Source organism: Chlamydotis macqueenii, chromosome 3, assembly GCF_036417535.1.
Source record: "Chlamydotis macqueenii isolate bChlMac1 chromosome 3, bChlMac1.mat, whole genome shotgun sequence".
In the NCBI taxonomy this organism is placed as follows: Eukaryota; Metazoa; Chordata; class Aves; order Otidiformes; family Otididae; genus Chlamydotis; species Chlamydotis macqueenii.
The window spans coordinates 63,391,861-63,452,808 of NC_141558.1; the positions used below are offsets into that span (position 1 = coordinate 63,391,861).

General features: G+C 42.8%; 2 protein-coding genes across 2 annotated transcripts; both read right to left on the reverse strand.

Moving 5' to 3' along the window:
* Positions 1 to 26,375: 26,375 nt before the first annotated feature.
* On the reverse strand, positions 26,376 to 40,883 carry LOC104483032 (p53 apoptosis effector related to PMP-22). The gene is made up of 3 exons (XM_010124694.2): positions 40,673 to 40,883; positions 26,934 to 27,077; positions 26,376 to 26,688 (listed from the first exon to the last, which is right to left on the reverse strand). Exons 1-3 carry the CDS (start codon positions 40,881 to 40,883, stop codon positions 26,474 to 26,476), a joined length of 570 nt encoding a protein of 189 aa, XP_010122996.1. The 3' UTR covers positions 26,376 to 26,473.
* A 5,863-nt stretch (positions 40,884 to 46,746) lies between these two features.
* Positions 46,747 to 60,199, reverse strand: LOC104483033 (p53 apoptosis effector related to PMP-22). Its single transcript, XM_010124695.2, has 3 exons — positions 59,794 to 60,199; positions 52,163 to 52,306; positions 46,747 to 51,521 (listed from the first exon to the last, which is right to left on the reverse strand). Exons 1-3 carry the CDS (start codon positions 60,002 to 60,004, stop codon positions 51,286 to 51,288), a joined length of 591 nt encoding a protein of 196 aa, XP_010122997.2. The 5' UTR covers positions 60,005 to 60,199; the 3' UTR covers positions 46,747 to 51,285.
* Positions 60,200 to 60,948: the final 749 nt, after the last annotated feature.

Below are 60,948 nucleotides of genomic sequence, written 5' to 3' on the forward strand. Positions count from 1 at the left end.
CCTGAGCCAAGTTCTTAAACGACTGATTGCCCAAAGCGAAAAGGCGACTGTCCGCGTCTGTTCTGTATTTGCTTTGCTTCTGAGGCGGGCCCGGCCGGCGAGGCCCTGCCCTGCCCCGCCCCGCCCCGGGGAGCGCCGGGCCCGGCGCCGGTGCCGGCTCCGCGGCGCCGCCCCTTCCCCCTACAACCGGCAGCGCCGCCGGACGCCGCCAGGGGGCGGGCGCGGGGGCGCGGCGCTGACGGGCGGCGCGGCGGGGGCAGCCCCGGTGGGCAGTCACCATGGCGGGGGGCAGTTCGGGAGGAGAGGGGGGCCAAGTCCCATGGGGCAGGGGGTGGCCGGAGCAAGCAGTCAAATCCTAGGTCTTGAGACAGGCAAAAAAACCCACGATCTCTGTGCTATGGCACCGTTCGGTATCGAAGACGTGGTCAGCTCAGGCATTTTCTGGTTTTTGTGTGCAGTCACTCCTGATTTTGTTAGTCCCTGAGAAATCCAGTATTTCAGCAAAGGCTGAAAGTGGCATTTTCTGCAGTCTGTGACACCTGCAAAGAGTAGCTCACCACCTCAGTGCCTCCCTGCCGTGGCCTGGGGTCACCATGCGCATACCAGCGTGCACATAAGTTCGCACCTTTTCGATAAATTTGTGCTTGCAGTTCACTCATAAATAGCGAGAACTGCGTGAGAACTGACGTCAAGGACTCTGAGCTGGAAGCTCACAGTAATTATTTCTCTAGCAAATGTAATCACCAGAATTAAGGTTGGCAAAGACACTCTCCTAAAGCAGGTAAGGCCTTGCACGGGGAAAAGAAATTCAAATTGCTGTGGTGAATGGCTGATTTCACCGTATTAGGGAATTAGCCAGAGTTTTATGGGTTTAGAGGAAGCCATGGTTTTTCATGAAGTATAAGCCCACAGGCTTTGTATCATATGCTTCTTAAGGTAAAGGAAATAATCCAGATATTTTTTTTGCCAAATTCCAATTTGAGTGTCCTCATCCAGCTTGCTGGAAGTTCCCCTGCAGGTTCAACCACTGTTGCTGCTAATGCAACGTACCGGTACTTTCCAAGGAGTTCTCCACTGCTGTGGTATGCTGTAAATCAGGTCCTATATTAGGACCTGGGCAGTGTGGAGAGGTGTGAAATTAATTATTGTACGAAGTGTTGATATTGAATTATTTAGAAAAAAAAAAAAGGCTGCTACAGCAGACCCATTTCTGTAAGCCTTTTTCCAAGGCATGTGCACTTACAGAAATAATCTCCTCAGTGCCAAATGCAGGCTAAGCCTGTTCTTTCCCTAAATCTGGTCTAACTCCAGAGTTAGGGCATTGGAGTGTGGCTGATAGAAAAGTGAGATAAGAAAACAGTATTTCAGTGCAGAGTTGCAGCTTTTTGTAATAATCCTCTTTTTGTAATAATCCCATTCTCCCTCCTGCACAGGGGCTGCAGCCATGCACTGTCAACACAGCTCCAACAACAGGAGGCAGAAACTAATCTCAAATTGTTCAGCCACTTTATCTTTTCTTCAGCACGTGAACGTCCTGAAACAATTTAAGGAGTCGACAGCTTCCATCAAGGATATAATCATAAGTAATTCGCTGGGCGCAAAGGAGCTTAGGCATTTCAGTTTAGGAGTTGGAGAGTTGTACATAATTTCTGCATTTCTGTGCACACAGGGAGGCAGGACAGGCAGATTATCAAGCGCTTTCTGGTTGAAACCACCTCGATTTGGGTGGAGCAGGCTTCACACAGCTCCAGCTGATGGTTTCACCCTGTCACTTGGCCAAGGGAAGCATATTAAACTGCCTGGAGTTGCTACAATTAGACATTAATCTCTGCCTCGCTGCTGATTAACTCCTTAATGCCACACTGCCTACCAAAAAATTTGTTACTCATCTGTAAACATGGATCTCCTATAGCTTATTGCCCCTCCTGCAAGCATGCGAGCAGTGACCCTTCTTCTCAAATCAACAGCTTTTGTTGTGGACTTAGCAGAAATGGTCTCATCTCCTCACCTCAGGACTAGCACAGAGCTGGCTGGGGCAGAGACAGCAGCTAGAGAAGATGCCTGCTCCAGGAGAAAAAATGCATCCAAGAGAGATGGAGATCTCTGCCATGGTTCTTAAAGTGCTTTTAGAAGAAAGATGGTGCTTGTCATGATACTAACGGCGTTCGTTCACGTTTCCTTATGCCTTTGGGAGGCCTGAACCTGATTCTCTAAGCAACAGATGATCAAAATGTGGTTATGCTTTTCAGTAGCTGGACAGGAGCCAGAATGTATCTGTACAAGCTAAAATTATATGATTAGACAAGATTAATGTTGGTCTTGCATTGGTTGCAAAGGAATCACTTAGGTAACTACTTTATCCCTGACTCAGAGGGCATGACATGTCAAGTACTTTTGCTCGTTATTCTAACGTCTGTAATTTCGCAACCTCTCAGTGTATTTATGCCTGCAGTTTGCTCATAAATATTCTCTTCTCACTCTTCAATACTGGGCAGAAAGATGGAGATCTTGAAAAGACATAGGTAATGAAATGGTGCACTGTCAGAATGAAGTGCACAGATTCAGATTAGCAAACTCCTGTTCAGCTACTGTCTGTTCCTGAAGGTTTGTAGATACCACAGGTGACTGGCTTTTTGACAGACACCCGCAGGTAGAGTAGTCACAAGGCCATGGGAGCCCTAGGTTTAGCTGCTTCCCATAAAAACACGACTATAGTCCCTTCTCTCCTGTTGATTCTCACAGTTTCACATCCCACCAGGCTACAGAGGTAGCACAGTTCTGCAGCACAGTGATGAAGATGCTCATGTGGCCGAGAAGGAAGAAGTCACAGGGAACTGGATTATAGCCACCTCGGTCCATGAGTGTAAACATACACAGAATAGAATCATAGAATCATAGAATCATAGAATAGTTGGGGTTGGAAGGGACCTTTAAAGGTCATCTAGTCCAGCCCCCCTTACAAGGAGCAGGGACATCCCCAACTAGATCAGGTTGCTCAGAGCCCTGTCCAACCTGGCCTTGAATGGTTCCATACATATTCATGACTATATAACAGTTCTTAAATGTGTAACTGGTGCTTTGAGAAAAGGCAGAACCTTAGGTCTAATCTCTGAGTTCAGGACAGTGATCCCTTCCATTTCTTGCTTTGCTGTTTTATTTATTTTTACCTCTGCAGTGTCCCCACGTCAGGAAGGAGCATGAGTGCCACCTGGCAGAGGGGAGCAGTAGGTTTGGGCTGCCCCAGGCAGCAGGGGCAATTGCACATGACTTCCTACCTTGGCAGCCAGCACTTCCTTCTCCCTCCTGAATCAATAAATGTAAGGGGGCTACCAGCTCTATCAGCGTCAGAAGGACCACTACTTAGTTAAGGAAGCTCTTGGTCTCTTTGTCAATGGAGATGCTAAATTATAGGTCCCACATGGAGAAAAACACATTGCTCAGCCCTGAAGAGTATCTAATGCTCCAACTAAGGTCATTTTTAAGAACGGCTCTTGCCTTCAAATGTTTCTTATCTTGCATCCTTAAAAGCCTATCTGTCCTTTACTGATTTACGCAAAGGGACTTCCCAAGGTGACATAAGGTATGAATGACAGGCAAAACAGTGAACTTTTCTTTGTTTAGGTCTCCTGAGGCCTAGGTTGCCTAGCTGACTACATCTCTCTTCTCATAGTTCTCTGAGGACAGAACAATATAGAATAGAATAGAATAGAATAGAATAGAATAGAATAGAATAGAATAGAATAGAATAGAATAGAATAGAATAGAATAGTTCAATTGCAAGGGACCTTGCAATTGGACCTTGCAAGGTGGTCCAACTCTCTGATCGCTTCAGGGCTTCTTAGACAATGCTCTGAGACAATAAGTATTTCAAGAGAGGGAGACTTCTTGCTCAGCGCACTGCTGCAGGTTAGGGATGGTGCTGCGCTGCAGTCAGGAAGCATCAGGCACAAAGGAGCAAGCACAGGGAGCACCTTGTCATCCATGTGCCTGGTAAGGACCTCAGCTGTGCTGAGGAGCTTATTCTCTTTGGATTGTGCTCTCTTCTAGAGTAAGTATTCAGATTTTTACTTTTGTTATTTCACCTTAGTGACACTGAATTACATAAGCCACTTCTCTTCCTCTGTTAATTAGTGCAGCCTAGCACTGCCATTGAGCACGACACCCTGCCAGCACCTAATGCCACCCTCCTCATTAGCAGCACCAGTCAGCACCCACATCGCTCTTTGTGTGTTTGTTCCCATGTGTGTGGGGTCACTCTACCCCACACACTCACATGCAGCATGTTCTGCATCAGCAAGTTTGGAAAATCGAACCTTCCCTTCTCTAATCTGCTATATAAAAGTGGGTTGCTGAATGGCTCTGTAGCTTTCCCTACCCTCAAGAGCTTAATAGCTCTAAATGTGTAGACAAGGTCATTGTAACATGACACAAAAGAGGGAAACTATGACCTCACTTGTTGCAGACACATGTGAACCTTGTAAGCAATGCAGACACATGCCCACCAAGTGTATATGATGACAGGACTTGACCAGTCCATTAAATGATTCACTGTCACTAACTTGAAATCAGAAACGAGAAATTGAGCTTTGGTTTCAGTCTGAGGGTCTAGCACTTTTGAGCAGGATCCCATGATAGAAAATATGTCAGAGAATATGTGGAAGAGGGGATTTCTATGTTTCTCTGCCTAAACAGTCAGTTGATGTACCACAGCTCTCTATGTGCAGTCTGCTTCCGGGTTGAATTAGCTGAGGTTTTGCAGCAAGCTTGAGTGTGGACAGCATGAGACTCAATTTAGACATTATTTCTCATAATAGCTCTCTTTGCAGTTTTTAGCCCTCTGGGAACTTTCAGCCTTCTCACTCACCATGTTCACATTAAAAAACCCCTCGGGTCATGGGACCTGCAACCTGGGCACAGCAAGCAAAAACCACCTGCCACCGTGGGAGGTAAAGAAGTCAATACTTTCACTACAACGTTTTCTCCCTCTCTTCCTACTCAGGGGAAGAAGTGATTTTGTTTACATATAAGGAATCGATCTTGTCTAATAGAGCTATGAAATCTGAACTATTTACCAACCTTACTCCTTAAGTTCAAACTCATCCTACCATTGATTCTTCTAGGTCCCTTATTAAAATCTCAGTGTAAGCCGTTTTGAGCATATGTGCATGTGGAAAGGGTAAAACTTTCTTTTAGAATAGATGAATGTAATATTTAGTGCTTTCAAGATAGTTAAAGTACAGGTGGCCCTTATTTTATATATACATGATCTACATAAATTTTATCAATGGAGCTGGGTTTCTCAAAGGATCTGAAGGGAACTGAGTGGTCAGTTGTCATAAAAATGAATAAGAATGGGGATCTTCACAAATCTCTGCTTAAAAATCCACCTTTTCTCTCTTATTTTCAAATAAATATTTTTTTATGTTATGTCAAGTGGTAAATTAGATCCATTTCAAAATAAACAAATGAACGAGAGACATACAAACATCTGTGAGACTGAATTTCAGCCTTAAAGTGTATGAAATACTGCACCTTCACTTCAGATTTTTGAGCCAACTTTGCCTTGATTTAAAGCCAAAAGAGACATGAGACAGTTCAATACTGACTGTCTACTGGAAACTTCTAGAAAATTTTCCAGATTTTCAACTAAATTTAGTAATCACTGGGGCAGAGGGGTGTTAAAAGGCTCTCTAAGACCATCGAACCATCTGTACTGATGTTCACAGCTCTTCCTTCCAAAAAACAGCACACATTTATAGCCACTAGCTTCAACTGGCTCTGTCCACTGGGGAAACTAACTGAGAGCGTGTGCTTATTGTTCACCAGGTAATCCCTAGCAGGGTTTACAACCTTCTGTCGTAATTCAGCCCTGCTCGGGACCAGACTACGCAGTCTCTCTCTCACTCCCCCCACCCTCGGACAGAAGAGGGAGAGATAATTTAAGAAAAAGGATCAAGGTTTGAGATAAGAACAGGGAGAGATCCTTAAAGTTACCATTACGGGCAAAACAGACTCGACTTGGGAAAAACTATTTGTTTATTATTAAAAAAAAAGCAGGATAATGTGTAAGAGAACAAGACAACTTTCCCCCACCCCTCCCTCTTCCCAGGCTTAAACTTAATGTCGATTATCTCTACCTCCTTCCCTGCTCCAAGTGGCACAGGGGGGAAGAGGGAATGGGGGTTATGGTCAGTTTATCACATGTCACTTTACGCCGCTCCTTCCTCCTCAGGGGAAGAACTCCTCACATTTCTCCCCTGCTCCAGCATGGAGTCCCTCTCACGGGCCACAGTCCTTCATGAACTGCTCCAGCATGGGTTGTTTTTCCATGGGGTTCAGTCCCTCCAGAACAGCTGCCCCAGCGGGCCCTCCATGGGCCACAGCATCCTTCAGGCATCCACCTGCCCCAGTGTGGGGTTCTCCACGGGCTGCAGGTGAATCTCTGCTCCTCCATGAACCTCCATGGGCTGCGGGGGGACAACCTGCTCCACCATGGTTGTCACCACGGGCTGCAGGGGAATCTTGGCCAGAAGTGGCATTACTCCTCCCCCTCCTTCTTCACTGACCTTGGCATCTGCAGCTGTTCCGCTCACAAGAAAAAATCTTCACAACAGGCAGGCAGATGCCTCTCAGGTTCTCTTCACATCTCTTCATCTCCTCTCTTAGCTTCTCTCAGCCGGGCTGGGCCAAATCGGGCCCAGATGATTGCCCAGTGGGAGGCCAGAGGGTGAGGCACACAAGGCCCACACCTCCCCCTCTCTGCCCCCAGCTTCAGCTTCTTCACATCTTCTCTTCTCTTCTTTTTTTTTTTTAATTATTTTTCCACTTCTTAGATACGTTATTGCAGAGATGTTATCACTGAACATTCTGTCACCAATCGGCTTGGCCCTGGCCAGCAGCAGATCCACCCTAGGCCCAGCCGAGTCCACTGAACAAAGGGGAACAGCTTCTAGCAGTTTCCTACAGAAGCTGCCACGGTAGCCTCCCCTCACTAAACAAAACCAACACAAAATCAAAAATCTATGCAAAGTGGAATAGGCATGCAGATACTCTATTAGAGCTGCAGAAGGTTCTCTTGTAAGCCTGTTTAATAATAAATTTGCACATGGAAGTTGTTTGTACAGATATCAAGCGGTAACAGTGCCAATAAGTACTGGTAGCCTTTCTGAATGCTGCAATTAATTATTCTTCTTGTGTGCACTGTCCCCTACTTATTGCAATATTCATGGCAGATTGGACTGACTGGTTTTTTCTTTTTTTGGGGGGTGGGTGGAAACCTCCAGCCTTATGACTAGATAGAATCATTTCTCTAAGAGATCTGCACGGTACTGGGCAAGCTCAGTGGGGTGTAAAACAAAAGCTCCTATGCTAGATCCTTAATCTAGTTGGGGATGTCCCTGCTCCTTGCAGGGGGGTTGGACTAGATGACCTTTGAAGGTCCCTTCCAACTCTAAACATTCTATGATTCTATGATTCTATGCTCCAGCCTGAGCTGAGACTGTGGCTGTAGGCTTAACTTCAGTTAAATTATGGGGCTTTGACTGCAGAAGGCAGGATCATGTCATCTCTGGAGGGGGAGATGTTAATGAACCTCTTTATGGGTTCATTAGGCTAGAAAAGCAGATACAAACCCAGCACTTTAACTACCTTCCATACAATGTAGTCAGAGGGGATTTTGCCATTCACTTTCACAGGGAGCAAGCTTACAAGAAGCTGCAGGAGCCACAAATACAGAAAAATTTGCATGCTAACGCACAGTAGTTAGCACTACTCTGCTTCCTGGCAGCCTGATTGAAGTAGGTTTTCTCAGTCTGGCTCATGGAGAGCACCGTAGAGATGGCTCTGCTGGCTTCCAGCAATGTCACCAGCTCTGAGGAATTCAAGATTAGGGATTCAAGCAAGGAGACAAATGGGCACGGTGCAAAATGCAAGGAGCATTTAACTACAACCAGTGTGTAGTTAAAGTTAGTAGCTTCTCGATATAATTTTGTTTTTATACAACCTCTTCTTTTTTTTTTTTCAATTAAGCCAGTTATGAGATTTTATATACTTTATTGAGTTTCTACTCAATAATTCCAGAAAACATGATCTGGGAAGACTGGGAAAGGAAGAGAACAAAAGGGATTGTCAAAGTCTAAAGCCTGATTCACTCCTGCTTTATGCCTGATGTCCTCAGTTAACCAAGAGCAAAATGAGTATTAAATGTGTACTCATATTACAATAGAAAATGTCAATACTGCCAGTGTCAGTATCAGTAGAGCCTCACATTTTGACTCATAAAGCACTCATGACTGGGTAATCCAGGACAGGTCCATGACTTGTTAAAATTTTCCCAACCAGGCCACTAAAACCAAATATTTTCAGTTCTTGCTTTATTTTACAGACCTTTTCTACCTGAGATGTGCCAGAGGCTAATGACAGAGGCCTCTGGCCCCTTCCCACGGCATTGGGTCATACAGGCCCAGATCGGTGTGAGAGCTTAGTGTCATGCCAATCACAACTCTGCAGGATGGAAAATATGCACGAAACCTGTAAATTCTGAGCAGTGTTTTCTTCCGACCTTAAGATGATCCAGGGATTAGAAGAGGCAAAGGGAGTTCGCTTGGATTTTTTTTTTTCTATTAATCCTTCAAAAGAGTAAGCATTTAAAAAGTTGGAAAAGCAATCTCACTCTTCTGACAGATAAACTATAAAGGCTGGGATTGGCAGTATTAACATTTTATCCATTGAAAAATAGCAATTGTGATTGTGTCACGTAAGAGGTAAGACTGTAATGATAAGTCCTTTACCACCTTAAAATCTGAGATTGCTGAAACTGATACACAAATGAAGAGAATGTGAGATAGACATACAGATAGGTCTGTCTCTTAGATATCTACACCAAAGTTGCTCAGGCTGGGCTCACCTCCTCAGTGTCTACATGAGCCCTTTTACATGTCCACTTGAAAATATCTTGACCTTTTATGTGCTCTTGTATCTTTATTTTTCCCCAAGGTGCAATGGATTTTTCCTTTGAAGTCAGAGAAAGCCCGTGCCAACCTCATGAAGTTCAACCAGGCCAAGTGCAAGGTCCTGCACCTGGGTCATGGCAATCCCAGGCACAAATACAGGCTGGGCAGAGAATGGATTGAGAGCAGCCCTGAGGAGAAGGACTTGGGAGTGCTGGTGGATGAGAAGCTTAACATGAGCTGGCAATGCGCCCTTGTGGCCCAGAAGGCCAACCGCATCCTGGGCTGCATCAAGAGGAGCGTGGCCAGCAGGTCGAGGGAGGTGATTCTCCCCCTCTACTCTGCCCTGGTGAGACCCCACCTGGAGTACTGTGTCCAGTTCTGGAGCCCCAACACAAGAAGGACATGGACCAGTTGGAGAAGGTCCAGAGGAGGGTCACGAAGATGATAAAAGGGCTGGAGCACCTCTCTTATGAGGACAGGCTGAGAGAGTTGGGGCTGTTCAGCCTGGAGAAGAGGAAGCTCCAGGGAGAGCTGATAGCGGTCTTCCAGTACCTCAAGGGGGCCTACAAGAAAGATGGGGAGAGGCTGTTTAGTAGGGCCTGTTGCAATAGGACGAGGGGTAATGGTTTTAAAATAGAGGGGGGTAGATTTAGATTAGAAATTAGGAAAAAATTTTTGACGATGAGAGTTATAGAACACTGGAACAGGTTGCCCAGAAAGGTGGTGGAGGCCCCATCCCTGGAAACGTTCAAGGCCAGGCTGGATGAGGCTCTGAGCAACCTGATCTAGTCAAAGATGTCCCTGCTCCTTGCAGGGGGGTTGGACTAGATGACCGTTGAAGGTCCCTTCCAACCCTAACCATTCTATGATTCTATGATTCTATGAAATTTCTGTACAATCGGGCCACATAGAAGTGCTTTATGTTGTCACTTTATATGGGTGTTTCTAAAGGAGGTCTGTGGGATTTTGAAGGAAGCAGGCAGAGAATTAAGTGTAGTTTGAAAAAATAAATCACATCCATGTTCTGCTAAAGAAGGGCTTGCCAGAGACTTTGATGAAAACACAGTTGGGCCCAGCTAGAGAAGCTCTCAGAGATGACCTTCATATTGCAAGGACAGGGGCCCTCTTCTGGGATCAGTGACAGCACAAAAAGTGATTCCCAGCTACTTTTTTCTTCTACAGCTCTTCTGTTGACATCACAATTACAGAAGCATTTTCTATGTTATGTCACTGTTAATCAACAAGTCTAAGTAATGTAAATCAGAGGTAAGTAGAGACTTGATGGCAAGAAGGTTTGAAATAATCAAACTGATTGTGCCTGAAACAAGTTAGGGAGCATTAACACAAGTCACTCTGCAGGCAGATCAATGAAGTATAACCGACGACAGTAGGCCATACAACTAACAAAGGGAATAGTAAGAAGTTAAAACAGAAGAGGATCCTTCTCTGCAGCTTTGAAAGACTGTCACAGCCATTGTCAGGTTAGGGGAAGCAAGAGCTCTATTTACATCTCATTTTTGTGAGACAAAATTGATCTTTCCAATATTGACAAATGAGAAGACTTAAGAATCAGACAGTTTCTGGTGTGGACAAAAGTCCTTATGGCTCAAGCAAGCTCAGTTTGAACAGTGATTTCTAAAGGTCTGGGCTGAAACTCGATCCAGGTTGATTTATGTTTAAAAATAAACAAGAGAAGTAGTAGTTGTTGTGGTTTAATCCCAGCTGGCAACTAAGCCCCACTCAGACACTCACTCCCTCCCCCTGGAGGGGTGGAGAAAAGAATCAAAAGAGTAAAAGTGGGAAAACTTGTGGGTTGAGATAAAGATAATTTAATAGGTAAAGCAAAAGCTGCACACGAAAGCAAAGCAAGATAAGGAATTCATTCACTGCTTCCCATTGGCAGGCAAGTGTTCAGCCATCTCTAGGAAAGCAGGGCTTCAGCATGTGTAGTGGTTACTTGGGAAGACAAATCATAGAATTATATAATCTTAAGGTTGGAAGAGACCTCCAAGATCATCAAGTCCAACCATCAACCCAACACCACCATGCCTATTAACCATGTCCTGAAGTGCCACATCTACACGTTTTTTGAACACCTCCAGGGATGGTGACTCCACCACTTCCTTGGGCAGCCTATTCCAGTACTCTTTCAGTAAATAAGTGTTTCCTAATATCCAATCTAAACCTCCCCTGCCACAACTTGAGGCCATTTCCTCTTGTACTATCACAAGTTATTTGGGAGAAGAGACCAACACCCACCTCCCTACAACCTCCTTTCAGGTAGTTGTAGAGAGCGTGATGAGGTGTCCCCTCAGCCTCCTCTTCTCCAGATTAAATCCCAGTTCCCTCAGCTGCTCCTCATAAGACTTGTTCTCCAGACCCTTCACCAGCTTCGTTGCCCTTCTCTGGGTGCGCTCCAGCAACTCATTGTCCTTCTTGTACTGAGAGGCCCAAAACTGCACACAGTATTTGAGATGCAAAGAGCCATAACTCCGAAGGTCTCCCCCTTCCTTCTTCTTCCTCCAGCTTTAGATACTGAGCTTGATGCCATATGGTAGGGAATATCCCTTTGGTCAGTTGGGGTCACCTGCCCCAGCTGTGTCCCCTCCCAATATCTTGTGCACCTTCAGCTTACTTGCTGGTGGGGTGGTGTGAGAAACAGAAAAGGCCTTGACTCTGTGTAAGGACTGCTCAGCAATAACAAAAACATCCCTGTGTTATCAACAGTTTTCAGCACAAATCCAAAACATAGCCCCATACTAGCTACTATGAAGAAAATTAACTATATCCCAGCCAAAACAACACAGTTATTCAAGATATAGCCCCATGATACCTGGGGTAAAGGACAAGCTTTCATCTGGTTTCCTTTATATTCCCACTTGGAGACTCCCTGATAAGGAGAATTGCCTTCCGAGGTAAAGACTAATCCGTGCCACAGCTCACATACAACCTAAACCAAATGTATCACTGTTTGCAGAGGCTCTCATTAGTGAAATTATAGATTTACACACATACTCACTCAAGAACTGTGTCTCATGGGTTGGTTTGCTTGTTTATTTACCAGTCTTATCAAATCATGTAATTCATACAGCCCCACCATTCATTATTTCCTGTTTTATTACCAGGGAATAGAAAAAATTGCATAATGCTCACTATGGGATATAAAACTCTAATAAATCTGTTCAAAGTTAAAAGAAAAACTGATTAAGAGAATCCATTCCTTAAGTCTGCATATGTTTCTAAAATTGGTACCAAGTTTCAAAGCTTCTAATTCTGCCAGAAATCCTAAAATCCATTAAAGCCACTGTTCTTCCAAAAGCTGCTGCCTGGATGCTGTTAGTCTGTGTGTTCACCCTCACACACACACAAACATTAGAGCCTTGCTTTTGTTAAATACCGAGTAGTCCCTGAGGGAAAAAAAAAAATCAGAGTAAATATAATTTGTTCTCTGGTCACTTGTTGAGGTTGCCTCAGCTTCCTGGCACCTCTGCAAAGCCAGGGGTTTTTCCAGTGCATCCCCTGCTATCTGTTGCATGGGCCAGTCCCTGTCCTGGATAATGACAACGTCAGTGTTTTCCTGACTTTGTACAAGATTTGTTAAGTTCCTTCGTTTAGTGCTTTCTCCAAGCCAAACCCTGCCAAGCCTGAACCAACACCCTTGTGATTCATCATTCCCCTGTGCAACAGCAATGTGTTGCTCAGTTACAAGAACAAACTGACTTCTGCTGCGGGCGGCTTCCCAGACACCCGAGGTAATCACTGCCATGCTGTAAAGAGGGAGGAGAATGACAACACCAGCACTGCTAACGCCAATATGATTGTTATCCTGATGTCCTTGGCACACTGCAGCAAAACCAGTACGAGCGCCACTGAGATTACAGTGGGGTAGGCTTCAACCTCTCTAACGTACAAAGCTTGAACTTTCAATCAGACCTGCAAAAAAAAAAAAAAAAAGTGATGCTGATCTCTACTAGAATGTATACAACTCCCAAACAGTTTGCAGGCTGCTCTGAACCAGCAATAAAGGTTTCTGAAAATATTAAAATATTCTGAGTATTTTGAATGTGCTTCTAGTGAAGTTATTTTGTGTTCTCACAGTTGCCCTCTCTCTAAAATGTGGGAAAGGACACAAAGTAGAGTATTGCTTCACCTGCTTCGATCACTGCAGTGTCTGATGTGAGCAAATTGGGAAGAGTAAGAGGAAGGAAAGCAGCTTCTTAATTTCTTCTCAGATCAGGGTGGTGGTGGTGGTGTTGCCCTGGGCGTTGCCTTTGAGGAGTGGCTGCGTTGGCATCCTGAGCAGCAACAGGCTCAGACTGTTTGCCAGCTTTAGCAATCAGTTACAGCCAAATGCAAAAACATCCACAGTTTCAGTGTACCTTTCAAATATGCATCCTCCCAACACCTCTGCAAGGTGCTGTTATGCCTATTTTATGTCAAAACAGATGCTCAGAGGAGGTAAGTGGCACTGGAGGATCACAGTGCTCTGTTCCTGCACTCACTGGATTATTGGCCATGCTTTTCTGTTCATCTCTTATATCCGTACATGTAGGGAAAACTGAGGTTTCAACTCACTAAATCACAGCTAAGCTCAACCCCCTGTAGGTTCCCTTTCCTCCCTAAACCCTCACACACAAGAAACTGCTGAAAGATGATGACTTTCCTGAGGAAAATTATAACTTTGAAAGCCCAGTTTGTACATGCAGCTTGCTAAAAATCTTTCCCCACAGTACTCCCACATGGATCACTAGCTGCAGCGGTAACAACCTGTAATTGAAAAATAACATTGAGAGTAATCCACTGTGGTACTTGAAATAGTGGCACTTCACATCAGGATTAGCAACCATTTCAAGCTCTCCTTGAGCTGCTTCCTCACTGTCCCATCTTCCTTCAGAAAGGCTCTCAGTATGGCCCCCTCCTCCTCAACACCACTCACTCCTTCTGTAGTTCACTTACTGACCCAATCAGTTATGGTCGCCCTGCATTTCCCGGGGTGGGGGCTGGGGGGTGGGGAAGTAACCTCTGATCTTTTTTATAATTTCTGTGTGGATTCAGTGTTTTATTTCCCTAGGATACTTAGGGAAAGCTTTCTTTGGGCTATGGAAAGATGAGCTGTCCTAAATTTCTGCTATCAGAAGACTTTAAGTGTAATCAGACAAGAGTGGATAAAAATGTGGGTTAATATTAACTTGTTGAGCTGGAATGCAGACTCTTGTCTTGGATGTGTTCATTTGTCCTTTGCACTCACCTCCTCCTTGACTGATGGCTGAAAGATTTCCAATTAGTGCAGCTGCTGATCACTCAGTCAACCTTTTAGTCCAGGCTAGCTTGAAAGGGCTTTAACACTAGTAACTCTTGAAGAGCTATGAGCAAAAAGCTTTGTGTCTTCTACGTGAGACATGGCTGCTTGTTTGTGCTGCAATAAAAGCTCTTACTAAATCAGTAACATTTCATCTTAAATCATTTGCTAATTATACAATTAATATTCTTCCCTTTGCTTGTAATCCATCTTGTACTACACAGGGAGCAAAGGAAATGTCACGGATGCCACCTTGGATTGAAGCAGAAGCCAATACTTTACAACACATTATCCTCAGCAATAGCAACTGTGTTGGTCATAAACTGGTCATGTTGCAACTTCTCCCATCATGAAGAAAGAGACAAGCTCTTATTCAACTTTGTCTCTGGGTCCAGTTGTGCTTCCCGTGCAGACTTGTCCCAAGATTTTTCCTCAGGTAGGTCTAAGGAGACCAGTGTGCCAGGTGCTCAAGGCAAGCCATGCAGCCAGTGCTGGGGTGTCAGTTTGAACACAGCTTTGATTTAAGGCAGCATCTGACCTAGCCAGATAGCCTGAAGCCCCAGTTACAGAGCTTGACGTTTAATTCTCACTCTTCAAATGGACAAGACTTTCACCATTCCCACCAGAATGGACATTTCTTCTAACTTTACATTTTATTATATCTAACTGCAGAAATATTTCTTTTCCACATTTATTCACATTTATTTTTTCCTTTCAAGAAGTTCCTTAATGAAAAATAACTCCTTGTTGATACCACCAGTCCCAATCATTTCACCAGAATCAAAGCTTTCATAAAACTCATCCCCCAAAATTCCATTTATTGACAATGGTCAATGAAGAAATTTCTTTTCTGCAATTTATCTTTTAATATTTTGATATTTCCACCCATTGTGAGATAGATTTTAAAAATCTAAAGCAAAAGTTATTAAAAACATGAACTGAGGATTTACTAAGGTTATTTTCATAAGACCAAAGTACTTTTGTTTCAATAAGACTAAAAAATGCATCTAATTAAACACTGTTTCTGTTGTTTCATATCAAAATAAAGTGCCTAAGTCTGCTAATTATAGAATGGTTTGGGTTGGAAGGGCCTTTGAAAGGTCATCTTAGTCCAACCCCCCTGCAGGGACCTGATTTTGGATGTTTCCAGGGATGGGGCATCTACCACTTCTCTGGGCAACCTGTTCCAGTGTTCCACCACTCTTATCGTAAAAAAAATTCTTCCTTTTATCTAGTCTAAATCTACCCTCTTTTAATTTAAAATCATTACCCTTTGTCCTATCACTACAGACCTTGCTAAAAAAGTTTGTCCCCATCCTTCTTATAAGTTTCCTTTAGGCACTGGAAGGCCGCTATACGATCTCCCCATAGCCTTCTCTTCTGCAGGCTGAACAGCCCCAACTCTCTCAGCCTGTCCTCATAGGAGAGGTGCTCCAGCCCTCTGATCATCTTCATGGCCCTCCTCTGGACCCTCTCCAACTGGTCCATGTCCTTCTTATGTTGGGGGCTCCAGAACTGAACACAGTACTCCAGGTGGGGTCTCACCAGAGCAGAGCAGAGAGGGAGAATCACCTCCCTTGACCTGCTGGCCATGCTTCTTTTGATTAGGTGTTACAGTCTGCTATAATAATTTTTGGGTGAGAGTCTATTAAACCAAACTGGTTCATAAAATTTGCTTTGATTTTTTTAATTCAAATCTGCTTTTTCCAGCAGGAAAGGTTTCTATATGAAAATGTTTTGCAATTTCCAATTTAATGGCTACCCGGGCTCTTACCAGCTGCAAAAACAAACAAGAAAACTGTAGTGTATAGGAACAGAAACAGGTTGGTAAAGGGTTCAATATAAGTCCATAAATCTGTAATTATATAAATTATATTTGTTGCTAATAATGCATTCTACTAGTTACAGATGATAGAACAGGGACTATTAAAGTTAAAAGGAAACTCTTTATTACACAGATGAAGGGAGAAACATCCTTTTAACATCCTATTGGAGATATTCAATTGTTGTCATTATGATGGGCAAAGTTATTGCTTTAAATTACTCTCATGAGGTCTTTTCTTCATTTATACCCACATGAAAAGAGTGGATGGCTGAAGTGTTGTGAAACCCTCCTCTTTCTGCCAGCAAATGAGGAGAAGGAAAGAGCATCACAGGAGGATCTCTGTGATGGGCAAGGAATGTTTCCCCCACAGTTGCAACCTACTGACCAAGTAACATAACCCAGCAAGGAAGGACTACCCATTCAGATGTGGTAAACCAGAGCATTTTCAGCAGTTACCTACACCTTTCTTCCTCGTTAAAGTAGGTGCAGCTGACCTCCATCACAAATCAAATATCCTGGTTTTGTCTGTGCCATTTGATATTCAGAGTGGTTTACAGGTCATTTAAAGCCACTAGGAAATTTCAGTTAAACTTTTGGAGAAGAAAATGTGGGCCTCACATATGTTGAATTTGAATCAGGAGTTGAAAACAAAAATCTCTATATAAACCTGCAGTGGCTTATGAAACCTATGAAACAGTACACAAAACTTAAGCAAGAAAATATTTTAAAATACTATTAGTCATACAGTTTTGATGTTCCACCTTTCAAAAGATCATGATATTACTGAACAGCATTGGTTTCTCAGTGCAATTTCTGTGTCATCTAGGATGAGGCAGGGGTAAATAGAGGAGCCTTTCTGGAGAAGACACAGTCTAGCATCCCGATATGGTCAGGAAAACAAACTAGGAAAAAGGACATTCCTTGCTGACACCTTTAGCCTAGCATTTCGCTCTAGACAAGTCACAGTTGGCTGACAATAAATAACGTCCAGGCTGAAGCATTGCAGAGTTTGTGTCCTTCTGCCTTGCTGCCCCGTCTCAGTTTCCCCTCTCCTCCCATTCCCAACACATCTCCATGCCACTCGCTGGCCATTTTTTTCCTGTGGCTTTAAATACACTGTCAGTGCTTCTACAAGAGAAAATTAATTAGGTGACAGGGCTGAGAAGTTGATAGTGGTGACATAAAGTAATTTCTCCAGATTGCCGCCTGCTACTGACCTATGCAGAATGGTCCTTCCTGGCTTCCTCGCCGAGTTTGCAGGATGTTTGCAATCGCTATTGGGAAGGGTACAACTGTTAATTGGAAATTAGAGCAAGAGGGCGGAGGCTCCTAAGACATAATTATAAAGCACCATGTAATGTCCCAGCACTGCCATGGGAAAGCAGCTTGTAACTTTAATTTTGGTGCTGTGACGGCTTCTCTGCCAACTGTCTCACTGCCCTCGAGCGATTGCAGAGGAGCTGCTCCCCAGCACCAAGTGGGAGATGACTGCACCACCTGTACCTCTTGCCTCTTCTCTGAGGAGCTTTGGAGCAGCCCAGCCCTAGCCTGAGGGGCATCTTCTGCCCAAGAACTGATACTGAATGTCTCATCGCCAGCGTCTCGGCCCAGGGTTTTCTGCCGATTCAGCTCCTCAGAACTGCATAGTGTATTTCTTAATCTGTTGTGACAGTAGAAATACACTGGCTGCCCTAAAGCTGGAACAGAGAGTTTCTGTGGCCCAGATCAACCCTTTCATGCTGAGCTTAATTTTCATGTGCGTAGATATTCTACGTGCCTAGTATTTGCATCTATATTGTATTTTGGCAGTCCAAAGCCTGATGGGAACTGGTATTTGATGGGTATCAGTTTGTATTTTTTTGCTTACAAGAAGTGAGTTATAGCACTACTTTATCAGAGCCGTGAGGGAAGAAGGAAGCATGATGGTAAAGCTCTGTATGATGGACACAAGCACTCCCTTTTCAAACAGCTTCTGCGCATTAGTTCATTCATTTTTTTATTGCTAGGTCAGCCCACATCTTCATTTTCTTGACACAGACTAAATTAAGCTTCCTAATGTAAGGAAACAAAAACATCTGTAAGGCTGTAGTGAGGCACAGACCACATTTTTAGTGGCTGGAGCGTACGGCAGAAGCACTGTAATTATTTGGCATTTGTCTGCAGTGCCTCCCTGCCTTCAAAATGCTTTTCACAAGCTGTCAACAAGTCTTTATGTTTGTGTTTGACTTGGCAGGGACTCTCAAAACCAGGCCAGTCAGTGAGGAGGAGCCCATGTACAAGCCCAGTCATCTGTAACTTGGCTTAGGCTTCCGCAATCGCTCATCTGATAACCTGCAAAGCCCCGCCTTTCCCTGCATTTCACTTGCTTTTAGTGACTTGAAAGAAAGAATCTCTTTAGCTGTTACATTAGCTATACTACTGGTTTTAACAGCAAAACAGCTACTATATTTACAACAGCAGAACCAGACTCATCCTGGGGCAAATAAATTATTCACTAAAAAATAAATCAGATCTCAGTTTGACTTTAAAATCACAGATTTGTTATTTGTTAATATTTTCACGTAGTATAAAATAAAAATGAAATAACTAAAATGTCGTACCTGCATAATTTGAAATAAAGTTTAAATATTTAGTTTCAAAATTGTGTTATTCTAAAATCTGGAACAAAAGTACTGGCAAAAGGAAGCTGAAATAAAGATATTATTTTGAGCTGAACTAAAGTTTGTGAAAGTAGCCAAATTTAAAAAAAAAAAAAATAGGAAAAAAAAAAAACAAAAATGCCCTGAAGAAACAATCATTTAGGCAAACTTAATACCAAATTTCTGGATTTTTTTTTCACACAGTAAAATACAAATAAACAAAGCTCAAGTTGGAGCTGTTTTAATGACATGAGGTTGCTTAATATCAATCCCCATTTCCAGTATTAACCCAAGCTAGTACCCCACCTGAAGCAATGTTTAATTCGTTAGAACAAAGTATCCTTTCCCAAAACATGCAATGTATATGATCTGATGTACTATGCTGTGTAAACTAATAATATATATAGGAGGTGATAACCCACTATGGTGCTTGAAGCCACCTTTCCTCCTCGGAGCTATTTTGGTTTGATTGCTTCATGTTAGTTCCACTCCCGTTGCAGGTTCTAGAGTGATCTTTGGGTTGTATCACTAGGACGAGGTGGAAATGTATGTGGAGAAGAAACCCTCCCGCTTTCTCTGAACCTATAGAAGACTCATTCCTGGAAGCACCATGGTTCCCAAATGCCCTCAGGAGTTTGGGAGGTGAAGGTAGAACATGTCGTTTAAAGTCCACTGCTGCACAAAGTGTTTTAGCAAACAGTTCTTGTGTCCTTATTTTCTCGACTGCGCAGATGGAGAACTGAAGAAGCTTGCTTTTACCTTGTTCTTCACTCTTTTTTTTTTTTTTTTGGCAATGCTCCCTCATGCTGACCTAGATGCTGTTTAGCCATGCACTGCCACGGAGATGAGCAAGGATCCCCTCTAGTCTGCTCAGGCAAGGGGTGCTCCCCATCTGGCTGCTGCATGGCCAGCTCAGAATAATTGTGCTCTAGGCTGAGCAAGGGAAAGGAAGGACCTGAAGGATGGCTAGGGCACTACCGGGGATGAAAGTAATTATCCAGAGTGGCAGCCATGGGAAGTGAGGCAGTAGTCAGGACAGGAGCACAAATCCAGAAGGCAGTGTGCTGCTTGGGGAAGGATGTGTTGAAGGGGATGGAGCAGACAAAATGCAAGTTCTTGCAGTTGAAACACAAGTTGTGCTGGAGTAAAGGCAGAGGCAGCGATGCTGCCCCAGGATGAGGTCTGAGTATCACTATTGACAGTGCCAGAGCAAGAGGTACTCTTGTTGTCTGGCCAGTGACATGTGTTAGATGGAAATCAAGGCTGACTCTCAGAGGATGATACTTCAGACCAGCCTCCTATGAAAGATGGATGGCAAAGCAGAGCTGGGATCAGATAATGAACAAGTTGATAAGAAGTTTTCTCTGATAGCCAGGGACAGCACTCAATGACTCAGGAGGTCCCTTACCTGCACTGTGACTCAGGGCAAAGTGTAAAGTTTCAGCTCTTTCATCCTCCTGTTACTAATACAAAGAGTATTTCTTGGTGTCGAAGCACCAGGCCTAACAATTATGAAGGTACATAGGTGCATCTGTTCCCTCCCTTTTTCCGTGTATTTTACATGGGAGTATCTTAAGAAAGGTTGTAAATCTTGACACAGTGATTTTTTTTTTTTTTACAAGAATATTCTTCTGTCTTGGGCTAACCAAGAGTCACCAAGTTTCCAGCCTCCATCTGCCTACATCTACAACCCTCTCAACTGAATAAAATGGCAGTTTCAGCTTGCTGGTAACTTGGTTGGGATGGTAGGCTAAACCTGAGGGAAATAAAGTTTCCACTCTGGTGGGTAACCATCCTGTCCTGCCATGAGGGCACCAGTGACATTGCACAAGGGCCAGGTGACTTCTTCGAACTTTCCCCAAACTCCCTTCCCTGGGCACTGCAAGAGGCAGAGGAGATGGCAGCTCCTCCTTCTGCATAACAGAGGACTTGGAAACCAGTGCCCATAAGATCTGGTTATGTTAGCAAGCAACTGCAAGGCAGCAGAGAGTACACACTCATGTGTGTGGGGGGAATTGCAAAGGTAATTTGGCTGCTAATCACCCCAAACCATTTTACCATCAGGACTGCAAGCTGATTTTGGAATACCATTTTCACACTCGACTGAGTTTTTGTCTGGCATCTTGTTTCTTGTTCTTTCTTTTGAGGGTTGATTCTAAAGCAGTCCCAGAAAATCTTCCATTCTTCTAATTTGCCTAATACCAGCAAGATTTCATTACTACAAACTCTTTTTTTTTTTTTTTAAAGAAGCAAAGAGGAAGGGTTAAGGGATAAATGCCTAGATGTATTAATACTGCATATAAGCTTCAGATACAAGCGTGGCATGCATAGGCATGCTTGTCAGGACAGGGTGTGGTAAAATTGGGGCAGCTTACCAAGGAGCACTAATGCTTTACAGAAGTGAGCTGAGAAAATTTCCATATGGGAGGAAAAAAAGAATGAAAATGTGGAAACAATAGTGCAGACTCAAGTGTGTTTTACATAACTTTGGTCCATCCTCACTGACATTGAGGTTAACTATAGACTAATTGGTCATGCAAAGTATGTATATATATGTATATGCCTTTATGCAATTTTTTTTCCTTCATAGTTTTTCTAGTTTGCATTTTACTTATTTGTTTGATGCTTTGCTAAGGATAAGGCTCTAGAGCAGCGCTTCCTGTGTAAGAAATGGGAAGTTGGGCATGTAACCCAGGCCTACAGTCAATAGTTGAGCAAATCTGCTTCTTTTGGGTTTACGCTATTCTGTGGAAAAATCCTACAGACGACAGCTCTCTCTGTCTGAACTGCATTTGAACAATCAAGGGCTATTTAAAGTGCCTAATGATGGGTTCTCCATGGATACCTCATATAATTTATTTTCAGTATGATACAATCATTAAAGTACATTTTCACAAAACTGTTTTTACAGAAAAACAGATGGCTTGGGCAAAGAGTGACACAAGTAAAAGGATGTATCATAAAAGCCATCCAAGAGAGGGCAGTTTGATCTACTCTCACCACATTTATCGTAAACAGTAAAACTATTTTTGAAAGTTTTTCCTATAACTTCTCCTCACATACAGCTGACATGCAAAATTCCATGATGCATCCACATTTTCACTCTGATCTTAAAAAAAGGAAAAACAAAATTGAAAACATTTACTACGTCATTTCACACACAAGAAATCTGTGTAACTAATGCGTAGCATTAATGTGGAGCAGTGTGTGTAGACAGGCATATGGGCCCTAATCTAGAAGTCACTTAAGGAACCATCTATGTAAACAGCTCTGATGACCCCATCAGAACCATCTGCAAGCTTAAGGTAATCCAGGTGCTTTTCTAGATTTTGACACTTAGCACTGAAGAACTTTGCAGATAGAATTTAAGCCTAGATATTATTATGCAGCTGCACCAGAGTAGCAATTTTTTCTGGAAACCAAAATTTCTAGCAATAGCAATATTTTGACAGTGAGGAAAAAGATAAAGGGAGATCCACGTGACTTCTCTCTCATCCCTCATTATTAACCATATAGCAGTCTTCCAGTTCTCAGTTTTCTTATTTGAATTTCCAGTGTGACTCAGAAGTGACTCTTTGGTTGTTCAACTTGCTATCTTTCTAGTAAATCAATTTGATTCCCATTTTCCAACAGAGTGTACAAATGGGCCAATTCTGTTCTCCCTTATCACAAACTTGATTGTCTTATTCTTTTCTTAAATCTACTTTCTTCAGACCACATAGAAATCCACTGAATACAGAAATGTGCAAGGACATATTCCAAGAAATTGAATTATAAGAAGTAATAGCTGTGAGATGTGTCAAAAGGAAAGATGAATCTTTTTACTATGACCATGTTATATATATAATTATGGCCTGGATTCTGCTAATCTTGCCCATGTTGAATTGTTCTTTATTCTGGAAATAATCCTGTCTGCTCTAACTGTTGTTCCTTAGCTGGTATGGACCAGTGTCCTACTCCAGAAGCAAACAGAGCTGCTGAAATCAACAGAGCAACCTATAGAGGTGCTGTTGGCTCTGAGCACATGTGAAAAAAAAGAGTTCGCACTTCAAGGATTAAATGTCAGCCTCAAGAAAATCAATAAGTGTTTTGCAGGTGATGTCAATGGGGTCAAAACTTCACTCAGAGCATTAGTTCATACAACAAATTATGCGCAATTTTAATACAGTGGCAATCTAGATTACATTTGAATTGTTGATTAAACAGACTGTATTTTGAGATCAAATGGCAGCTGTCTGAAAATGCCTGGTGAAAGATGGATGTATTTGCAGAGGAAATTGAAAAGACCAAGATGTCCATGTGTTATACAAGCTCTGGCAGAAATGTACCTGTAGGGCTGGTTGACATTCCACTTGTTTTCAGCACAATTTTTCCTTTGGTTTTCAGTAATGTAGTTGAATTAAATAAAATGTTTGTTGGCGAATGTTTCCCTAATTCTTAATTTGATGGGAACAGCAGCAATGCCTTTGGCAGTCACATCTTCACTGCTGTTGTTATGGCAGATCCGATGTTCCTGAAAGTCAAATCTTGCAGACATCTGTTCTTTCCTGATCTCTCTTTAGCTTTGCTATTGGGCACAAAGAAACTTCGAGTCTTTTATTGTGCTGCTGTTAGTGGTTAAGTGACCTTTTCTCTTATAGGCGAGACTCAGAGCAAGAACTCTGCCAGACGGAGATGCGGAACTAAAGGGATGTCTTCTCTTCCTCTAATTTCTCCTTTGCTTGAAAATCTGAACTTCCTGATGCTGACTTAGCTCAAATTAATCTAACAATTTGATTAGTTAATAATCTGCTTGACCTGGCTGTAGGCTAATTTAACAAATTAATTGATAACCTAGCCAGTTGATAACCTAGTTAGTTAATAGTCTAGTTAAGGCACATCCTTGGCTTCTGGATTCAGCTCCCTTTGCTGTCAGAACTGATTGCATTTTACATGCTGCTTTTGCCATGCTCCCCTGTCACAGCAGTCACAGGAAGCAGCAGTGGGATCTGTACAACAGTTTTATACTTATTCTCACTGTTTTTCTGCCGCAGGGTTTCTAGAGATCTGTAGTGAACTGGCCTGGCATGACTGGAAGCAAACTACCCTAAAGGCAGGCACTTGAGCTCTAGTCCCTGTAATGCTTCTGCTTGTTGGATGCCCACCTGACCCCCTCCTTTTTTTAGCAAAAGCCTTTCCCTGTGGGGGGTCTAAGGCTGGGAGCCAGGCCGGGGTACCTGCTGCTGTGCTGGCATCAGCAAAGGTGCTTCACTCTTCCTGTCTCCCAGGAAGGGGGAAGTGGCAGTGGGAAATGGGGACTGGGGCTGCATCCCACAGAGCTGCAGCCATCAGCCCCAACACTGCTCTGTCGCCCTGAGGGAGGAGGAGGATGAAGAGGTGGAGAAGGAGAAAGAGGAGGAAGAATTGGTGAAGCTGGTGAGAGCAGCAAGGGAGAGGAGGGAGGAGGGGGGATGACCTGTCACTGGAGATTTTCTTTGCCTTTTAATTATACTCTGCTCTCTCATCAAGGTTGGAGTCACACTCCTAAACCCTGTTTTGTTTCCCCACCTCCAGATGTTGGGTCAGTGTCCAGCTAATGTTAAAGAGACTGTAAATACAATAGGTGGTTGCTCAAGTTCCCTTTTTCTTCCTCAGGGGATTGCCACATCCGTTGGAGCAAAAACATCGAGCGGGACCTCACTGACTTCCTATCTGGTGACCAGGAGTGCATTGCCCTGCATACCAAAATGGGCTGTAGCACATCGTAGCACAGAATTGTGCATATAGTTACTTGACTCCACGTAGTCCATAAGCAAAGAGAGCAAGTCCACCATTCTCATGTGCTTGTGAACGAGGCCTCAGGAGACAGCCAGAATAGGACTGAAGAATAATACAAGCTCTTGTGACGCTAGATTTGTAAGTTATTCTCCCCTCTCAAAATCCAGCCAGCGTAACCAGGTGCTCCAAGGTGGTGCCTGAGAAGAGGAGGCTTTGGGGGCTTCCCCACTTCCCCACTCTCAGTAGAGAACAAAAACTACGACTCACTTTTGAAACAATACATAGATACCATCATTTATTAGGTATAGGAAGTGTAATGAAAAGATTTATGACAATTTTTTTCCTGAACAGGTAACATTCCATAAAGAATTGCAAGTCATTTTATAAAAACTGCTTTTTCAATTCTATTTCATTTTAATTTTTGTTCAACTAGGAAACATCTTCTTAATGTATTTGCAAGTTCTTGTCTAACTATTCCCTGTTTCAAATACTCTCCCTATTGGTCTGATACACTTCTCATGTTTATTGGTCAAAGTTAAAAGCCACTCCATAGAAGTGAATGGAGTTAATGGCTTAAAAAAAAAAAAAAAGGTTAAGTTCTGTGCCTTAATTAATTTTAGCTACCCACAGGTTTTACTAAAACATTTTTCTACCTCTCATTCTTTGCAGTAAAGAACATCTGGCAGGGCACTTTATATAAAGTACAGATAGTTAAAAATTGCAGATACGTTACAAGTTAATAATCCTCTGTAGCTAGGGATTTAAATGAGACTTCTTTTTCCACATAGCAGGATTACCCATTTTTTCACTTAAGAAATGGAACATTATAAAGTTAGGATTAACAAGGCAGAAACCAGCAGAGACTTGAGTACACTTCATTGCTTGCAGTGTATGCAGGCTTGCAGCACTGTTGTGTATTGGATACTGAAAGGTGTTTTATGATGCGCTTTTCTCTATGAGAGCCGAAGTATAAGATTGTAAGGGCTATTTATGCATTTTACACTTACGTACAACAGTATACACTCTCCACTTTTAAAATACTTATGAACGGCAAACCAATGACAAAGGGACCTTTTAACAAATGTTTGACACCTGTATTTACAGTGCTCCAGGTCCATTCCCGATGTGTAGGGGAATCATACCTCTGCCTAAGTCCTTCCTGACCCTTTTACACCAGATAAAAGACTTGAACTGGTATAACAGCACTTTTTAAAGCCATAGCTTTTGATACAGCAGGTAAAAGGAGCCTCTTCAAACCAAGTATGTAGGTTGCAGGGGTGGCTTCAAATCCCCTCTGCCTCTGCCTGCTCTGTGCCGACCCAGCAGTGGCACACCAGGATTTTTAAGGGTTTACTGATGGTCCTTGCTTACTCTCACAAATATTCAGAAAGAAATACTTACATTCCACATGGATGGGTAAATGTCAAGATCCTGGCTTTGGTAGGGGGCTTTCTCTTGTCCTTTTCTTACCCAGTCCCTATGCCTTAAATGAATGAATGAAGAATGAAAGCAGAGCTATGAAGTGCTGGCTGACTAATTTGCTTCTTTGGCGGTCAGTGGATAAAGGTACTTGGCTTCTTGAAAAATGTGCAAAATGTTCAGGTTAAAAATGATACATACAAAATGGGAATTTTGTGAGCTGCTTTTCTTTGGGAAGATAATATATGTTATTTTGTTTACTGGCAGTTTAAAAAGATTTTCTGAATTTAATTAGAAATATAAATGCATTTAAGATGCCATGTAATCCACACACACTCCACTCATGGGAATGAATGAGGAAATACAAGGTTTTTTTAACATTTAGACTTTATCTAACTAACCCACATCAGATATGAAAGTCCAAAATAGAGTAGATAACTTTATTGCAGAATGCCACTACCATTTTTTCTACACACATTTGAAAAGTTTCCAGCCTTTTCTATTAACATCCGATGATGATATTCTGGAAAACACAGCTGGTCTGTCAGATATCTCTGGAATATGAACGCATTTTTCCTGGTGCTTATGGGGAAGAGTAAAAATATGTGGGCTTCACGTTACCCAAGATCTGATCTTCATAGTTAGGAAGGCAGCAGAAGAAGAATCCCAAGCATATTTCCATAATGGCGGTGGTCCAGCCAAAGCCATAGGCCCAGCTGAACATATTGATTCCTGTCATTTCGATTTCAGTTGAGAACTTCACTGGATAAATGACCAGGCCCATGATGGAGAACACAGCTGAAGAAACAAGAGAAAACAAAAAATACTTACATCATGTTGCCTGCCTCTGTAATACCTGTAGCTAAACCCACCCATGCTTAGGAGGATTTGAAAATTGATCCACTGCTCTGACAGACTTTATGTTATTTTTCACTGAGAGTTCAAGTGCACACAGGCAAAGACCTGGGTATAGAATCAGCTGAGGGAGATACCAGTATGGACACACCTGCACAAGCAAAAGATAACCTCATATATTGCCTTACCAGCCACAAAAAGCAAGCCTCCAATCCCTCGTATGAAGTTGAACCGAAGCGTGTCAATGGCAAATGCTATGATGGCCAGAGCAAAGCAGATGACTAGAAGTATAAAGCCGACCAGGTATGTGGCAGCAGCAGCTCTTCCCCAAGCTGAAATCAGAAGGAAGGTACATTAGAAAGGAACAACAAAAAAAAAATCCTTAGCATTATTTTTCTTTATTTCATAATGAAATATTAATTTTAAGCAAATGTGAAAAGAAGGTCAGTTTCAAAGAAGGAAAGCATGGGAGCTTTCTCTCCTCTCATGGGAGAACATTTTAGTTCCACAAGAAATCATTCACCAAGTGCAGAATGCATAAAAATGCCAGCTTTGACCTCTCATAGAAAATGCAACGAGGCTTGCATGCCAGCTTCCTCTTCAGATTTAACAGTTAAGAACTGAGATAAAAATGACTGTAAAGATGGAATGTAAAGAATGGACACTCTCCTTCAATAACAAATGTCATTGCCTCAGCAGATGCCATAAAACCAGCAGCAGCTTGCAAGGACAAGAAGAATTAGATTGTCCCTGAAATTAATTACATTCTTCCTTTAAAAAAAGATTTTTATACAAGCACTACCACTCTGACATGCAAATTTAAAGGGATGGCAATAGTTCATAAATGTCAAAATTCTGTGGTTTCTGCCTTTTCAGCCTTTGCTTAATTCTGCGTCCTAAATGGAGCTAAAGATTTGGAATCTGTCTTGTAGGGAAATTTGACCTCTGCTTTTGATGTAAAGTCAGAACCATTTCATTTTGAAAAGCTTGTTCAAGATATTAATGCTTTCATTTTCAAGTTATATAACTTTATGTTGTAACATGTCAGATCTGAGCATATTATATTGGCATAACAACTGAAAAAAGGTATTATTTATCCAATATTTTAAGTCTTGAAGGGCAACTACTGCTGAAAGAGATAGAAAAAAAAGCCCGCTTTGACACGTCTTAAATTGTGTATGTAAATGGAGTCATCAGTTAAAGTCTGCTGGGCATCTACCGACTTCAACCCCTCGCCTGCACTGTGTTTGTAAGGTGTTGGCTTCTAACCAAATATATACAGCAGCAGTGCCGAAAAATTATCACAGCCCAAACAACCCTGACAACAATTATAACTCAACTTAAATGTAGCGCATACTGTTCAGTGAAAATTCCCAATGGAACTGAGCAAGTTAATATTTTTGATATCCAGTAATCTGCCAATTTGTTTGCTTCGAGCACACAAGTAATAACATGCAAAGTGCCCTACCTTCCCCCTGGCCAGTGTCAGGTAGGCGTGAAAGCCACCGTCCTGTCTCTGGTGAGTGACACCCTTGTGCTCAACCTCTCTTCCTCCAGGCCCCACAACCACCTCTGCTATTAGACTGGAAAAATGGATCAGGATTTTCCAGCTCTACTTTTCTTCCTATTAGCCCATCAAAATCAATTTCCTTTTTTGTTTGCTTTTCATCATCCTCCCCTTGCTTTACGATCCATGCTCCATTCAAGCTATTGCACTACATTTTCAGTTTTATGCCATGTCCTTTTTCTTCCATATGCCAAAAAGTTTCTGTCTGCTTATACGGCTTTTCAACTGTATCATTTTTCCTGTAAACAGGTATCTGCCTGAGAACACTCAAAGGGACAGCAAAGATGTGCCTACATCTCAGCTTTTAGCTCAGGATTTTAGCCCAAACTCTTCCCTTGGGGAGTTTACAGGAGGCTTGGAGGTAGAGCATGCAATGTGGAGGCATAGGTGGTAAGGCAGCACCTCAGGCAGAGCATCAAAGCAAACAGCCACAAAGAGGAACTTCTCATACTACCACAGCTCAATTTACCCTGTTGAGGATGGCCCTGCTCCCAGCCTCTCTGCCACCCCTCTAAAACAGCAAAAAAAAAAGAGGCACCTGGCCATAAGAGAAGTTGCTTAGCAGAGGTGACCTCACTGCTCCTGGACACAGTGTTCTAACTTCCAGTAAAAGAGTGAAATGACAAGGACCTCTAGAGGTGATGGTTTTTGTTAGGTGCACAGCTGGTTGTGGTTAGGTGCAGAACTCCTGGGCAAAGGGGTGGTCTTTCCCAGAGCAGACTAAGCACAAAGCCACCCCCCTGGGAAGTGCTGGGGCGTCTCAGGACCTGGGGGCTTTCATCTCACCCACTGCCACCACCACTGCTGCGGGCAGCAGAGGGTCTGCCAAAGCTCAGCCTTGCTTCCAAGAGGAGCTGATGGCAGAGCACTGCCCCCCAAGGTGGGAGCATCACCCGGGCTGGGGGGTCAGGGGGCGTTGCCCAGTGGACACAGCCATGTGTGGTGGCAGCTTGCCCATGTCACCGTCTCCCTCCTCCACCCGGCTTGCCCAGGTATTTTCCTGAAGTATCGTTACAAGTGCTGTGACTGTATGAAAGCAGACTGGGTGCGCACCCAGCCCACTGGGCATTGGGTATATGGCAAGAAGAGGCATGCTTGTTGCAGGACGCTTACAACTTTAGGAGGCATTGTCTTAGTCACCTAAGAGCCAATTTTGTGACTCTACTTCTACAAAAGAGAAAAAAATTCATTCAACGTTGTAAGAAAACCAATACATAGCTCCAGGTAAGGCAATAGGATTGAACGGAGGAGCCACTGTGGGCTTTTTTTGAGGAGCCTTGTGCCAGCCAGGAGCACTGAAGTAGCTTAGTGTCTTTGCCAATATGACTAATACTTATAATTCCTTAAAAATGCCAGAATTAGAAGAATTAAACTGGTCAGAAAACACTGACAAGTGGCTAATCTGGTCCCAAATCTTTCCTTATATGCCAATATTGGTTTGTGGGGTTATTTTTGCTTTAACATAAACCAAAAGCATAAATAAATTGTTCTAACTGCAAAGCTTTTTCCTAAAAATGTGAATCTAGGCTGAAGAATGATCGCAGGTACAACACTAACTCAAAGTACACTTGACTCGAGAGAGAAGGCAGCTGAATGCTGAAAGGATCAAACCCACCTGTCAAAAAATCAAAAACAGAAAGAGAGGGAACAGCAGGTTACAGGACATCAGGCTGAGTGTGAAAATATTCAGCAGTTTGTGAGAGCTGTTTTCTCAGCCCCCCAAAGTGGCAGTGATGTTTTGGTTGTTTAAGAGTGAAAATGTGCTTATTAGGAAAAAAAAACTTGTGTTTATGTGAGAGTGTCCTTGAATACCAGCAGGATACTGTAACACTTGCATGTCAGTCTTATTTCTCCCCTTTTCAGCTCCTCTCTCAGATGAAAGAACACCAATGAACACTATGAAAGGGTTTGTAGGAAGCAACACACTTTTGCTCTTGAAAACTCCTTCTAGCTGTCAATTTTCTGAGCAATTTTGTCTTAAAATAAGACATTGCTACCCTAAACAGGCCAAAGGAACCCACATTTCCATGCCTATCTCAAGCAGAGCAAGGACAGTGCTTCTAGTTACAGTGTTTTGTACATCAATTTGTGAGGGTCCAGACTACCCACAGTGAACACAGTAATCTGTAACTACTGGAAAACAAAAATAAGCGTCTGCCTTCTAAAACTCCCTGCTGTGTGAGGAGACTCCTGAGCTAAAGAACAGAAAAAGTCCACCCATGCCAGTACAGAGCACACTGTAGCTTATGAGCAAGATAATTAGCTGAGACAGTACACAATAACAATGCGGCTTTATTACTCTGCTACTAAAACCAACACGGTTTAGAGGTAGCATGACTACTACCTCTTGTGTTGCACCATCTAAACACAGTCTGAATATTCTGTCGCTAACTGCAGCCATAGGCAAGCTGATGGACTTCATTAGACATCCGGTACCAAGAATGTCTCCAGTTTCCTGCCTTCCTGAATTTACTCCCTCATGCATTTTCCAGTTTGCAAAAGTGTAAACACTGTTTGTGCTTCACACATAGGAAATAAACTTCCTTGCTCAGCAGTAAGTTGAGCCAAGATCTAGTTTTTCCTTAGCATGCTGTGTTTTGTGCTCCAAACAGTGCCTTCAAAAAAGAGCTTTCATGCCTTGAAAATAGCATGTGAAATCTACTTCCCCCATGATAAATACAAATTCCTGTGTTTCTGGTGTATATGTTTCAAAACATTGGAAAACCTTCACTATGTCATCTTTCTTGATCTGGTACCCTCGAACCACATGAACTACTGACTCTCTCTCTTTGGGTAACGTTTTCTGAAAGCAAACCCAGCGGGTTCAGAAGTACTTCCAGTCTGATCAATAAGAACATGCTTCTCCAAATTTTCCTCCTGGCTTGATGCTAGCACAACTAGCACTGGAAAGAAAAATAACTGTTTATTGCCAGCTCACAGACACCGACAATTATCTACAGGTTCTTGCTGACTGATCATTTTAACATATCAGCCACTGCAGTGAATTGTACAGCAATTTTAGGAATGCTTATTTTAATTCAAAAGAAACAGGGAGGGAGGGGAAGAAAATGTAACAGACTAATATTTTGCTCTGTTATCCTTCATACCACCAAAGGAAAGAAACACAAACCCTGCAGTTCTAGTTCCAGTCCTGCAAAGCAATTCTTACAAGAACTGAAATCTGCCGTGGTGATTCATCCCTGTGTTGTACGTAATGAGGATGTTTCTAGGTTGAGTTTGCAGAGCTCAACCTGTTTTACATCTCTCTGATTAAAGGGAAAGAGCATTATTTTGGAAACAAAGCTGAACTCATTCAGGTTTCTCAACCTGACGTTCTTCATCAGGGTGTGGTGACCTCTGCACAGCGCATGCTTCACTTTGAAAAGGAACTGCTTTGGCCAGGTTTTGTCTATTTCATTTTGGTTTGTTCTCCCTGAGAAAGTTTCCAGGTAAAAGTGAGCATGTCCACAGGAGAATATGTGTTCTCCTTAACTTGAATCTTAAGATGGCCCATCAAAATCATTAATCCACATCTCAATTTATCAGCTGAAGGGTTACGAGCTCTTGATGTATATGCAACTCACTGTCATCCAGAACTCTGAATTCCCTGTGTTACCGGTGCAACAATGGACAGTGCAAAATCCTGTCTTCTGCAAATTATGACTCTGTAACATACCAGCTATGGGAAATTCCTGTGCTTTTTTTTTTTTTTGAAAACAAGTGAACATTGAAATCTCCACAACTGTTTGCTGATCATATGAACTGGCATTGAAATACCACTGTGCGTGTGTTTGTGCACAAGCAAGATAAATCAGAAAATATTAAAAGCAGCTTCTTATGAATAAACTGTATGTGCAGACTGAAAGCTATCGACTGAAAATAATTTCAAAGGAAGGCTATACAAATGAAGAAACTCACATGTTAGTCATGGATAATTTATGAACAGAATGAAACGAGGAAAAAAAATCAAAGGCATGACTGGGTGTGTATTATTCTCTGAGCTTCTACATTGCATCTGGATCATTCTTAAAGGAACTGCATTCTCTGAACATCTTTCCCTTGGGAAGTCAATACTGGATGTTTTTCTCTGGGTTTTTTTTTTTTTTTGTGTGAGTTTATATCATTTGGAGTGGAATAAAAAATTTTGGGTCCTTCTCTTTGGCATCCTTTTTGATAACTCTGTTCTTTTTTCCCTAGCATTACTTTTTCAGAATTCATTGACAGTTAATATGGATTTTTCGTTTAATAACAGAGTATTATCTCATAACATGCAAGCCATTTTTATGTGAGCAGGAACCAGCTATTACCTTGACACTACTTAAGAGACAACCATGGAAGAAGAGAATAATCTATTAAGGTTCACAGTAAGATACTGTCATTGCAAAAGTTCCTCTGTGATTAGTAGAGGTCCAACATAAATGAGAAAGAATCAGGACTTCCAAATACCCCATAATAATGATTTTAGATGACAATAGTAAGGGCAAGAACCTTATGCATAGGCTGTCTATCAGTAAAACACAGTAATATTAGCAGAAAGCAATCTGGTCTTGACCAGCATATGATCTTGACCATTGCTTAGTGCTGAGCTGATAGCTTAGTTTGGCTTGGTGGATTTTAACTCCTTTAAAGCAAAAACCTATTCATTCCCCACCACTGACTTCACTCACAAACATACACAGGCAAAGCCTGCATCCAAGGCTTTACATACTTCGGCGAGCCTCTTCTCTTACTGAGGTAAGCAATTCAGCTTAGAAGCTATTCCTACTTGAATTTGAGGGGAGGAGCAGTTACATCTTGAAGAAATAGTTAAAATTAATCTCTTCATAAGCCCAGGCATGTACAAGCTTGACTTAGAAGCCAGCTTCTGCAAATATTGTATTAATGAGGGCTGCTCCCTGATGCTTACCTAGCACTAGAGAGGCAGAAGTGGCAGAGGGTGTAGAGCCATCATCAAAGGGAGCACCAAGGGAGTAAGTTAGCTATTAAAATAATGTGCACACAGTGCCTTAAAATTAAAGGTTTGCTCATGAGAGGGTCGGGGACTACCCTTATCTCACATTATCTTCAGAAGCAGTTGCATACGCTGAGAACATCTCAGGATTAAAGCTCAGTCTTATACACTGTAATGTTATAACATTTTTCTTCATATTCTTTCCTCATATTTTAAAATAAAGCAGGATTATTTACACTTGGATGTGTATATGGGGGTTGGGAGAGGCAGGTAAGTAAAACAGGTAAGGTCTTGATTAATCAGTACATATACATAAGCTCAGTTAATCAGAGTAGCAAGATGTACCTGCTCCCTAACTACCCCTGAGCTAAAGGCGGGTTAAAATATTTAATGTGAATTAAACAGAATCAACTTTCATGATAACATGGGCTATGAACTAGGACTTTAAATCGAAATAGCAGAGTAGAACCTTTCCAAAAAGCTTTTTAAGTTTTACTTTCCCAGGGCCATCTGAGGCTGAAGAACAACAAATTTACATCTTATTTCCATATGCACCAAGTCTTGTTCTCACTCTTGATCTGCAGTTTTCATGCTATGAGTAAACTTTGTTCTGAAACCTTGCTGAAAGTCAGCTTTTGCACAAGGGAGTTTCTTTCTGATAGAGAGCAGGTGTGAATCTGGATCTAATTTTCTGTTAGAAACAAAATTTTACCATTTGTGAAAAAACCCAACCACCCAACATATAAGCAGAAATAGTACTCTGTGTTCATAAAATACATCATAAGCTCTATTTACTCTTCTTGTGAATGAAATAGCTTTTACAATGCATCTTAAAAGTCTTTATCACTTGCTGCTTATTGCTGATGGGGTTGTTAATGAACTGCACAGAGGCTTCTTACATTTGGGACCTGATTTGGGCACAGTGTACTTATTCAGCATAATAGGTGACACTAGATGTATTCATTGCAGATTAGTACTTCAGCAGGACTGTGTGTGATTCAGTACCAGTAGAAGGAACCCAGAAACTTTTGGGACGTAAGCTACCATTGCCACTCCACAAGATCTTGTTTGTAATTGTACTTGATAAAGAAGAAACATGGCATCGCAATGCTCACTGACTCAACGTGTTCAAGGTTGCTCAGAACAACACAAGCTGTCAGTGACAAGTGATATGGAAATGGGAAAAAAAACCCCAGTGTTTCAAGAATTTTGTTTCTTTTGCTATCAAACTGTTTTCCTGCTTAAGTAATCTGACTGTTTAACGCTGCAGTGGAATTCAAAATCCATCTTGCAGTCCTTATCTCCGTTCAGACTACGGAGAGGTTGTCACAGGCCTGCTGTATCAGATTACCTCAATAAGCTAGAGGAAGAGATGAGGTGAAAAAAAAATGAGAGTTTAGCCACAAGTTTCCATACATTTTCAGCAGAGGTGCCTCCCATGTGTATGTTTGTGAATGACATCTTCTCAAGGACTTAAGGCCCTAATGAGGCAAAGTGTTGAGGATGTTCACAAAGTCCTCAACACAAGTAGAACATCTCTCCTGACGGGGAGATGAGAACCCTCCACACAATTGCTATTTTTCCACCCAGTTTATCTGTAATTATTAAAGAGAGGTTGGATAACAAAGAGTGGGATGCCATCTGCAATTGCTCTCTGTATACAGAGTTAATTGTTGAAGAGCATAACTATTATTTAGAAGAGAGTCTGCCACTGAACATATAAAAGGACAAACTCTACAATTACAAGGGAAAGCATGTTAGCGATTGCAGATGAGGAATTAGAATTGCCATGGTAATTTAACGCTCTTGGGCTTGATTCCCTTCTCTTATATCTCTTCAGTAACAACAGAATATCTCCTACAAGCTGGGGAAAAATCAAATTTGTTCTTTGTTTCTTGCATCAGAGTTCCTTAAACATACTGTCTTTGTGATATTTTCATTACTATATACATTTAATTGATCCTGTATTTTCTATCATTCTAAGTTTTGAATAATGATTGAATATTCTACATTATTAAGTAACTAATCTTGTAACCTTATTTCTCACTAGTTAGTCCCAGCTAACATTACACTTTTAGGAGACCGGTGACTTGGGAGATTATGTGCTTCTCTATACACTGTCATTAAAACATCCAGTAATCATTGTATATGAATATAACTGTTTCATGCTACGATGCAGCAGGAACAGCAACAAGCGTTCGTTTTCAGTTCACCCTGTGTCAAAGGAGTCAAAGTTTGTCCTATAATCCAAGCACTGCACAGAGCATAGAGCTGTGCTCCATCCCAGGCTCTCCCATGGGCTTCCTTGGACTGCTCAGAAACATCCTCAGCCTTTGTTTCCCAGCTGCAAGGACACTTTTCCAAATCTACTTGAATTTTATAAAATTCGGAAAGCCTTTAGGTGTAGAGCCTTGACTTCAGGGACAGTCTGCAATAAAGGCCCCGTGACTTGAGATGGTACCTGCATCAAAAGCACAGTTACTTGTTTGCTTAATTTCTATCCTTATGTGCAGACACCCTGGGATGCCAAAGAGTGGCTGGGACAGCTTCTCTTCCTAGGCCCTCCTGAGAGGGGCTGTCCCTCTGGAAATATCCCCATGCCACTCTGCTCAGGGCACTTGCTTCAGCTTGAGGCAAGTGAGGGCTTCCCAACACCTGGGATTAGCTGCTGGCTGTCAGATGTGATGGGAACATGGGGGAAGGCAAAACAGTTTTACGTAGGCAGCGTGGCAATGGGAAAACTTGGTGTCTGCTCTGTCCTGTGCCCCGGGTGTGATGAGTCACTGGTCTGCTGGAGAAGTTAGTTTTCCAGAGGGAGAGGTGTGGGGCCAGCAGTGCAAGGCCAGTGGTAGGTGTCCTACCAAGAGAGATCTTTTGCTGCTCAGAGACTGCTCCCAACTACACCGTGTGCCTCACCGTAGTATCATTAGCTGGGTATTTTTAGCAAGTGATTTCCATTTTGTTATTCCTCCAGAATAATAAATGATGCTTCATGGTAGCAAAAGATTCTCTGGACCCAAGAGCCTAATATAGGCAAAATAGGGAAGAAAATCTGCTCCTCCAAAGCGGTTCTTATGAGACTCAATTAGAATATTTCTTTCCTCAAGAGAGTATTACCGTTTGCAATATTCCCTTTGTTCACTTATCCTGTAGACATGCTCATGTGCTGCCATATTTGAAGTATTTTTTTGTCCATTGTAATCACACTATACTAGCCATCCTATCTTGTAGTATTGCATTAATATTTATAGACCAAGATAAATCTGGAATGGGCTAGAATATAGTCATCCATTACCTGCCTGGGAAACAAGATGCAAGAAGGTATACTTTCCAGATGAAAAAAAAACTTCATCCCTCCACTAATCTCCACAGACACTAAACCCTCCACACATCTTAGGAAAAAGCTGTAGTTGAATACTGTGATGTGAAAATAACTGAAGAACTGGATTCCAAATGTCATGTGGAAATGTCTTTTCCTGACTTTTTTCCCAAGATCTCTATTTGCACCATGCAAATGAGCCAGCCACTTCAACCTAAATTTAGAGCCTTAAGCTTGCAGTTATTTTGATGGCAGCATCTGTACACGGAAGAGCTGCAGGGACAGGTGGAACATAAAGTGGAACAAGTGTAGCCATGATTTTTTCATCTTACCATGCATCACATTGGGACCTATAAAATAAAATCAGTTATTTTCTCCCAACAAAACCTACGCATGTTTAAACATGTTCAAAGCCTGCAGTAGAATAAATTACACACAGAAAAAGTGTTTCAGGTCTGTGAGACACACCTTGTTTAAGAAAGGTTATATAGCCAAAAATCAAGAAAAACAAAGTGTACCAGCTTCATGAAGGGATTTAACCTCTGCATTTTCTTTGCAAGCTCAGTCATGTCCCAGACAGATACATTCCACATTTTGTTCATTATCTATCCAAAACGTCTTTGTCTCTGTCTTTGTAAAGGTTTGAGTATGTTATAACCTTGAGATCTTTATTTGTTCCAAGTGCCAGAACATTGCAGAGCTACACTTTGCATTTCAGTCCTTCATCTTAAAATCCATTCGTTTCTGGTAAGTGTCCTAATGCATGAGATTTTTTTTTCCTAGAAAGCTTTATTTATTTGAGCTAAATATGCTTGAAAAGTGAAAGACTTCTGATAAAGTCTAGATGAGTGTCATATGTTTAAAGTAGAAAATCTGAACTCTTGGAGAAGATAACAGAATGTATTATTTCTTCATATTCTCACTTTCCACAGAGTTCATAAACTTTGGAAAAGACCTAGAGTGTGTAGGTGCTTTCACACAAGATAACTGCACTATTGGAGTTATACTCCTGGCTTTCAAAAAAAAAATGTATAGGCATCTTGTCTTCCCTGTGAGGTTTTGAATTCTGCCAACTCAAGCAACCATTCAGAGATACCAAACTCCACTGGTGCAACCAATGGAATATTCAACCTTCTTCCTTTCCAAACTGACTGACCTCAACAATGCTGGCTTTTTGTCTTCTGTCTGTGTATGTATATATACAGATATTTCCCATGTATATTTCCCTGCTCACTGCAGGGGGGTTGGACTAGATGACCTTTAAAGGTCCCTTCCCACCCAAATTGTTATATGATTCTACTTTAAGCAAAACAGCAGAGATTCAAGGGGAATTAAAAACATTGCAGGTGGAGAATTTGATTTGAATTTGCACATTATATTGAACAACTTGCAAGAACATTACAATTATATCTAATTATGACAGGATGAAGATGTCTGTAGTGGATTAAGACAGCTACACTGTCCAAGCCGTGTTGAGAATATTTGCTGGCAGCTGCTGGGGTACACATGTATATCACGTATGTCAGTGAAACCATTGGCGCAGGAAGACTGAATTTCAGAACCTACCCAGCCTGTGGCAGAATAGGCAGGGAAGCTGAGAGTAAAGCCCAGAGGAAAGGAGATGGGAACTGTGGAATAGAGGGGAGAAGGAGAAAGTTCGTCTCAGGAAAGATGTAAAACATTGCTGTCCTTTCTATTTACATCACATCTTTTGTCTCTGTGCTCAGGAAGGCGTGTAATTATACTTTGTTTATCCAGCACTGTGTTTAGCTTGGCACAATACAAAGTTAAACATCCCCCAGAACATGAGGCTGAATGCTTGCTTTCTATGACCTTCCTGGAGCAGTGTGGATAAATGTAATCTCAGAATTATTAAAACCCTGTTTCAGCACTGAGGCAGGTAGAATCAGACTCAACACAAGACCTGCATGCTCACAAGTGAGATGCTGTCTCATGGCCTGGTCTTTTGAGTGCAATCCAAGACCAGCATCAGGCACCTGCACCCTGCATGAGAAAAGGCAGGAGCCCCAGAAGAAAAAGTCCCAACCCCACATCAACTCAGCAACAACAGAATGATAGGAAAACCAGAGGACAGGATTGGATCTGAACACATCCCACTTCAGGAGAGAAGGTCTCTGAAGGAAGGGGCTGGAAAAGACCAGGACAGTGACATGAGTTTGCATCCTTAACGGTCAGATCTACAGCCCTCTTATGGGCCAGTGGTAACCCATGCCTGCATTGGCCAAATTATACATTGTAATGGCATAATCTCGCAGATGCAGGAGCCTGGCAGCATAATCCACTGTCACTTCGCCTACGCAAACATTTTTTACGTACAGATTTTACGTATTCTCCAATTGGATAATGACTCCATTGTCCCAGGCATATAATCCTTTTCCGCCTGGAAATTTGGTCCAGGAGGATTTTGAGGATTTGCTTACGTTTCCTGGGTATTTAGGAAGCTTGAAGAGGTCAAACGATAGATGTATGCCCATTGAGAGGATAATGCAGTCATGCAGCACATGAACAGCGTTTGTAATGCTTTCAGAAGCATCAGCTGACTCTTCAATGTACACACTGGAGAATATTCTGCATGTGTGTACTAAATCCAACATTTCTGTATTAGAAGTGCTGGACTTGTTGCGGATGTGATTCCTGGTAACCCCAAACATTGCAGGATAGTCCATACAGAGGATGACCTCCCTGCTTTGTCTGTAGATGCTGTCCAGTGGGAAGAATTTAAGCACCTAAGAGTGAGGCAGGATAAGAAAGGAAGTGAAATTCTAACAACCATGTAGAACTTAGAAACAAGGTGAAACTTCTTAATATTTTCTGTCCAGTTAAAGCTGGCATTCATGACACAGGTAGTGCCTAACCTGGAGACCAGGAGGTGGGCTCACTTTTCATGGAAACTCAGGACTGAGAAACCCTTTGCATCATGGTCTCTCTCCTGCTCTCCAGCGCAGGACTGGGCGTGATGCTGAATGGAGCCAGTCTTGTCCTGGAGCACTACGCTCCCAGAAGCCTGCTACAATTAACTCATTACAGCTGAATTTTGTGCATAGAAAGTAGAGTTTGACTGTAGATTATAAACTTTCAGGAACAATTCTGAAAAGCTGTAATAAGTGATCCTTGAGATTGCTTCTGCAAGTGTTTTTACATTTTCATCAAGACCAGCTAAGATTCTGAGCCTTACAGAAAACACTCTTCCTTTTAATTTTAATTAGCATAAATTGTAAGAATGCTTGAACTTTCCTCCTGGCTCAGGCTAGCAGCTCATCACTCACAATAACTTGTTTCAGGCTGTGGCCAGTAGCAGATATACAGGAGGAAAAAAAAAAAAGAACGGAAAAGAAAGAAACAGGACACATCTAGAGTGATCCTTCTCTTGGCCTACTCTTCCAGACTCAGTGGTTTACATCTTTTCAAGCTGAAGGTTGCACCTGGGTCAACATGTTTATAGCATACTCAACCAAGACTCAGTACAAACAAGAAATCCTTTCATCTTTTAAAGCTTTCTTTCATAATCGCAAGGAGGCTTTTTCACACGACCCACCTACCAGAGCAGTTTCAGGACAGCATTCTGCAGCCTGACACTCCCTGGGAATATCTTCCTACCATCTTACATTTTTACCTCCACATTTCTTGCTGGCATTCAGGACTGGCTTATCACACTAATGCCAGGCTTACCCACACAACTTGCTGTTTGGACATTTGATTAGCAGTAGGTGTTAAGTTTTGGAAAGCCATGACTAGTGAGAAGAGGTTACTAGCTTCTTCTAGAAGAGGAAGAAAATCTTAAATGGTGTAATATTGCCTGCACTGGTACATTACCATGTGTGGGTTTTTGTACTGTGCAGCCCAGAATCTAAAGCAACCAGGTTTCTTTCTACACAGTGAGGGCATTTTTCTTCTTCATCCTGTTAGTCAAAAGCCTTGATGTATTTCCTTGATGGTCCCTATTGCCCATAACTTTGTACATAATTGCCAGATACCAGCTAATACGGTTAAGAGAGCCAAGGGAAGATGAGCTCATGGAGGTGACCCACTGCTTCAGAGACCGCTCCCCGCCACCCTTGCGGGCGCTTACCGTAGTCCATAAGGGACTCGCAGGTCCATTCCCCGCCCTGCTCGGGCCTCCTGCAGCTCTCCCATAACGACGCTTGGTGCACGTAGGGCAAGGTCTGCGACTCCAGCCAGCCCCTGCCCGCCAGCGCAATGATACCGAAGATGACACCTATGCCCAGGAGCAGGGGTAGGATCCATCTGCACCGCGTGTAGTCGAGGCCGTACTTCACCATCTTCCAGGGCAGGGAGAGGCTGGCGGGAGGAGGGCAGCCGTCTCTGCCACCAACTTAGCAAGGCGAAGCGAAGGGCGCTTCTGCAAAGCTCCTGGGAAAGCGAGCCCTGGTACCTGCAAGCGCCTGTGCAGAGGTTTTGAGAAAAGCTTTTCAATCAGGAGACGCACATCAGGGAGGGAGGGAGGGATGGAGGGAGGGAGCTCCACCTCAATTCGGGTGAGTAAGAGCTGCCGCTGGGCAATAACCAGTTGGGCTGGGGAGAAGCTTCCAGGCTGGGTTTATCTGTGGGATCCTCTCTGCCCTGCTGACTAGGTAACAAATCTGGTGCTGTTTACCCTCGGCATTTAACGCTTTCCTTCCTGCTACTCCCCAGCAGCAGGAGGATCTCACAGCTGTGTTTACGCCTTTCCCTTTCTGAGGGATTTGCATTATGGCAGGAGAACACAGGAGACAAGCCAGGGCACTATTTGCATTGGAGGGTGGTTGCTTCCGAACCTTGCCACCTGGAGGTTGAAAGCTGCTTTTCTTAGACTCCATTTAAAAAGAAAATGAAACCTTATTTTTTACAATTAAAAAAAAATTCCTCTAGCTGATATAAAGCTAAGAAAATAAAGAATGTGTGGCTGCACTCCCTCCTTCTTTTGGGACATAGCTGCATGGGAAAATAAACAAGGTTTACCATTTAAAATATAAATTGGTCTGGGTATAGCCTTAGTGGGAGAACAAAACCTGAGCTTTGATTTGACTGTGCCTTACAAACACTCCCTGTGCATGGCTCTAGCTGTACTTTGACTGCGCAGGGCCTGTCAGAGCCTGTCTGCAACGCGCTGTCAGAGCTATGTAAAGATGAGCCATCATCTCGCCGTGCCCCAGGAGGCCACCCAGCCAAGTGCAGGGCAGAGTTTTCTGTCTGTCAGCTCAGAAGTGATACAGCTGCGCTTGTAGCATTCTGCCTTTGAACAAACACATGCTACAGCCTAGTATTTTGTTAGGACCCAGGCATGTTTACATCTGGAAGGAGCTGCACCCCTTGCAGATTGAAGCTGGTTTCTGTGAAACACAGTTAAGCACAGAGGAGGCAAAGTATCCTTTGCTCTCATACTGGATTTTGTCAGAGGGGTCTCCATCCAAGTACTGACCTCATTTACTCACAGAGATTGTCTGCTATATTGCAGCTTTCACAGTGAAATGTGAGATCCATACTGAACTGCAAACTCCACAGCATGTGGCTGAATTAATATTCATAAATAAATAATGCACTAAGTAAATTAATAATTTACATTGAATTTATACACGTACAGGGAAGTGCAGGAAGAGGCGCTGTGCTTTCAGTGAAGAGCACACTGAAACATCCACAGCAATGAGCTGCAGCCCCATGAAGAGGTAGTAGCTCCGTAACGAAAGCAACTTGAATGGGTTAAAGTGACACAGTGCCTTATCTACTCAGAGATAGTTTAGTAGCCTGGTGGTAGATTAGCAGTGGTGTGGCTGCTTTGCTCATTCTCTAGCCAGTGCAATTCTGACCAGCTGAAGCATCCTGCCAGAGGCTTTCCCATACTTACAGACACAGCCAAATATCCCTGTGGTCGTGAGAGGCCCATCAGGGGCGTTCAACAAGTCTCTGATAGAGCAGGAGACATTTTTATGGATTTGCCCTTTGAATTTGAATGTCACTTAAAGCTAAAGCCAGCTATGAAGACACCTCGGCTGCTGTATTGGCTTGGAAATAAGGGACAATCTCAAGTATTTTTTGTAAATGACACTATAGGGAACCACCATTTCCTTAGAATATCATGTATCTTCCCTTGTAGTCCACATTTGTACTATCCACAAATTCCGTTATCCTTCACCTAAATGTAATGTTTAAAATGCCATGTGATTGATGTCTACAACACTGTGACATATAAATTTTTATGCATGGTGGTTTTTTAATATTTACATTATAACAAATATCATTTGAAGCTCGCCCTTAGTGGAATATGCTGGTGCCTGCAAACTGTCCAGGTCTGTTTACACACGTTCTTTTTGTTGCCACAGATGAGGCAGAGATGGGCACAACAAACTGCAAAACATTGAGAGAATACGGGTTTGGAATTGGATATTAAATGTTTTTGAAAAGATTACTTCAAATGTACTCATGCACATGGCAGTAGACTGTAGCCCTCGCTCAGCTGTCTATATCCAGCTTCTTGCCAAGTTTTGATCCTACAAGAACAGTTACAGTTTTCTAAAAACTCAGCTTTTATTTTTTTTCTCAGAGAAAACAGTCAAATCAAGTTAAAGCAACTTTGTAGCTGAAATCCACTATGAACTCAGGCATTGTCAGGTATTTGAGAGCCAGTGTTTGTTGAAGAATAAAATCCTCTTCCTCGCTTTTTGAATGCTCAGCCATGTATTTATGACTGAAGGATTTGTCATCAGTTTTTGTTATAACTCACCTGTGGATGAATGCATATTGTCACAAATATTAGCATTTGTGAGATGGTATCACAGAACACATTATCACACTGTGAAAGAAAGATGAGTATTGTTCGGTCACCGTGGGTGTTTCTGCGTCTTGCCCATCTGTGTCATCCTTAAGTAACTTAAAACTATAAACAATCTTCACATTCAATGCCAGGGTAATTTGTGATATCTGAGAGGGAGATGTATTCAAAGTTGACAAAATTAAGTATCTTGTGTAATTCTGATACTATTTCTGATATTCCTATGGCAAACATGTGAATATTATTGGAAACATTTGTTAAGGAGTCTGTGATTTGAAGTGATGACTTACCCTCAACGTGCTTTTTCATTCACAGTGTACAAACTGGGTGTTTACATGAAAGCAAATGCTTTCTTCTTTCCACTATCTGTGGATAGTCCCTCCTGGTTCATACCAGCATCACCTGTTGAAAGGAAGATACGTTATCAATGTGGGTAGACGGTAGTGCACTTTCTGCATCTGAAAATATTTCTTACTGAATCTTCATTGCTACTTGAAGCAATGATGTTAGCAGTAGGACATTGATAAAGCAAATAATTCTATGGCATTAGAGCTAAAAATAAAAATATGCCACTTTCAGCCAAGACACAAATGGTTTTCTTAGTGGAAGAAGAAGCTAACAAATGTTTGGCAGTGCATTTTCATCCACCTTTAGTCTGCTGACCTAGTCAGCAGAGCTATATGAACAACTGGATTGACATGGGCTGACCAGCTGTCGTGTATGTTCATGGCTTTTGCAGCAAGTGCATTTTCATTCTCTGATATTCATACTGCTTATAAACAAGAAGTCCCCAGAGTTTGGTTTTTAAAAATTTTGCTAAGATTATTTTATGATTCATTCTCTTGTGCAGTATCTTATATCTAACAAGTCACCCTGAGCAATTGAGAAACATTTTCTGCATGAGCTATCATAAATCTTATTACTATTATTATTATCTTTATTGATATATTTACAAACATAGGGCCTTTTTTTCTGATAATGTCAATCTGCAATTTCCCTTTGGAGAGTGCTGCACCTTGCCTTGCAACTGCAATATTGCGCTCCAGTTGTAACCTTAGCCTACACAGGGATGCAACTCCATCAGCCAAATCTTGCTTGGGCTCAATTGTACCTTAGGGTCGCTCTCTGTACCCTGCATCACCCGGCCACCAAGGCAATAGTGTTCTCAATATGACTAATATTTCATCCGTAGTAAGCACATGTAGAAAAATACCGTTAGACACCAAAGGTGTTCACAGGGTAATCCAAGCTGCAATTCCTTTACATTAATTAGGAGACTCAAAATTCACTTTGAACAGGACTTTACTTCATTGCAAAAAGAGAACACCCTCCTAAAAAAAACGAACCAAGTTGAGATCTTGTAGTTTCTCACACACTGGGCCATTCTGAGGGTCTGTCTGTGGTGTATGGATTGATGATCTTCTGTGAAGCTTGTGGTAACCTGGGAGCAGTCAGTGCTTGATCCTGCATCTGCCTGGCTGGGAAAGCCTTCCTCTAGCGACCTCACAGAGTGTAGAAAAGCTCTGCAGAGGTTTGAGACCTCCTCTGTTTCCTGGCCGTTGAGCTTTGAGGAAAGTCTTGTTAAGACTTTTAGCAAAAGCCATCCAGGACCGGCTTGCTGTTGGACCTCCAAAGCCTGCCTCATGCACAGCACTGGCTTACTCTTGTCAGTAAAGCAGGCCTGCCTTGACAAGATAAATGCTTGGGCTTAAAAGGCATTTTCTTCCTTTCCTTAGAGAGGCTACACAAGCAAAACCAGATGATTATCACAAGAGCAAGTTTTAACAGCTGAATTGCAAACATGGGGCTGCATCCAGGATTGTTATTTATGTAAGTAATTCAAGACTGTATCAGGAAAATACAAATTAGGAAAACATAAAATGAGGAAAACACAAAAGTCTCTGTACGCCTGAGCATGGATTTCATTTTCAGCTAGTTTTTGCTAAAGGACCTGGTTTCTTCAGGATGGGCTCTATACTGGAACAAGGTTTAATCCCCAGTTATATCTTACCAATGCTATGCAGAAGTTTGATGAATTCAGCCTACTCACCCAGGCAAATGGTTGACATCAAGGGTGTCCCGTAAAGCCACCATGCCGTTACCAGCCAAGATGGCTTCTGGCCATTTGTAACCATCGTGGGGGTCTGTATCTTTCTCGAGCAGCTGACAGGAGCACAGGCTCTCTGGTGGGCACACGTGAAGCCTGTTGCATACAGGGTCTCTGTGAAATTGCGTTGTAAGGAGTTAGAGCGGCACAGTGCAGCCCTGTTCTATGTATGGGATAATTTTACGTGAGCTACTTGCTTTGGGCCCCACAACTTCCCTGTGGCATAGCTAGGCTAACTAAATAGTCATCCCATCATAGTAGATCATAACAGTAACTCCTTTTAAAAGATAGAGCTCAAGCTGCCTTAGGAGAGGAATAAAATCAGCCTTACATAGGTAATTCCCAGCTGCCACACCTTTACTACTTACATTTCTTTGTCAAATAAATCACTTTCATTTACTGTGCCTTATGGGACAGTTGGGAACAGCACCAGCTACTTCTTTGAGCACTTAGAGACTTACAGATAAGATGTGCATACCAAGCATATCTTTAAGAGCTTCAGCCATGAATTTTCACTTTGAGATTCTCCAGCCAAAAGCAGGGTTTCGCTGAAACCAAAGTGTTATATGGAAACAACCTCTTCAGTTTTAAATGTTTTATATGGAATTGATTTGGAAAGACACCTGAAATGAAAATGGTGATCTCCTATAAACATTTTCAACTTTTCTTATTGTCTTGATACCAAATGCCAGTTATGATTTTCCTCAGTTTTCTTTTGCAAGTTGTCTTGTCTTTCTATTGCAAATCAGAACAGAAGTTAATTTTCAAGTATAGTGATTCATCTAAATCATTTTTTCACAATAAATTCTGCTTATTTCTTGTCCTATGGGATTACTAACACAACGAGAACTTAAAAATAGGCTATTTACTGAAAAGGGATTGTAATGGCTGCATGTCAGCTCCTGCCCCAATTATATGCCTCTGTGTGTACTCAAGACTGTGACAGTCAATGAACGTACTGTAATCTGTGACCATTTCCCAGGGCAGCACCGTGGAGGACAGGAGTTAGCTGGCTTTTAGGCTCACAGTTTCATATGAATGCTCACTCAAAACCTTCCTGGGCTCTCTCAAACTCAGTGAGCCCTGATTTCCAATGTGTCCCCTTAACACTTAGCAATTTTTCATACTTGTAAAATATTCTGTATTTGTAAAGTTCTCACTAGAAAATATGGCATTGCCCACAATCCTATAAATAAATAAAAACCAGTCATACCAAATCTTACAGTAAGTATTATCCACTCCTGCAAAGATGAATCCATAAAGAATATAATTCATGGTAACAGTTATATTTATTATTTATATTATACAATGTATATTGCTTATCATACATTGTTATGTATTTATATTATTTCTGGTTATTATATTTGTATTAGAAAGCTTTAGATAGGCCTGCATGTTTTCCACTACAGTCTTTATTATAAATAAATCCTTATAAAATATAGGTATTCAAAAATCAAAATTAAAAATACCCTTTGGATTATTCTGACTACTCCCAAGTAATTTAAATATGACTTTATAGAGGCAAAATTGGAGGGCATTGGCTTTTTGCCTGGAATTTCTGCATGTCAAGTTCCATAGCTGGAGCGGCTTGGCCCACACCTTTGGATGCCAGGCAATTCCAGACAAAAGGCTGCTTTCTGTACCAGCGCAGATGATGCATCGCACCTGTCTTACAAATATGTTGTACATGCACAGCAAAATCAACACATTCTTCGTCAATGGGTTCTACACATAAGAACTGCTGCACCCATGCAATAACGCTGACATATCCCAGGTGCTGTGAACCCATTGCACATGGATTTTGCTACTCCTGTACAGACACCTGTTACAGGAATCACATTTGGAAACTCAGCATCCCTATTTTTGGCAAACACATCCTCCAGATCTGATTACACATTATTCTGGTTGTGCATATCATCTCCCAATTCCATTTTAAAATCTGTGCAGCTCCACCTACTAGCACTGAAAACCCTGTCTTTTCAGGGTGCTGTTCCATATTGCCAGTAACCGCCACTGCTCTGCATTGTGGGACCAGTACCTCAACTCTCCCACCTGCTGTGAATCTCCTACAGCATTTTAGTTTCCATTAATGTATGTACTTGGTTCATCATTAATTCAAAAGTGCTCAATGACCTCAGCATTTTTTTTCTCTGTGTGTATAACCTTTCCTTTTAGTACGTGGGTCTTTTTGTTTCTACGGTGCTTATCACCATAACAACCCTCCCTCCCAAAAAAAAATTACCTTGAATGATCTGTTACTACACTCCCTTGATTTATGTATGTATTCTAGATCCAAAAGTCCTTAGATGCAGGATGTAAAGGTCAGGTGAATACTACTTAAGAATTCTACCTTGTCAAGGAATTGTTTAAAAAATTAGTCACTTGTTACATCAACTAAGAAATTCCAGCAGGGTGTGGCAGCTATTTCCCATATCCATGAGATTTAATCATTCATCATCCCATCAGGGTCAATTAGCCTTCCCTAGCAGCCAGTCATGCATGTTTTAGACTGCTCATAACTCCCTCTTAGTCGAGAGCCAAGTGTGCTCAGTTTCTCCCAAATTGCTCCCTCCTCTCCTGGGTTGGGTTAGAAGCTCACTGGAGTTGTTCAGTGGATTTCAGTGAGCACAGATTTAGGCTGCAGCTGAATACAGACTGGTAGGTAAACAAGAGTACAAATGTTCTTCATGTCAAAAAAATGGCCATTGCACAAACCCTCCCAACTATCTTCAAAGCATCTAGGGAAATAAAAAAGCAACAAAAATATTTTCTGTAACTGTGTATTTAATATTAAGAGTATTTAAAGGAGGGGAGCGGAAAACAAACAAAAAAAAAAAGCAAATTGCCAGAATCCAGGGTGGTCAGTGTGTTTTAAAACTAAGCCATTTAAGGAAGAGGACAGCTAAAAAACTCAGGAGAATGGTGAACCTGTCTTTCCAGAAATCAGAAGCCGCAGGGCTGGTTTAAGACAGCGGTGGTCGACAGGAGATTTGCTCTCTGTACAAATTCAGAGGGAGAAACAGTTGTTCAGAATGCAGAATGCCACTAGCAGAGGGCTACATATGGGCCACACATAATCTGAGGTTACAAATTGGAGGGTTTTTAATCACAAGAGAAGTGCAGTTTCACACTGAAAATAGCAGGCGAGTACTCCATCTTTTTTCTCCCTATTTAAAGTTCTGTATTAGTATATGAAAGCTATTTGTCAGAGTTCAGATAAAAAAAGAACAGACTTCCCACATCTGAGACCTCCTGTAGACCATAATGTTCTTAAAATGTTCAGGGTTCCCCCTCAAGTTGTGATGCATTTAAGAGGTTTTGGCTTAGCAAAGAGCTTTCTATGACTGGCACTTCTGACGAAAGCGTACAGCCGCCTTTTGCTGTGTATACCCAAGCTTATTTGACTGGAAAATTAAGTTGTTGCCTCCTGAACATATGAGGTCTTTAACTTCATTTTATTAACTCAAAACTTCGTGGATACTGATAGAAGTAAAGAATGGCATTTGCTTGAGTTTATGAAATGAATCCATGAATCACAAACGACACGAAGTTTCTACAACCATCAGTTAAACCAGTTTTAATTAAGCCACCACATTTGAAAGGAGTGCCACATACACTAATATCACTTGAGAGTAATTAATGACTATTTGCAAGAGCTTTCTCCTGAACATCTTGATTTTGTAACATTCTGGTTATGCATCCACCCATCCCAGTATATTCAGAGCCAAGTTCATTTTACACTTGTGCTTTTTTGACAAGTTATGACAATGCTTATAAAAAACCATACAAAAGACTTAAGTTATGCTAGAATCTATTACCATACCATCCTCCCTCTCATTAGGAAGGGTGTCCTTTCCTTACGTCTTTTCTCCTTCTCAGCTTTAGCTGTGGAAGGATTTTCCAGACTTGGGATTCTCTGCTGTGTTTTGAACTCACTAGAAAGTTAGGTGCTAACATTACTCATGATACAGAGAAGTCTGCACAGTATTCCTGAACAGCTAGTACTGTACAGAAAAGGAAAAAAAAAACCAAAAACCAAAAAGACATTTGTCACAGGATTCTCTTCTTCAGCAAGAATCACAAATACAGTTGATTGTATATGCTACAACTGAGCTTGTAACACAGTTCTGAAGTCTGCAGATGTTTACACTCTGTGAAGTTATAAAATACAGGCCTGGAAGGGACCTTCAGAAGTCACCTGGCCTTTCCAAAACAGGATCACATGCAATAAACAGAATTACCAAATTAAAAAAGGTGTTACAAAACAGAAAGCTATACAATATATAATACAAGAAATATTGGGCATTGAAAAGCTTGGTTCTAAATTACTTTAGCTTTACAGTATGCTGGTTAATGCATTATAAATTCTATTTTGTACATGTGCGTGAAGACATATACCCACACACTTACTTTCTCCTAAGTTCTGGGTCCACGATGGTAAGAAATAAGACCCCAGCTGCTTGTTACACAAAGTAACACACAGCATTTTCTTTCCATCCTACCTGTATCCGTCTCAGAAATCTGTCTCTGCTAGAGCTACTTCCGCCATAGCTGGAAGAGAAGCTCCACAAATAAGCCTCTTCCTTCTTCTTCCCCAGCTGAAGAAAGCTCTGACAAAGATTATAGAACGTAATTAAATCTGCTGTAAGTCCATGACCAACACATACACAGCTCTGCCTCGCTGGAATACGTATTTGGAATCGCTGGGTCCAGAAACACAAGCTAGGAGCCGGCCAGATTACTCCCCGAGATAGGTGTCTGTGTGAAGTTTGCATAGGTAAATTGCTCACAGAACTACTTTTCTATTTTTACCTGTTATCCCTAATGAGTCACAAAGCATTCCCAAGTTTACTAAACTCTGGAGTACCTACAGTGTGCTTTAGAAGCTTTTGGAGGTTTTCAACACCTTATGCTAAGATTTCCCCCCAAAGCACGGCTGCTAATTACACACTGCAGTTTTAAAAAGGCACACATAAAGACCAGTGTATGTTTCTACTCAAAGGTATTTTCCTAAATCAGCATCCCTCAAATATCATGTAAAAATGTACGTACTTTAACATCTAAAGGTTTATTGATTCTCTCTGTGACAATGTATATTGAATTATATGTGGCTCTATCACAAGTCCTGCAGTGGTCACTAAAACACCAGTAAGTGTTACATTAGCTACTGTTATACACACCAGCTCCACGCTTTAGAGGAGATCTCCATCCAACAGCACCAATGGGTGGAAAATAAATTTTAGTTTTATTTTCCCCTTAATTCAAATAGCTAATAGTCAACAACAGTCCAGTAACAGGAATAAGAAGAGATTCTTGGGCAGCAGGTGACTGCAATAGTCTCACAGAAAGTCCTTCCTTTGGTGGAAGTAAAAGCATTCTTTAGAAAGTTGGGTTTTTTCTAGTTCCATTTAAGGCAATTTTGTCAGATGTGAAAACAAAATAACTTGCAGGTCCCTCTAATGGGTTGTTTAAGATCTCTCCTCTTCCTTTCTACACTTGAAACACTACATCTGTATTCATAAGCAAGTGTCTGAATAAAATAAGGATGATTCAATTAGTTGGGAGGGGTAAGTAATAAGGAGTAAGTAAACCACCCAAACAGAACTGACATGAGAATATGTAAATAATACTTTAGGTAAAAGCTATTTGCTTAAAGATGCCAATGTTTTTACTAATTTATTGCCAGGGCTAGTAAGAAGTACTCTAGTGAAATAAGGTGGTTTTTTTCAGTCTCCTATAATCGCACCAAATTTACATCAGAGGTCCTCCTCTGTTGTTTTGACAGTTGATTGCACTTGGATTAAATCTTTCAATTTAAGTATGGCGCTCTCTCTGGGGAGGAGTAGTAACAGGTAGGCTTGATGTTTCCCAGGACTTCATCTTCCCAGTTGGGGAGGCAGCAGAAGAAGAAAGCACAACCTATTACAACAACAGTGCTGGCCCAACCAAAGCCATAGGCCCAGCTGAACATATTATCCCCCATCAGTGGAATTTCTTCTGTGAATTTCACTGGGTAGATGACCAAGCCGATGATCTGGAATGCAGCTAGAGAAAGAAAGAAAGAAAAGCAGAAGTAAATGACCATGAATGATACTATACTTCCCACTAAAAAAGGTACTTGGAGATAATTGCATGTCCTTTTAAGATATGTAAGGATTAGCTTCAGCCCTACAATCAAATCTGCGCTCTTACAGCAGTATGTGACTCCTGGCCAAGGCAGATCCCCACACTCATCTAGCTGCAGCAGCTATGGCAGACATTGCCAGGTTGCTAAGGCAGTCACCTGCATACCACAACCAGCCCTGTCCTACAGCCAGGAACTGCAATCCCTACGGAGCCAGTTACCTCCCACTTGTACCATCGGCCTGTCGCTCCTCCTCCCCTTGGGAAGGTGGGAAGAACCCAGCGCTCTCAGCTCCTAGCTCTTAGCATGTGACATGCAGGGTCAAAGGTGCTGGTTGCCACCGTACACTGCTTTTGGGAAAGTGCTAACTGACAAAGGCCACTGGCAATTCCCTAACCATTATCCTCTCAGAGCATAAATCAACCTTCCCTTGTTCCCAATGAAAATGAGTCATAAAACAGACAAAGCCAGCTTATTTCATAAGGGAGGCTTCATCTACCATATTTTTCTGCTGATGCCTGTTTTACATCTGAAGTAGCATTGTCTTTGCACCCAGCCTTACCAACAACAAAGAGCAAGCCACCAATTCCTCGCACAAAGTTGAAGCGGAGTATCTCAATTGAGAACGCGATGACTGCCAGGGCGAAACAGATGACCAGGATCACAAAGCCAACGAGGTATGTGGCAGCTGCTGCTCTCCCCCACCCTTGAAGAGAAAAACAAGAAAAATGTTACACACAGCAGTGCACTGAATTGCAGGTCTTTAGTTTCCTTTAATAATTTTTTGTTTAAATCCTTTACTGTAAGAAGCATATCTTATGTCAAATCAATATTGGATGCCTCCAAAGCACACGGCTGCAGAGCAGAAAGGCACCATTGTTGGCGGAGCAGCACAGAACTCCTTGCCCGCTGACTTGTCCTACTGAAAAGAGGGATGGTAATAGAGATAATACCTCCAAACTCCGTATCTGTAAGAGACTCACAGACATCTCAGCAGATAGGGCAGACAACCTCTGAGACTATACTTTATCGTTACAGTTCCTGTTCAGCATGCAAGTTTACAAAACCACTTCCATGCATGGGGAAGTATGAGAGCAGACAAGAGGGTACCACCACAGGAGATAACTGCTGGAAGATAACAGCACTGATAGCATCCAACTTCTTGCCTGTTCACTTATGACAAGAATAAAGCATGTGATGCAAAATTAGCATGATAAAAAAATAATGGAATAGCTAAAGTGAGAGATGACAAAGAGAAAGCTCTTGAAGATAACTATTCACAGCTAAAAAAAAATTTAGAAACAGCTGAATTGTAGCAAGTGGTGGAGAAACAGAAGAATCCAAGGTAAACTGGAAGAGTCCTCTGAATCATTACTTCGACATTTGATAGATGGGGTGGTGCAGATTCTTAGGATCAAGTAACTGCAGGCTGGACAGGCTCAGGCATGAAGCAAGTAGCCTTATCCCAGCAGAGCAGCACCAGCGCCTAGAACTCACATAGCACAGGCCAGGGCCAGGGCAACAAGGGTAAGAAAACCTCCCAGAAAAACAGCCAACAATTCTCCTTTCACAGAAAGACGGGCTTGTGAAAAGGACCTCATTACAGCCAGACCCTTGTCCTCTTCAGAAACCAAGCAGGAGTTCAGATGAGCCCAACACAACCAACCACAAGCAAAGGTGTTCCTGCCCTGGAGGCAGGACACCTGCCCACATGAGCAAAACCACACTGGTTAGCACTTTGTTTTCCAGTGGGCTGTCATGACAGCTCACTGCCCACATCTGCATAATGTGGGTTTCTGCTTTCACACATTCAGACAGAGAGAGGGCCAGATCCCTAGCTCCCTCTAACGTAGGAATAAAGAGATATAGGTCAGAACATTTTCCAAAAAATCTCTTTAATCAGAGCTGCCTGTTCCAAAACAGCTGAAGTGACTCTGGAGACCCTCTGCTTTCAGTGTAGCCTCCGTTCTCTCTGTACAAAAACTAACAGGAAAAAGAGGGTGAGACAGAGGATGTTTCCTAAAGAGTGAAAATCCTCCACCTTAACACACATACTCTACTAGTTGCATAAATGGGGAAAAACTAGTATTTTGAGACAGAGAATGCAGTAAAACTATCTCAGACATCTCCTGTGTTCTTCAATTTACTCTCTGAAACCAAAGCATTGTTTTGCCGCTGTTTTCATTAGATCAGTCTGAACTGGTTTCTTTCCCCCTTGTTCCAACAGCGAAAGTTAAATACAGCCACCATCTGTCAGCCAGGTCCCAACCCAAAATCCCCAACCACCACCACTGCCACCACCTGAAGACAGTCATGCTGGCACAGAAAGGGTAAGGAAAAGGGTTTTCTTTCCTCTCTCCCTTTTTGGAGCTACTCAAGACAGCAAAAACTTTTCAACCTAGTTCTCCTTCAGCCAGTTGTGGGTGTTTCTTACCCCTTCGCTAAGAGAGTGCTGCGGGGCAAGGAAGGAGGGAGGGCACCCGATGAGCGTCTGGAGATTAAAGCTACGTCAGTAGTCTGATAAAATCTTTTTGTACAAAATATTCTCTGACGTACCTAACACAGGTACTGGATATTGTCTCCACAACAGGATTTATTTAGGGATAACTAATATAAAGGGATATTTAACCATTACATACAGCCACCCCAGGGAAAGCAATTCAGAATAAATGACCTAGGAATGCTATTTATCAATATTTGTCCTATTAAGAAAAAAGCACAACAAAAAGAAGGAACACTTAGTTATCAAAGTACACTCCCTTTCAGATACATTACATATTCTGGCACAGTGTAAGAAGCCAAGTCTAGCATCTGCCTGATAAAATTTAGGTTATAAACGCAAATACATCTGCATGTATTGTTGGTGCAACACAAACACAACTGGAGGAGATACAAGCTGGAAAGCCCCCGCTGTTCTCTCTGCTACTTCCATATCCCCTGTGCTTACTTTACAAGCATAACAAGCTTTTGGATACAGGTCAGCCCTAGCTTCCCTCACAGTGATTTATTTTCTTGTCTCTGGTGATATGAAAATGACAACATGTATAGCTGTACAAGATGTCTCGTCAAGAAGATTACTATTAAGCCCAGCTTTCCTTCAGGTCTCCAGAAACAGGGCAGCAGTAGGCACCACCATTATGAAAATCAGTGGGGTTTTTTGCTCACGTGTGACAGAGCCCGGTGCTCATGACCCCAGACCTTCCTCTCCTTCTCCTGCTGAATTATCTTCTCCAGAGGCAGTTAGTGGGTTGACACTGATAAGACATGATAAGACTGAGTCACAGGTGCTGGCACCAGTGCGGGATGGGTCTACCCTGTGCTACACTAGACAACAGCCATGGAACGGCCAGCCTGCCACATGAGCACTGGTGGGAGTCACAGGAAGAGCAGCAAAAAGCTCTGGACTTGTATATATACACATAATGTCAGAGAAATCTCAAAAAATTAACCGCAAGTCTTAATAAGTGACTGATGGAAGAGGTTGGGGTGGGAGGCTGCACCCTTATTGAGTGGAGGGTGCAGCCCCGGCACGCTTCTTTCCCACACAGACCATTGCTACCCCCACCAATGAGGTGGAGGAGGCTTTCAGTGGAGGGGCTGCTGCAGGGTTCTGACTGAAATTGATGTTTCTCCATGCAGGATCCCTCATCCCTATACCTATTAAGTCAGGCCTTCCCAGCTCCTTTTTCTCTCGGAGACTCTGGAAAGCAGGCTGAGCCCTCACAGGCACTCAGCTCTCCATCTCTGTCTGCGAGATCCTCCACCTACAGCTCCCAGCTGCCAGGAGGGGAGAGGTGCAGGGTTATACTCTCACCGTTTGCTGCTTCAAGAGCTGGAGAGACCAGCTCACGCTCAGAGAAAGACAGATCAGCCCCAGTTTCTAGCTGCTTTGTGGTCAGAAGTATCTTGTGATCCTGGGACATTTAGCCAGAATTTAAGTTTTCCATAAAACCAGAAAATTCTCAGGTCCCTTCATTTGGCAGAGAGAGTATTTCTTACTCAAAACAGCCATAAATATGATGTCTGTTTATGAAATCAAACAATAACGCCACAGTAGTTTGTGGCTGCATAAATAGGAAAGCAGAAAAGCAGAACAGTCAGAGGCATTAGCGTTTCCCAGGTTGGCTTTGCCTCAAAGAGTTAAGTTCTTTGCATCTAATCAGCAGAAAAGTATTTATCAATTACATGGTGTTGAAAGAACATTAAAAAAAATCCAACTGTTTCAGGGCTGAAGGTCTGTAATTATTAGGAAGGATTAAGAGATTTATTAATGATCTCACCTTGATTCATGATGACTATGAAAAGGAACTAAGCTGCAAATGTTATCATGCAAATAACTAGGAGGAGTTGGACTATTTCAAGATAATAATGAGCATCAGGAATATGATGAAATTAAAATTAAAGAAAAAAAAGAAGCAACAGAGCCTTAGTGTTAGCTGCATTTCCTAATTTTATTTGGCTGTGCCACAACCTTAACAGAAAGGAGATAGAAGCTCTACAGTGCAGGGCATTTAAATATAGATTTCCCTTTAGAAATTAATAAAAGGCCTGGGAAAATAGTCTAGCAGGAAGATGAACGGCTACAGGACTTGAAGTAACAAGGCTTTCTCATCTTTGTTCACTTATTCACAAAAGCAGAAGCTAGTTTGTCAGCTTGTGAATAACTGGAATCTTAGGGTAGAAGTTTTTACTATGACTTGCGTAGATGAGACACATTTTTACACTGTAGTTATAGTATTTTTCTGTATATGAATTGCACTAGCAATTCCTGTTTGGCCCTGGGAGCTTGTAACATAGAATACCCAAAAAATACACTTTTGTTGACAAAACAAAGGAGTAGTGGACTGCGAGTGAGAGAGCACCATCAGTGATATTTTCTTCCTCACATGATGTGCCATCTTCCATGGCAGCATGACTGGTGAAGGGAAGATGTGTGCACACGCACCCCGAGCACAGGACAGTCCAGAATCAAAAGGTTTTCCGGGAGAGCTGGTTGGGAATTAATACTGGGAATCACAGCTCTGTTTTGGTTGTAGGAGTGCAGGAAAAGTGATTGCTATGCTACTAAACTATTAAATAAAAGTCCATTAGTGCAAACTTTCCTTCAGCCGCTTGGCTCCGCCGGGAGCTCAGGAGAGGCACAATCCTGTACGTTGCTAATTTGTAATGTCTGTGGGTTTCTGGCAGAGGAAGTGCGCCCGCCCAGGGGCCAGCAAAGCCCAGTGGCAGGGATGCCAGCCTTGGCTGCTCGCTGGGATCTTTTACCAGGAAGTTGTAGTAAAGGTTTTGTGGGTGTAGACAGGGATACCAACTGCTACACATCTTCCATTAGCATTTTTCTGAGTGCCTGCACTCGGCTGACACTATAAACTAAATTAGTTTGTCTCAAATACGTCCTGGCATCGTAAATCAGACAGAAGCATTCCTCCTACCTGTAGCATTCCTCCTTTATTTACCTGGCCCCTCAGTGAAGTCAGCACATGCACTCAGCTTCACCAATAATCCATGGTATCAAAGTCCATGCCTGTAGGGACACAGGTGCAGTGGCACAGCCGCGGTGAAATATGGTTCACAAAGGCTGGGCTCCTACTTCTAGGTTCCACTTCTTTTTTTCTTTTGGCACTTCCTAAGGATGCAGATGAATGCTTTCCCTTTTCCTAGGTCAGTTGTGTACTTACTGAATACCAACTGGCTGACAGGAATATAAGAAAGAGTTAACCTCCATGTGGTCACCTTTACTGCACACCTACACACCCATCTTTTACAGCGATAACTCAAAGCAAAGTCTCTGGGAGCAGCCATTCAGAACCAGGCAGACACGGCCACCCACAAATATTGCTCCTAAACTTACAGCCTCATCGCTATAAAGACAGCCACCCTTTTCCAAGTAACCACATTGCAAACCATCCTTGTCACATCTGATGGCTTACTGATATGTTTTAAACACACACACAATCAACAGTGCAGACCCTGCAATGGTCCACACACTAAGTCATCTTGAGTCACATTACAGTGCAGTACAGCAGCTCTGCGTTGCAACATTTCGACAATCCGCAGATGCTGCCAGCCAGGTACTTGCCAGATACAAACCAGTACAGAGCTCTAAACAAAATCTCTTCCCCACCTCCCTACAAAACGACATCCTGCTCTTCTTTTTCCCTTTCCACTTCTTCCCTCTCATGTAGCATTTGCAAATGTGCTCTAAGAAGCAACGCAGGAGACATTCCTATTTGCAAGTTTTTGTTTGTCTGTTCCTGCCCCTTTTCCCCCCATTTAAAATAAGTGACTCGCCTGCTTTTTCTCTTCCTCTTCCCAGTACACATGCTGCAGCTCAGTTAAGAAACTGTTTGATGGAGCCTTCTATTAATGGGGATCCACTCTGAAGTTTTCATTTCAACAGGAGAGGCACAGGCTGGTTACTGCATAGTAGTTATTGTATGCAAAACACAAGTTATGCATCTCAATTAGTTAACTTTTATTTTCCTGCAGCAGTGCTGTAAATGCCTGCTAGGCATTTTTTCCTTTGTAAATGCCCTCATCTATTTTGAGCCTAATTGCATTAGCATAGAAAAAAGGAAACAAAATAAATCAAACCCGAACTCCTATGTTACATCCTGTCTCTAGATGTAAATAGTATTTGAGTAGACAGTAGCACTGATGTCATGAAAATTAGAGAAGAGGCAAAGTCAAGTTGGTTTAAATAAGCCAAGAATTTAAATAAGTCTTGGTTTAAACAAGCCAAGGCTTAAATAAGCAAAGTCAAGTATACTATTCTTCTTTGACAGCTTGCTAATGAGAAAAAAACAGCAGAAAGTTGCTTTTGTCCCACAGCACTCAGGGCTGACGCAAAGCACACACCCATAAGCACTCAGGGACAGGAGAAGCAGTGTCACTACACGAGAAAGCACATTTCAGCAGCTCTATGCTGTGAGCACTTCTTCCCTGCACGATGCAAATTTCAGCAACGCTACTGCACTGGCTTTTCTTCTCTGTCTAATGGGGAAGATACATGTTTTTGTCACACTAGCCAGATTTCTTCCAGCTACAGTAAGACCTGCAGGCATGATCTGGCTGAGAAACGAAGCCACTGCTCTTGCAGTACTTTCAGGATTTAGCTCATGCACGCGTGTTGCAACGGAAAGCTGCTGGAAGTCAGTCCACCCTGCTCGGGCAGCAAGGGATCCGCACGGGGCAGCAGTCCCGGCTCTCCCGGCCGAAACACACCCTTCCAGCTCCCCAGTCCCCAAAGCACCCTCGTCCAGGATCTTAAGGCGGGTCTGCTTATTTGTCCAGAAGTATTTTGTTTGAGGGAAAAGCAGATGTAATCAGACCAATGTGTTCTAGAAAAAAAAAAAACAAAAAACAAAAAGTCCCCCAAAACCCCAGAAGGTGAGAGTGTGCTTTAAGAATATTACACTGGTGATGCCAGATATAAAAACCACTCCGCAAGTTAAAACAGAGGCACAATTATGCCTTGATTTAGGCCCCAGTGCAACAGAGGTGTACAGAGGAAATGGCTTTTTTTTTTTTTTTCTGTCTGCAAACCCACATCAGGTCATTTTAAGCTGCAAGTCGGGAGGCATCTGAATAGCCATGTTCTCTCGGCCAGGCAGGGTTATATTAAGGTGCTCCCTCCTGAAGGGTCAGGGCAAGACCATTTCACAAGTGTGGCTCTGCATAGGACGTCCCGCGTGAAGACTTCCACGCTCACCATCCAACCAGCCAGGTGACCAGCGTGGGGACAGAGAGCTGGCCAGTGCCAGGCAAGGCTGCTGGGACTGCAGCCTGCCAGTAGTTGAGAGAAAGCAAACTGGAAAGCTGACGGAACTTGCAGCCAGCTGGCAGTCTTACTTTGATTGTAAAATAACTTAAAAAAAAATAAAAAATTAAAAAAAATCCACAATACACTCTGGTTTCTCAGTGTTGTACAGAACCACCAAAAAACACCCCAGCTTCTCAGCACTGTACCGATAGAGAAGATTGGTCTGAAGCAGCCTGGAGCTGTCTGTCTTTTCTGGTTTAAGCCCTGAAGCAGCCTTACTACTGGTCCTGCAAGGGAAACCCCATCCCAGAACACTGCACAGCACTGGGGCAACCGTTCCCGGGGCTTTCCAGTCCCCGCCCCTGGGTGCAGCTGGTCACAGGGCCGGGGTCCCCAGAGGGGAGGGCAGGGCAAGGGGGGTCCCCGCTTACCATAATCCATGAGGGACTCGCAGCTCCAGTTGAGGTCCTCCTCGCCGCGGGTGCAGCTCTCCCAGAGGGATGCTTGCTGTATGTAGGGCTCCGACTCGGACTCCAGCCAGCCCCTGCCCGCCAGGGCGATGATGCCCATGATGATGGCCAGGCCCAGCAGCAGGGGCAGGAGCCACCGGCACCTCCAGCAAGCGAGGCCGCACACCACCATCCTGACCGGCCGGCGTGGGGTGGCGCGGGGAGAGGGGGGGAAGAAACCCCGGCGAGCCCGACCGTCGCGGGTGGGGTGTGGCGTGGACGCTCCGCCGGGACGGGAGGCTGGGTGCCTGCCGCGCCGAGCGGGTTTTTAAGGCGCCGGGGGAGGAGGGAGTCCCACCCACATTCCTCTGACTAAGCCTGGCGGCGGCGGCAACCGGTGGGGCTGGCGGAGAGGAGGGGAAGGAGCTGGGCCCAGCTCCTGGCTCTGCCCCGGACACCCCCCCTCGCCACCCCCTGTCCCCCCAGACCCCCGTCCCCTCGCTTGGCCCAACCCGAACCCCTTGCTGGCGGACACCCTCCCGGCCCGGAGCCGCTTCTTCCTGGTGGCCCCACCAACCACGGCAAAAAAAAAACCAAACCCAAAACTTCAGGTTCCCGCTAGGTTTCACAAAGCCGGGTGTGGAAGCTCCCCTTTCTGCCCTCTGTTCGCTAGACAGGCAGATCAGCGTCACCCAACATCAGTACCACCGACCACCAGCCCCTGCAGGTGCCAAAAACCTGGGGAAAGTTGCTTGGCAAGTTGCAACGGTCAGCTTCTTGCCCGGTTTTTGGACAATTTTAATGCAAATGAGAAGAAGAAAGGTGTTATTTGAGGATGGGAATGTGACATTATTAACAAGGAAGCCATCACTTGTCTGGCATTAAGCTCAGCCTTACACAGATGCGAGTTTCTTAATGGCCGTCTAATGAGTGCTTGATTGCAATTGTCCTCTGGCTTCCATCCCGGCTCTGCCAGGCACAGTCCAGGAGCAGCACTCAGGGCCCACACGCCCTGATCTTTCCCCTCCCCATCTCTGGAAATGCACCCCCGAGATGACCAAAATGAAGGCTCCTCCATCACATGGCATGAGTGAACACCCAAAATCTTCATCACGGGAGAAACACTTTTCCAAAATA

Coding starts and splice junctions, on each gene's coding strand:
- LOC104483032 (XM_010124694.2), bottom strand. CDS start 40,883: ATGGTGAAGTACGGCCTCGACTACACGCGGTGCAGATGGATCCTACCC. Junction 27,078..40,672: donor CGAGTCCCTTATGGACTACG/GTAAGCGCCCGC, acceptor TTCTGATTTCAG/CTTGGGGAAGAGCTGCTGCT. Junction 26,689..26,933: donor AGGCTTGCTTTTTGTGGCTG/GTAAGGCAATAT, acceptor TTGTTTCTTCAG/CTGTGTTCTCCATCATGGGC.
- LOC104483033 (XM_010124695.2), bottom strand. CDS start 60,004: ATGGTGGTGTGCGGCCTCGCTTGCTGGAGGTGCCGGTGGCTCCTGCCC. Junction 52,307..59,793: donor CGAGTCCCTCATGGATTATG/GTAAGCGGGGAC, acceptor TTTCTCTTCAAG/GGTGGGGGAGAGCAGCAGCT. Junction 51,522..52,162: donor TGGCTTGCTCTTTGTTGTTG/GTAAGGCTGGGT, acceptor TTCTTTCTCTAG/CTGCATTCCAGATCATCGGC.